At 35.1% G+C, this 72,089-nt stretch overlaps 1 long non-coding RNA gene and 2 other non-coding genes across 5 annotated transcripts; 1 reads left to right on the top strand and 2 right to left on the bottom strand.

The window, feature by feature from the left end:
- The first annotated feature begins 1,870 nt into the window (after positions 1-1,870).
- LOC120091868 (uncharacterized) lies at positions 1,871-5,805 on the top strand. Of its 3 annotated transcripts, none has more exons than XR_016524675.1 (5): positions 1,871-1,921; positions 2,116-2,841; positions 4,554-4,649; positions 4,736-5,130; positions 5,198-5,805. It is a non-coding gene; the product is annotated as an uncharacterized LOC120091868 (long non-coding RNA). The 3 variants fall into 3 exon arrangements; XR_016524676.1 differs by having other exon boundaries at positions 1,882-1,921; positions 2,123-2,841; XR_005485854.2 differs by lacking the exon at positions 1,871-1,921 and having other exon boundaries at positions 1,947-2,841.
- A 35,209-nt stretch (positions 5,806-41,014) lies between these two features.
- TRNAT-AGU (transfer RNA threonine (anticodon AGU)) lies at positions 41,015-41,088 on the bottom strand. Its single transcript has one exon. It is a non-coding gene; the product is annotated as a tRNA-Thr (tRNA).
- Positions 41,089-47,646: 6,558 nt separating this feature from the next.
- On the bottom strand, positions 47,647-47,720 carry TRNAT-AGU (transfer RNA threonine (anticodon AGU)). The gene has a single exon. It is a non-coding gene; the product is annotated as a tRNA-Thr (tRNA).
- Between the last annotated feature and the right edge of the window lie 24,369 nt (positions 47,721-72,089).

The following is a 72,089-nucleotide window of genomic DNA, read 5'->3' as shown; positions in this document are numbered from 1 at the left end:
CCTTCTTAACTTTTGAGATCGTAACATTTAGATAATGAAAAACTATGGAAAGACAATTGTAAAGATTAATCTGATAGAATGAATTGTACAACTTAAATATCAATATATAATATATAATGAAATTAAGATACTTTACAACGTAAAAAAATTCTATTTTCAATTTTTTTTTATTATAATAAGATAACATTCAAACCACAAACTTCTTAGTTATTAATACATCAGTATATTTACTTTGACCTATTTGATTACACATACAGGACACATAGTAATAAACTAATTTTAAAAGTTGCTAGCATTGTTTTTCTTTCCTTCTTTGAAAAAGCAAAATTAATAATTATTGCGAGTTCATGCATTAAGGGCTCAATAAGGTAGTCTCAAATGGTATAATGTAAAAGGATAATCTCAAACACCAATTGGGAGATTCATCATAGTCTTTAATATCTCCACATTTTTGCTTTTTATTGTAGTAGAGAAGATTCCCCATAAATTTTTTTTCTAATTCATTTTTGCTTTACAATAATATGATTATAACCTAGTAAGAGCTTTCATATTATTTTATATTTAATATTTAAATTTTCAACTAATATATCTCACCTCATTATTTGAAGTTCCCAATTATTTTTTTAGTGGAAAAAAAAATTCCAATTACACACAAACATCTATGTATTTATATATTGAAATTTCATATTGCGTTAAGCACCTATTTGTATAATATTATATTAACTTAGTAATAAGTCTATGTCAATTTAAATTGATAAAAAAAGTTAGTCTAAGATTCTAGTAGCTATCATATAAACTGGTTCTAAACTAAGGCATGTTTACGGAAGGTGTATCGCAATCAATGAAAGGTAATTTAGAAAGTGGGGTCCATTTTTTTTTTTTTTTTTTTTAACGTTTGTTAGTGTTTACTAGCCTTCTGCATCCTATTAAAAGGTCGGCCTAATTGAAAATCCTTAATCAAATAATGTAATATGAATGACGAGCGTGAGGTGATCAATTGAATTGCGTCCGAAAATTACATCGTAACGGTACTATTACCGTTGTGGTTATGGTTAGCTACCATTATTGTTACTATTTCAGAGAAAAAACTATGAATTTTGACACATTTATTCTTACTGTTATCGTTATGACTTGACTTTTAGAGGTAAAGATAATCATAACGAAAGTAGTAAATTTGACAAAATTCTTAATTTTAGGTAAATGCGATTAAAAGTGACCTAATTACATTTGCGATTGAAGTCCATTACCATTGATTTGTCAATGAAAATCAATTACGATTACACCAATTTTTATTACGAATTGGTATACGTGACCTTAGATGTAATAAATTATCTTAAGTATTAAAATAAAATAAATATATTTAACAACTTGTGAGAAGAGGATTCGAAGCACTCTTAATTAATTGTTTTAATTTGGTAAAAAAAAATATATCTTAACCAATTATGTTATATTCAAATTAACTATATTTCAAGGTTGTATTAAATGCATCACATGTTGAAATGTCCCATCAATAAGGGCGTAGTTAGACCTACTTTCTTTGATGGAAGCAAATATGCAATTAAAAAAAAAAAAACAAAGTAAAAATGAGAGGAAGATGACACCCTTATGCAAGCTAAGCACTTCCAAAAAGAAAAATAAATTAGCTTAGCTTGAGGAAAAGGATGTGAGAATGATTCCCATTTAATTTGGTGATGATTGGATCAACTTATGCAAATGGTAGTGGAGTTGGAAATTTCCCAATCTTTAAAATAATATTGTCAATAGCTCATGGAGCATTTATTGGATTTTTAGAACACTACTATAAAAACTATATTATTTAACATTTGGAATTTTTAAATACTTACATTTTTATATATATATAAAAAAAGTCAAGTAACATGTAAATTTGAAAAACGTTAAGAATAATGAAAAAAAAGTGGAGGTTGGTAAAAATTTTCGGATTTTTTTCATTCCATTTTTACATGACCCTTTATAAACGTCATGTAATTTGTGGTTTATTTGTTTTAGGGTTTCATTTAAAACGCAGAAGTTAGCAACAATTTTTGGATTTTTTTTATTTTGTTTTTATTCGATGCTTCATAAATGTCAAGTAATTTATGCTTTGATTTTTTTAAGGTTTCAGGGAGACGCCCCAAAGCTCTGAAACCGCACCAAAAACCTACCTCCGATGACTCCTTCTGCAACTTCCTCTCAATCACCTCCTAAGCCTTTGAAGAACGCTAGCAAGGCTGCGATTAAGGAGATGCTTCTGACTCCGAGGTTCTACACGACTGATTTTGATGAGATGGAGACGTTTTTCAACACCGAAGTCAACAAGAATTTGAACCAAACTGAGTTTGAGGCTTTGCTCCAGAAGAAATCAAGTCCCATCTTCCATTAGCCAGTATTTCATTTGCTTTATCTGGTTCTCTATTTCTAATGTCTTCCTTCGGCTTTGTTTGGAAGTGTTTTGAAGTATATGTTTTACATTAAACCAATATGCTAAAGAAAACATATTGTTATTGCCAATTTTGTTGTGGGTTTTTTTTCAGATCAATTCTTGCTTGCTTCTTTTTTGCAAGGAGGGAGACGACTGGAAGTTTGAAATTTTTTCTTTCTAATGAAGATAATTCAATTGTGTCTGAAGCGTTTATATTGCTTTGAACTCAATTTTCTAATATATTTGATATCTTTATGTAATTTTTCCACCTCTCCCATTTTTCTTGCATTCAGTAACCATTTTTGTTATATTTGTTTTGATGGTCAAACAAAAAGTGTCCTCAAGGTGTTTCGACAGAAGGCCTATGAGACAATCGAAGGGACAACAATATCTTGTTCTTGTTGGGGAACTTGTCTAGTGAGGTTAGTAGTACCAAACAACTCCCATTTAAACCTTTTTTTCTTTATTTTGTTATTCAACCATTAGTTATAGCTAAAATGTTTAGAATGGATAATTTTTTGTTTGTGGACTATGTGCATTTAATCCAGAAAAACTAGAAAATTGCACATGTTTAAAAATAGTTGTTTTGAAGTATATTGTTATGTTTAAAAATATTTATAAAAAGTTTTATTTTGTTATCCAACCATTGTTATGTTTAAAAATAGTTATATTATTTTTAAACATAACAATAAATTAAACTATGTGAAGTATATTGTTGTTTTCAAAATTTATTAGAGAAATATTGTTGTTTTGGGAGTTTGAGGCTAGAAGTCGAGGATTGAGGATTCGATTAATGTAGAGGTCAAAAGTTGAGAACTCGACAAACAAAGAAAAACTTGGAAATAATATGTATATTAGGGTTGTCGAGAGTTGAAGTTTCGACATACATAAGTCGAAACTTCAACCCTCGACAAGGAATATAAGTGGGTGAAGCTAATTTTGTGATGAGGATCTCGCTCTAGAAGGAAATCTCGCTAATTTTGTGATGGGGATCTCGCTCTAGAAGGGAATCTCGCTAGAAATGTGGGTTGAATCTTGTGAGCATCGCTAGGAAGACAGTTTGTTAAATAAATGCTTGAGAATTTCGCTCATGAGGAGGATCTCGCTCATAATTGTCTTCACTATATTTACTTTCCATATATATATATATATATTACACATGACCAATGAGAAAAAAAACATTAATCATCATTAATGAAAAAATAACAACAATAACAGAATTTTGAATTGTAAGAGAGAGTGAGATTCTGAGCGAGATTGTAAGAGAGAGCGAGATTGTAAGAGAGAGCGAGATTGAGAGCGAGATTGTAAGAGAGAGTGAGATTGGGAGCGAGATTGTAAGAGAGAGCGAGATTGTAAGAGAAAGCGAGATTATGAGCGAGAGCGAGATTGTGAGCAAGAGCGAGATTGAGTTTAATTTGTTGTTATTTTAATTTGAAAAGTTTAATTTGTTGATATTTTTAAAAATAGTTATAAAAAGTTTAATTTATTGTTATGTTTAAAAATAGTAATAAAAAGTTTAAATTTATTGTTATGTTTAAAAAATTGATGTTCATAAAACTTAAAAAGTTTATGTATATAAACTAAAAAATATAATATTTTTTAATATACTTCTTATAAAAAGTATAATACAAAAAATTGATGTTTGTCTTTTTTTTTTTTTTTTTTTTTTTTTTTAGAAAATGGCAGGCAAATGCTTGGGATTTTTGTTGTTTACAAATGGTAATATGATTAATACAAAAAAGTTATACATTATTATTTTAATTAACTTGTACATTATTCTTTTAATTAACTTGTACATTATTCTTCTAATTAAGTTGTACATTATTCTTCTAATTAAGTTATACATTATTCTTCTAATTAAGTTGTACATTATTCTTCTAATTAAGTTATACATTATTCTTCTAATTAAGTTGTACATTATTCTTCTAATTAAGTTGTACATTATTCTTTTAATTAAGTTGTACATTATTCTTCTAATTGAGAAACAAATATTTTTTTAATTAAGAAATAAATATTTTTTTTTTCAGATCATGGTTTTAAACCCAAGACCTGTTGATCTCAATGTTTTGTACGACCAGTCTATTTTTATATCACTGATCTAGTTAATTTAAATTCTAAATTATCAATTTAGAAATTTAGGTGGAGAGACAAATGTTGTGTGACTAGGACAGCCATACATGTAGTCCGCCGATTTAGATACATGTTTGATCTGTTTCAACCTGAACAGGTACATTACACTGAACCTAATTATTTTATACACATTTTTATTGTATTTGTCTTTAATATGATCTAATATAATATTTTGTGTTTTAGGTTATTTGGGAGTCGTACAAAATTATTATGCATACTTTGCCTAATTTTTGTACGAATGGTCAAAACATATGGCGGACGATGAGTCCTCTTATATGTTTTCACATTGGTGAATGACATCTTCTTGACAGGGTGATGAGACAATTTGATTTTCAGCAGAATATCTCATCGCCTTGTAATACTGAACTCGTATTGTATGATATTGACCTAAGGACTGGAGATTGGTTCGAAAAAGTTGCACATTTGATAGTGCGATGGCACTATCGTGCAAGGTTTATTGCAATGGGAGTTTCTCTTGAACAATTTGACACAGATGTCATTCCAGAATATATATTCATTGGTATAATAATATCACAAGGCGCTATGTCACTCGTCCGGGAGCAGCTGTGGGTCATCTGGTAAATGAATATTATCTAATTATTTTTAATTTAAATTTATTTTAAATATTGTCTAATTATTTTATAGTTCACAGAGATCGAACAACCGTAGACTCCGTGAGGTTACGAATGATCCGAACCAGGTTCTTGCTATATGTAGTGACAACCAAAGCTATATGGAGGAAATTCATTATATGTACGATATATCTATTGTTCCTCCACCAACTCCTAGACGTAGAGGACCTATTTGGGAAGAGGATGAGTTTGATGAGGTTGCATATAATGTGGAAGAGTTGCCCCCTATGATGCAGACGCAAAGTCAAACTGATTATGTTAGTCCGATGGTGATGATGCCAACATTTGGTTCATGACATTATGACTCAGAGGCTGGTCCTTCGTCTTTATACGTGCATGGACATGGTCGGGGTCGTGGAGAGCATAATGAATATTTATATTATGAAACGCCTGCAGAGGTACCAGAGCAACATCAAGAAGGACCCGAGCAACCTCAAGTTCGAAGTCGACGACGACAACCAGCTCAAAATCGACGACGTCCGCCTTGTGGGACACATTGATTTTTATAATTATTTTTATATAAATGGGATATTTAATTTACATTTTTTTATTTTTATGAGATATTATTTTTTTAATTTATTCTTTTTATATATTATGAATAGTAATTATTTTGATATAGAAGCTTTTAAATGTCATTGACATAAATAATAATATCAGATAGTCTAAATCTAAAAAGTTAGGTAAAAAAAACTTCAATATTCAAATTTACATATTTTAGATAATAATTTGGGGACATAATAAATCAAATCAACACTCAAAACCTTCACACACAAGTCTATAAATAAGACTAATTGATATAAAGAACAAAAATTTTAATCACAATAGTGAGGTCAATAGTTTAAAAGATTTTACAATAATGATCTTGGATTCCTTTTGTACATTTGGTACCAAGATTTTGATGGAGTTTTTTTTCTTTTTTTTTTTAAATTATTAATAATAATAAAAAAAAATTAGAAATTATTTTTATAAAATGGAAAATTAAAAAAAAAAAAAGAGGAAAGAAAGAAGAAGGTGGAATGTGTAAAAAAAGAAAAAAAAAAAGGAAATTTGTACGGATATCTCGCTCTCGCTCTCGCTCAAAATCTCGATTTCACTCTCAAGATCTTGCTATCGCTCTCAAAATCTCGCTCTCTCAAACTCTCACTCTCTCTTAAATCTCGCTCTCTCTCTTACTCTTCCCTCTTTCGTTCTCTCCCAATACAAAATTATTTTTAACACATCAAATAATTATGAGTGTTATGAAGAAAGTCTCCGGAATGAGGAAGGTCTTTCATTTTCTCCACATCAAATAATTATGAGGAAGGTCTCTGGAATGATAATTAAACAGACTTAATAATAATGTTAGGGTAAGGTCGAGGATTTAAAGTTTGACGTGCAAATGTAAAGCGAAACGGGAAGGTCGAGGGTTCAAAATTCAACCTATCTAGGTCAAATTTTCAACCCTCAACTTATTTTTTTTTAAAAAAAACAACAATATTTTTACAAATAGTTTGAAAACAACAATATTTTCCTAAATAGTTTATAAAAGGACAATATCCTTTTAATTTTCCCTTTTAAAACCCCTCCATGGAAATGGGAATCGCTGAGAATCTGATTACTTTATTTTAGTACACTGGTTTGCTCTGTGTTTTTATAATTTTAGTACTGTTTCCACACAACGCCATGCACCCACTTGAGTAGGATTCCCCTTGAAGTTGACCATAAACGTAAGTGTAAGTATCGCAACTGATGACGATGAACTTCTTTTTGGTGTTGGAAATTGTGAACATAGGGACCATAAGACTGGGTCTGTTGTTGTTGATATCAGGAAGGTCATATTTTTGAGTTGTTTGTCCTAAAACTCGTAGTTTGTAAAGTTAAATATTTTCTATTATCAATAAAGATGTTATTCAACATTTATTCAATAAAGTTTTTATTGAATTTGTAAATTGCACTTATAAAAACTAAATCCAAAAAACTAAGATCTATGACTATTATATGAATACTACATAAAGATGGATCAAGTTCAAATAAATAGCCAAAAATATATATAGTATATGAATAAGGTTGGGTGCCATATTCTGGTAACACTATTGGATGCAGCCTACTCTATAGTTGTTACAATTTGTTGTAAGGTGCCACAAACGAAGTGATTCTAATTCGTTCATGTATTGACATGAGGAGTGGGGGCATCCTATGCAATGAGTTTGCATAAAATCGGACCAAGAAATAAGTCTTTACTTTTTAAGATTGACTATTTCGCTTAGATGACCTAGGTAACTAGATCTTAATCTTGAGCTAACTATGAACTCCTGTTTATTTGGGATTATCCTTAGATTTGCATAGGTGAGGGTTAGCTGAACAGTGTCGGCTCAATAAGCCTCTCATTTCAGGGGTAAGATAGAGTAGATAGCTGGGGACATAGGGTGCAAGATGAAATTCAAGCCTACCCGATTTAGGGATATGAAGAAGGTTGTTCTCTTAAGTCTTGTGTCCAGGTCTTGAACAAGGGGCCCCATCCTCTCATAGGCTCGAGAGGGATTCGTTTTAGTGATTGAATCACAAACCAATTGTTCATTAGAGGATCAGTGGAACTTAAGAAGCAAGATGTAATTTAAGGGATAAAATAACATTTGACTCAATTGTTATTACAAACAACCTGTGAAGGGTCGATTTACTGATTATGGTTAAATCAAGTGGACACAAATATATCTACAGTGAGAGTGCAATTATCGAGCTATAGTGGTGTGACTCAGTAGTTAACGAATATTGATTAATTCGATCTAAAGAGTTTTAGCCAATTAATCTAAAATCTTTGGAGTTCATGATTTGTAGGTTCATAAGGTCCCTCTACTAGCTCGTAAAACATGAACACCTTAGATTAGTGAATGGAGTAATTTTGAAATGTTCAAAATCAAAATTAAGTTTTCAATTTGAAGTGTTCAAATTGAATTTAGTGTTTCAATTTGAAGTGTTCAAATTGCAAATTAGGTTTGAATTTTAAATATTCAATTTCAAATTAGGGTTTGCATAATTATATTCAATATAATTAACGTTTAATTTATCGAAATTAAATGATATTGGAGAGTTTAAAATATTTAAATATTGATTTAAATATTGATTACATGAATAGAATTCATGTTTAAAATTAGGTGTTTGATTAATTTAATATTTGATATTAACTTATTATTTAATTAATTAAAAATCAAATCAATTTTCAATTTTCAATTCAATTTTAGAAATTGAATTTTGGATTTCATTTAATTTGAAGTAAATAAAAGGAAATTGAAAATCAATTTGTGATTTAGTGGAAAAATCCACAAAATTAGAGTTGCTTTGTTGCATTATCTAAACACTTATCACACTTTCTTAATTCTTATGTATATCCTATTCAGTACTTACATGTAAGGTTATATAAAAGCTTGGAATTTTCAGATTGAAGGATGATGGTGAAGGAACTCTTATCAAAGAGTACCTATGAGCGGAAGCAAGATTGTTCCAAATTCATTGTGACAGAAATACCGCGTTCATAAACAAGCAAACAAGTTATACATTTAACAACAAATTACGACATATTTTCCAAACTTAACTAACAAAGGACCGAGAGACATACCTCTTAAAGAACCTTTCTTCTTTGATCTCTCGCTCTCGTCAAGGGACTTCACCTCTTGTTGTCGCTATGCAAGCCAAACCAATCGTCCACCAAATCTCGCTATCACTCACCACTAAATGATCTTCTACACGAACAGGCAGCAAAGGAGGACACCACCACTCGATAACCTCAGTATTCTCGGAGTGACAATCTAGGAGGTGTGGACTCTGTTGGATTTGGTAGAGGGGGGAGGAAACAACAGTCGTTTACAACGACCAAGCAAGTGGGAAAAGTTTTGTCTCTATCGCAGAGACAGGTGCTTGATCATTTAGCAAAAGGTGCATGATCGTTTAGTAAAGCGGGGCTGATCGATTAGGTAAATCATTCACGCGTGTGATCGTTTAGAAAAGACTATGTGATCGTTTAGGTAAGCTGCGCGTGTGCACGATTGGTTAAGACAACTTGAGCTATCATGTATGCTCTCATTTACTAGACGATGGGCAATGTATTAATCGTGGAGCGATTTTCTGATCTCATTGCAAAATGAAAACTATCTTCATTTTATCCTTCAGTTACGAAAATTGAATGTAACCTCCCACTATCTCGTGTGGTTATGGAGAAAAAACCAACAATTATCTCATAATTGTTTAATTAAAAAAATAAATATAATCATATTATATTTATAATCTATAGTTTTAATATCACATCAAATGCAGAATATAAACCATAGTCATTTTCTCTTCTACTAGATATAAATCATATTAATATCCTTTTCCTCCAATTAATGTATCTCATACATCATGTCAACTATATCATATATAATTGACCAATTTAATCATATCATATACAATTAAACTCCCTCTTGTCAATTCGATCACTTCAAACTGATCCAAAAACTGATTCTTAACTTGAATCCATTGAGCTATCAAGGGGACCTTATGAACCTATTGCTCGAAGCTCCAATAGTACGTGAATAGCTGACTAAACTCTTTAGCCACGAGATCCACCATCCGTTAACTGCCAGACATTCCACTAAAGACCGACAGCTGCACTCTTCTCACCACAGATATATTTCTGTGTCCATCAGATATAATCAATCAATAGTAGGATAACCCATCACAGATGCTCGTAAGTATATTTGAGCTAATTTACTGTTTTGCCCTAGTAGTTATATCTAACTCCTTAAGTACCACTGATCCCTCTAATGAACAATACAACATAGTTCTACTATGTGTGGACACCTCTCGGGCCATGTGATAAGCGCCTGCAATGCTTGTTAGATGTAAAGCTAGAAGTCCTTCTAGGATCCTTGCAAACACTCATAAAGAATGCTAACTTAGATCAAACTTAGAATCTATGATGGTCACTCTTAGATCCTAATCCAATGAATTGATTTAAATATCAAATCTAAAGCAAGATTTAAAAGAAAAAGACAACAAGCTTTATACTATGGATAATATGAGTTTTGAAGAACACTACAAGCCATTTTATAGGTCAAATGATCATGGACAGACCAAGAAACTCAAAAGTCATTTAAATACAATTAATTGCAAATTGTAGAAAATAACACATATAAACTTGAAACTTAATTGCATACTAAATTATAAGTCAAAATGAAAAACTAGGAATGTAGAAAGTCTTTAAATTGTCTTAAATATCTTCTCTAGAAGGCGGCAAAGTAGATATGCACGTTTGACAAGGTTTGACATCACATTTCCCCATGCAGTACACACTTGACAACATTTTCTTCACAAAATCTGCACAGTTTTTTTGACCACCCCATCATCTTCCAAACTGTAGGACTTTTCTCATGCCATCTTCATGCCATTTTCTTCTTGACTCATTGAACTAACATTATATAGAACTTTGGTCTCAAAATTATTATTCGGTTCTTGTGAATTTACTAGTTTTTGAAGATGTAGTGTGAATGCCTCTTGAATATTCTTTGCCTTGCTTCTTGTGATTGGTTCTTTAGGTACATGCAATGGTTTAATAGTTGAATTCACATCATCATGAGAAGGTGTGTAGCGCCACATCGTTCAAGCCTCAAAATCAGCCCTTCAGGGAGCAATCTATCTACTTACCCCTACTTCAAGGAAGGAGTGAATTCCATCTTGTGTAGCTGAGTTCGTAGATCTCAAATCAGACGAATCCCCAAAGTGATAGGTTTAAGTCGACAATCTAGCCACTCGCACCCATGCAAATCAAAGGACTGCCCTCGAAGGCACGAGTTCCCAACTCACTCAAGATTGAGGCCATGTTACCTATGGTCATCCTAGTGAAGTGAAGTCATTATATAATGAGACCATAACACTTCGTGGTTCGGTCTTATACAAACTTCTTTGTGTAGGACGCCCCCGCTCGTATGTTTCCACATGAATGATCAGGATCAGACCATATGTAGCAAGTCACAACACTTGTAACTATTCTGAAAAGTGGGTCGCATCTGTAACGTCACCAGGATAAGGTTTCCTTCCTATATCCATATACTACAGACCATTTTGGTTATCACTTAAGACATGATCCACCTGTATGTCTCTATATATATGCTTAAGTTACAACAACAACTAGGGATCTTAGTTTATGGGTTTGTGGTAAAGCAAATAAAACATTCTATGTTTCATAGACAACAATGAAGAAAATATCATATATTATTATATCACAAGTTTTTGTTCAATACATTGTTTACAAATTATAGGACCCAATGAGAGTTTAGGGCATCTAGATGGATGTTGGAATATAGAGAAATTATGTAGCTCTCTCTCTCTATCTTAAACCCTCCCTATTCCCTTACTTAATTCACTTCAAATTAGAGTTCCACCACTCAAATTCAAAGATGAGAATAGTATAGAAGATCTCTTGGTGATTCACTGAGATGTTGAAGCTGAGAATTCGTGGAGAGCAGCTTGAATTTAGAGGATTCTTCAATGGTATAATGTTCTTGAAGACCCCCTTCTAGAAAATTTGATTATGTATGCTGTAAAACTCAACTTAAATGCAATTAGAGTATTTATTGATTCTATTTGCTTCCATTTCACGATTATACATCTCTTTAATTGGTATCAGATTGCGATTTAAGCACTAAATTAACGTTAATTCGAGATTTGTGGGTGAATTTCTATGATTGCATGTGTGGGGACTGATATGGTGCTTTAATCAGCTTTGACATTAGATTTCTCTTTGATTCCCAAGTTAAATTGTAATTAGCTTTTGGTATATGAGCTTATATATGTGCTCTAGAGCCTGTAATTCATTTGAAGTCATTATAGTCGAAATTATGTTGTAATTTGAAGATTGAAGCAAGCAAGGTCAGCAACTGGAAGGAGTGCCTTCTATAGGCAGTGCTGCAATGCTACCCTTGGAGCGTTGCAACGCTGCTCATATGCAGCCTGAGGCATTGCAACGTTGGGATGAGCATTGCAACACTGCTCATCCCAGCCAGCAACATGCACGTTCGTGAGCCAGTTTGCACAGGAGGTTCGGTTCGATCGGTTCTCAAATATTTTGGGCCGGTTCAACCATCCTTGGACCAGTTCAACATCTTTTATAGGTATGAAGCTTCAATTTGGGTGGTTTGGGTCAGTTCGTACGGTCCAGAACAGTTTTGAAGTAGTTTTTGACCTATTTTGTAATAATTTAGTTATTATTGCTTGCTTAGGATGTCAAAGTTGAACCATATCAGTGTTGTTTAAATATTTATGCATGTGATGTATATTTTATTTAAATGAAAACATGTTTATGCATATTGTATGCCATGTAGATTTAAAATTCCACTATAGGAAGCATGTTACATGCATTGGATATATGTTATAAATTGTTATAATATATAGTATGCATGTTTAGGGTTTCGTATGTTTAATACAAGTATTATATTAATATAGGGTTTCGTAACGATGGATGGTTGAAGAAGCGATGATTTTCCGAGCGGTTCAAGATCTGATTCGCCTGTTTGAACCGGAGACTCCTTGTCTTTGTAATAGATAACTTTCCCTTTTGTGTTTTAAGGCAATTTTACCCGATTCATCAACTTTGATTGCTTATACATGTGATGTATGCTAATATATGTCAAAGTGTTTGTCATATAGTTAAAAACCCACCTTAGGTTGTTCAATTACTCATGCATCATGTATTATAAATGTTATAATCAAGCATGAAGAAATTACTTGAAAGCAAGCGCATGCATCATGAAATATAAGAGTTATATTTTGCATGTAGTGAACATTATCATGCATCATCCTTTTATTATAATTGTTATAGTCCATGGGTGAATGGAAGCATGTTTTACTTGTTTCATTGTTGTTTTGTATAAGTGTTATATAAAAGAAGTAGCAATGAATGGACAATGCATTGAGCATGACACTTAAGCCGTTTATAAGCGTTATGAATGCCTTGCATGTATTAGCTTCGCATTGTGGTTGTTTCCATTTATAAGTGTTATAAAGGAAATTAGACCTAAAATCAATAATTCAAAGTTGCATGCAGACTTAGGATGAACTCAAGTTTTTTTTTTTTTTTTAAAAAAAAAGGGTTTTAAAATTGGATTGAGATAGATCTAAGTTCTGTTGGATTTTATGTCCTAAAACTCGTAGTTTTTAAATTAATAAACATATTTTGTTTTGTTTTTCGTTAAAGTTGTTATTGAAATTCTAATTTTGAATCCAATAAACTAAGGTCCTGAGGCTATTTAATATAGTTTGAAAAATATGTAGTGACATAAATGTGGATCAAGTTCAAATATATAGCCAAAATGGTCTATAGTATATGAATAAGGTTGGGCACCTTATTCTGGGGACACTATGGATGCGACCCACTTTGTAGTTAGTACAAACAATATGATCCTGAATCATTCATATAGAGATATGTGAGTGAAGGCATCCTATGCAATGAGTTTGCATAAGACTGAACCATGAAATAGTCACTTTTTACGTTGTAAATGTCGTTTTATGTATAAAACTAACTATTTCGTTAATTGATGACCTAGGTAACTTAATCTTAATCTTGAGCTAACTATGAATTCCTGTTCACTCGGAATTATCCTTAGATCTGCATAGATGAGGACAGCTCAATATCACTGGCCTAATAAGCCTCCCATTTCAGGGGTAAGATCGGGTGGATAGCTGGGAACATAGGATGCAAGACGAAATTCACTCCTATCGTTATAGGGATAGTAGATAGGTTGTTCCCTTTAGTACTGAATCCAGGTTTTGAACAAGGGGCCCCACCCTCTCCTTGGCCCAAGAGGGATTCAGTTTATAGGTTGGATCTTAAACCAATTGTTCATTAGAGGATCAGTGGAACTTAAGGAATAAGATGTAGTTTTGGGGTAAAACGGTTTTTATGACCCAACCGAGATTACGAACAACCTGTGAAGGATTAACTTACTAATTATGGTTATATCAAATGGACACAAATATATCTATAGTGAGGGGAGTGCAACTACGAGACTATAGTGGAATGACCCGTTAGTTAACGAATGTTGATCAGCTTCGTCTAAAGAGTTTAGTCAGCTAATCTCAGATCGTTGGAGCCCATGATCTATAGGTCCATTAGGTTCCCCTACTAGCTCATATGGAATAAACTTAGAACAATATAATAGAATAATTTGAATTTTCGAATTAGGTGAAGAGAGAGAAGCCGACAAGGATATGTGATATAGTGGTCGGATTTTTCAGTTTAGAGATACAATTTTAATATTTAAATGTAATTTAAATATCAAGAATATGAATACGTTCATATTCGGAAGCTCGGAAATGAAAGATGTAAAAAGTCAAAAAGTTGACTTTTAACTTTGAAAAGTCAAACTTTGACCGACCTTAAATTCAAATGTGATTTGAATTTTGAGAAAATAAATGCGGATTCATTCTCGGGAGGTCAAAATTAGTCAACATGGAAAAAATCATAAAAAGTCAAAATGTTGACTTTTTGGTCAAAGTTTGACTTTTACCAAATGATTATTTTGCTCTTTGACTAAAGTTGGTGGAAAAATCCGAAATTTTGTTGGATAATTCCACTAACAAAATAATAGGCTAGGTGTTGGCTTATAGTGGAGACATTAAACCCACTAAGATAGTGGATTATAGGTGTTAGATTTTTATGGATTTGGTTCATGCAATTGTTGCATGACTTTTTTTCTTTAAATTGGGCTTTCTATTTTGAATTAAAGAGTTTTGCCAATTTTGCAAATCGTTTTCTAAAATTGGGCTAAAAAAAAAAAAAAACCCAAAAACCTACCCAAAGTCCATTTCTTATTTTCGATCTCTTTTCTCTCTCTCGGTTTTCTTCATCCACCGGGTCCTACAACTCGATTTTGAGTCCAGAGGATAGTAGGTCAACTCTAGTGGTGGTCCGAAAGAGTTCGGGTCGAGATTCAACAAAGAAAAGCGGTTTAGCTTCAAAGGTAAGTTAATTACTGTTTTTTTCCCTTCAAATTGCATGTTTTTTTTCTTTAAATTAAAAGCAATTAGAGTGTAATTAGGTCCTTTTTCCACTGTGTATGTCTCGAATTCCATCATGTGGTATCAGAGCATGCTACAATTATGCTCAATTGCTTTTGATGGATGTTTTTTTCCTATCTATTCCAGTGTTGAATTAAATGTGGACTAAAGTGGATTTATTATGATTTTGGCATTGTTTTTCTCTAAATTTCTTATGAAAATTTGTAATTGCTCACATGTTTATGAGCATTAATGTGTTAAAAAGGATATGTAAATTTTTTGGAGTCATTAGAGTTGAAATTAGGTTGTAATTTCTTGATTTCGGGAGAGAGAACAGCATCAAAGGTTGAAGAAAAATACTTATAGACCCGAGAAGAACTCCCAGACCCGACCGCTAGCCCGGATCCGATCCGGTTCGAAGAAGCCCCGAGCGCCAGCTGTCGAAAAAGAATCTGGCTGGTTCCGTGACCCGACCCAGTTCTCCGCCCGAAGCTACCTCGCATGCGTGCTTGGCTTTGCCTCATCCCCTGCCTGGATCTGACCCGCCGTCCGCTCGCCTTCCGCCTGCTCGTGACCCGCGTGTTTTTCGACCCGACCCGCCCCGCGCCTTCGTTGACTGGGTCATCGAGTGTTGACCAGCCGGTCCAGACGGTTTGGAACGATCCTAGTTGAGCTGATTTGACTGATTGAACTTGGTTTTTGGGGTTTTGGGCCGGTTGAGAGTTTTATGTCTATGATTCCATTCACGTTTCTCCCTGTATGTTCACACCGTGAGATTCATGCTTGGCCTCGAGATGCCCAGGATGCATCGCCCTTCGGATGGGTTCTGTGCAGTTGGTCAATATCAAGGTGAACTCCAGAAATGGATAGGGTCACTTTAGGTTTTGCCCCAATCGGATTTTTTCCCTTCAGATTAGCCTTTTGGGACGGACCTCTAGGGCTTAAAATAGCGGGTCACACTTACGAGAGATTGTTAAGTAAGTTAATGATCTCTTGGCCAAATCAATGATGGTTGGTCGTTATAGGAGCAAGAGTTGTTCTGATATCAATGACTGGTTGAGATCTTCTCAATTCAGAAAAGGGATAATTGATCTCCCTTCGGTGGCTTTTGTCCTAAACCTTTGAAGCATCATTGCGAAACTAGATGTCATACAAGATTCAGGTTAATTTTGCTAAAACCTTATTGGATGTTGTTTTGTTTTACAACGGGTATTTTCTTAAAACCTAATGTAGGTCAATGTGTTTTTCTTTTCAGCAACTCGTTAGTATTTTCATTTAAAGCTTTTAAAAATGACCGATTTATTACAGTGGAAAGAATCGTGTGAAACGAATTTCGTGGCAAACAACCTCCATCCCACTACTCTCCAAAAGAGGAGACAAGACAGTAAATATGATTTATTGGTCTTGGAGACATGTCTGGTAGAGAATGATGATTCTGCCTGGATCCTAGTTCAGATGTTACCAATCATGTTAGTTCCTCTTACCAAAGATTTAGTTCTTAGCAAACGTTGCCACAGGGAGAGATGACTCTTCGAGTCGGTAATGGTGAGGTTTTTTCAACTGTTGCTATAGGCAAGCTGAAGTTATTTGTTGACAAGAACTGTTATCTATTACTGAATAATGTTTTTGTAGTTCCTCATACAAAGAGGAACTTAATCTCGATTTCTTGTCTCATTGAACAAGGCTATACCGTCTCCTTTTCTGAGAATAAAGTGTTTATTTCAAGAATGGAATGGAGATTGGTTATGGTTCAATGGAAAATAACTTATATGTACTAAGGTCGTTAGTCATAAAAGCCTTGTTTAACACTGAAATGTTCAGTACGACAACAACAACTAAAAGACCAAAGATTTCTCCAAAGGAAAATGCCCATCTTTGGCATCTAAGTTTAGGCCACATCAATCTTAATAGGATTGAGAAGTTGGTGAAAAGTGGACTTCTAAAGAGTTTAGAAGAAAACTCCTTGCCGGTATGTGAATCATGCCTCGAAGGCAAAATGACCAAACTACCTTTTACTGGAAAACGTTACAGAGTCAAGGAAGCCTTAGAGCTTGTACATTCAAACCTCTGTGGTCCGATGAATGTTAGAGCTCGAGGTGGGTATGAATATTTCATCTATTTCATAGATGATTATTCAAGGTTTGGGTATCTTTTCCTAATGCAACGTAAGTCTGAAGCTCTTGTGAAGCTCTTGACAAGTTCAAGGAGTATAAGGCTGGAGTTGAAATCTTGTTAGGTAAGAAGATAAAAACACTACGATCTGACCATGGTGGAGAGTATATGGACATCCAATTCCAGAACTATATGATAGAACAGGGGATTGCATCCTAACTCTTGGCCCCTGGTACACCTCAGCAGAATGGGGTATCTGAAAGGAGAAACAGGACCTTGTTGGACATGGTTCGGTCTATGATGAGTTATGCTTATCTTCCAGACTCATTTTGGGGTTATACAGTGCAGATTGCATGTTATATCCTGAACAAGGTTTGCTTGAAAAGTATTTCTGAAACAGCTATTGAGTTATGGAGAGGCCGTAAAGGTAGTTTATGCCACTTCAGGATTTGGTGCTGTCCGGCACATGTGCTAGTGACTAACCCAAAGAAGTTGGAACTGTGTTCGAAGGTTTACCTCTTTGTGGGCTATCCGAAGGAAACAAGAGGAGGATACTTCTATAATCCAAGTGAAAACAAAATGTTTATTTCCACTAATGCTATCTTCTTAGAAGAAGATCACATGAGGGATCATAAGCCACAAAGTAAGCTCATTTTACGTGAGATCTCTAGTGAGAATGAGACTGCTGAGGATTCAACAAGAGTTGTTGAACAGGTCGACAGATCAATAAGAGTTGTTGAGGTCGGGATGTCTAGTCAACCAGCTTAAGAGTTGAGACTGCCTCGACGTAGTGGGAGGGTTATGAACCCACCAGATCACTACATATGTTTGACAAAAGCCCAAAATGTCATTACGAATGATGGGGTCGAGGATCCATTGTCTTTTAAGAAAGCAATGGAGGATGTTGACAAAGATGAATAGGTTAAGGCTATGAACCAGGAAATGGAGTCTATGTACTTCAACAACGTCTGGGAGCTTGTTGATCCACCTGATGGGGTAAGACCTATTGGGCCTAAGTGGATCTATAAGCGAAAGAGAGGCATAGATGGAAAGGTGCAAACCTTTAAGGCTAGGCTTGTGGCAAAGGGTTATACTCAGGTGGAAGAAGTTGACTATGAGGAAACTTTCTCACTTGTTGCCATGCTTAAGTCTATCAGGATTCTTTTGTCTATAGCCACATTTTATGATTATGAAATATTGCAAATGGACGTCAAGACTGCCTTTCTGAATGGTAATCTTGAGAAGACCATCTATATGACTTAACCAGAGGGGTTTGTACTTCCAGATCAAGAGCAAAGAGTTTGCAAGATTAATAGGTATATTTATGGTCTGAAACAAACATCTCGATCTTGGAACATCAGATTTGACACTGCTGTTAAGTCTTTTGGTTTTGACCAGAATGTTGATGAGCCTTGTGTTCACAAGAAGATCATCAACAACTCAGTAGCTTTCCTGGTACTATATGTGGATGATATCCTACTCATTGGGAATGATGTAGGATATCTGACTAACATTAAGAGTCGGCTAGCTGCCTAGTTCCAAATGAAAGATTTGGGTGAGGCACAGTATGTTTTCGGGATCCAGATCATTCAGGATCGCAAGAACAAATGGTTAGCCTTGTCTTAGGCATCGACATTGATCAAATGTGGATCAAGTATAGGATGCAGGATTCCAAGAGGGGTTTGTTACCTTTTAGGTATGGAATCATTCTGTCTAAGGATCAACGTTCTAAGACACCTCAAGAGGATGAGTAGATGAGATGGATTCCCTATGCTTCTGCTATAGAAAGCTTGATGTATGCAATGTTGTGTACCAGACCCAACATTTGCTATGCAGTAGGGATTGTTAGTCGGTATCAGTCCAATCCAGGATTTGATCACTAGACGGCGATCAAGACGATCGTCAAGTATCTTCGGAGAACGAGGGACTACATGCTTGTGTATGGAGATAAGGATTTGATCCTTACAGGATATATGGACTCTGACTTTCAGACCGATCGAGATTCTCACAAATCGACATCGGGGTCAGTGTTTACTCTGAATGGAGGGGCTGTAGTTTGACGAAGCATCAAGCAATGATGCATCGCAGACTCCACTATGGAAGCCGAATACGTAGCGGCTTGTGAAGCAGCTAAAGAGGTTGTTTGGCTGAGGAAGTTCCTTACAGATTTGGAAGTTGTTCCATATATAGATTTTCCTATCACTCTTTATTGTAATAACAGCGGGGCTGTGGCAAATTCAATGGAGCTTTGGAGTCATCGTCGAGGTAAGCACATAGAATGAAAATATCATCTAATCAGGGAGATTATGCGTCGTGGTGATGTGATAGTCGAGCAGATCGCATCGGAGCACAACGTTGTTGATTCTTTTACAAAGACCCTCATGGCTAAAGTGTTCAAGGTTCACATGGAGAGTCTGGATCTGTGAGACATGCGGCATCTTGTCTAGGGCAAGTGGGAGATGATACTGGGGTATACCCTAGTTTATTGTATATTGTACATTTTTATATTGTATTGTACATTAGTCTCCTGAGTCGCTAGGACAAGTGGGAGATTGTTGGGATTGGTGTCCTAATTCTCTCCGAGTCTCGTTGTTTTGTAAAGATACACATTGTTAAATGAATAAAATAATTGTTATTTAATTCAGACCTTTACTTATATCCAATAAACAAAGCTCCTTGGTTATCTTATGTGAACTTAAGCTTGTATATGTGATATACAAGTGGATCATGCCTTAAGTGATAACCTAAATCGATATGTAGTATTAGGATTAAGGTGGGATACCTGATCTTGGTGACACTACGGATACGACCCGCTTTGTAGAGGTTTGAAAATGTTGTAAACTACTACAGATGGTAGATCCTGACCATTAGTGTGGAGTCGTGGAGCGGGGGTATCCTATACAAAGAGTTTGTATAAGACCTGGACCACGAGATGACTAGACTCTATATAACGTCGTTGATACTAGAGACTTGCATTTCACCTTAACGACCATAGGTGACACGACCTCAATCCTGAGTGTTTTTTGAACTCCTACCTTTGAGGGCGGTCCTTTGATTAGTATGGGTGAGAGTGGCCAGATTGCTAACTCAACATGTCTACCTTTTGGGGACTTTTCTGATCTGGGAGCTGGGAACTCAATTCACAATATGGAATTCACTCCTTTCCTGAAGCAAGGATAAGTAGAGAGATTGCTTCATTAAGGGCTGATTCCGGGGCTTGAACATAGTGGCCATAGTTTCTCTTTGGAAGAGAATACTCATCATAATAGAACTATGATTTATGTTCATTAGCGGAATCAGTGGTACTTAAGGAGACAGATGTAACTACGGGGGCATAAAGGTTATTGGCCCAGCTATACTTACGAGCGATCTGTGAAGGGTTGTCGCTCTGATCATTGGTTAAGATGGACACATAATATATCTGTAGTAGGGAGAGTTCAGCTGTCGGTCTTTAGTGAAGTGCCTGGTAGTTAATGGATGGTAGATCCCGTGACTAAAGAGTTTAGTCAGTTATTCACGTACCGTTGGAGCTTCAGATTTATAGGTCCATGAGGTCCCCTTGGTAGCTTGGATCCATATTGAGGATCAGTTCTTGGCATTGATTTAAAATGTTCAAATTGACAAGAGGTATTTTGATTATATATGATATAATCGGTATTATGTGTAAGATACATCTAGTGGATGATTGATATAAATGAGATTTACAGTAAGTACCATGGAATAGAAAAAGAACTATGGTTTATATGTTGCATGAGATGAAATATTAAAACTATAGGTTAGAAATATAGTATGATAAGTTGGTTATCATTTATATTTATAATAATATTAATTATTAGAATTAATATTTTTTCCTTTAAATAACCAGATGTAGTGGGTGGTTATTGGATCATGGTAACCGTGAGTATAAAGGAAAGTGGTTTCCTATTTTTTTAAAGAGGAGGTTTTTACAAAAGTTTGAAAAGATTTTGAGTTATCTCCGGCGAAAAGAAACTCACGGAAGTCATCAAGTAAATACAGATTTACTAAACGATGGCTGGGCGAGTTAAACGATCATGCCGATGAGAGCTAGACGATCGTGCAGTGTTTACTAAACGATTGCATAGCTTTGCTAGACAATCGCTGGCCCAAGGTAAACAATCATGTAGAGTCTATAGACGATAGGCCGAGCTAAATGATTGCATAGCATTTACTAAACGATCACATAGTTTTATCTAAATGATTGGGCATCGACCTATACAATAGGTCTTCGACTTCTCTCACTTGCCCAGTCGTATACGCAATCGTTGTTTCCTCCCTGTATCAGCCTCACACCAAGTCCGAATAGAGCCCACCCTCTAGATTCTCACACCGAGAATACCAGGGTCGCCTTGATGGTGGTGTCAGACTCAAATTGTCGAGGATTTCTGGAGGCCGTTTGTGATGCGGCGGAGGAGTTCGTGTTGTGGAAGAGTTCGTGACCGAGGAGATTGTTGAGGACGAGCGTGAAGTGTTCATGCTGTGTTCGTGCAGTTTTGTGGTCGTGTAGATCGAGCGCTCATGGTTACTGTTGTTCGATCAGCGTGCGCATTGGAGCGTGGAGACGCTTCTGCCGTTGTTAGTACAGTTTTTCCCTTTGTACATTTGTTGTTTCATACTGTAATTTCTCTGTAAATTGTATAACCGCTTGTATAGAAGTCGACTATAAATGATTTGTTGATTCATGATTGTAATTTGGAATAGTCTTGTTCCACTGCTCATGGAAATCTCGATTCCGATTTCCTCTAATTAGATGCCAAAGATGAGCGATTTCCTTCAATCATATATGTTATTTGATTTTCACTGAAGTGTTCTAATAGCATACTGTGTATGTTATTAAACTCCCACAGAAGTGTTCTAATGTTAAAACTGGGGTATTCGTTTCTTAGGCTTGTTTCGGCTAATCAAACAACCTAACTTTAGGTGTTTATCCAAGTATAACGTTTATAATTGGATTTAACTTATGTTGTCTAGGTGATAAACTAATTTTAAAACCTCACATCGCTCACGTTTCTCATAAAATCAGTTAACAACGCTCAATAATTTGGTAATCCCCAGGTGGGAGGTGTTCCGTAGACGTATTATATACCGGTTGAGTTTGTAACCCGAGTTTTACATGTTTAACGATCTATTTTAACTATTAAAACGACTGGTTAATCTATATGAGCATGGGGCTATTCTTTGTTATAGATTTTAAATGTCTAACCCAATTTTATAACAACTTACAAAATTTTAGACATGCTAAACATCCACAGCATAGATCAAAATCATTCACTATTTTATATAACATTCATATTAAAAAGAAACCTTAACATGCATACTATATATTATAACAGTTTATAACATACTTTCAATGCATGTAACATACTTCCTATGGTGGGATTTTAAATCTACATGGCATACATGCACATAGAAGATTTATTAAATTAATTTTATACAAATTTCACCTTCATGAATTTAATATTTAAATCATATTTAAATATTAATTAAATTCTCTAATTCCATTTAATTCTAAAACTAAACGCGTAATTATATCTTATATAATTACTAATTCCCTTAATTCTAATTCGGACGTTTCAAATTAACTTATCACGCTACTCTAAAGCTAATCCATTTATGAGCTAGTAGGGGGACCTCGCAGACCTACAGATCATGGGCTCCAATGATCCGAGATTAATTGGCTAAACTCTTTACACCGAATTAACTCCCATACGTTAACTAATGGGTCACTCCACTAAAGTCCATAGTTGCACTCCCCTCACTGTAGATATATTATGTTCACTCGATATAACCATGATTAGCAAGTTAACCCTTCATAGGTTGTTTGTAATAATGGCTAGATCAAATGTATGTTTTACCCCCGAGATTACCTCTTGTTCTTTAAGTCCCATTGATCCTCTAATGAACAATTAGTTTGTGATCCAATCATAAAACCGAGTCTCTCTCAAGCCAATGAGAAGGTGAGGCCCCTTGTTCAAGACCCGATATCAGTACTTAAAGGAACAACCTCTCTACTATCCCTGAAAGCGGGTAGGAGTGAATTCCATCTTGCACCCTATGTCCCTAGCTATCTACCCGGTCTTACCCCTGAAATGGAGGTTTATTGAGCTGACGTTGTTGAGCCAACCCTCACCTATGAAAATCTAAGGATAATCCCGAATAAACAGGAGTTCATAATTAGCTTAAGATTAAGGTCAAGTTACCTAGGTCATCGCTTTGAAATACTCAGTCTTAAACATTAAATAGCGTTATAAAGTAAGAGTGACTGATTTTGTGGTTCGATCTTGTACAAATCCATTACACAGGACACCCCCACTCCTCATGCCATAACATGTATGAATTAAGATCACATCATCTGTAGCACTTTACAGCTTTTTCTAACAACTACAAAGTGGGCCGCATCCGATAGTGTTACCAGTTGAAGGCACCCAACCTTATTTATATACTGTAGATCATTTTAACCATTTACTAAAACCTGATCCATTTTTATGTCTCCACATAAAGTTCAAGTACTCATGTGATAGTCATGGATCTTTTTAGTTTATTGGATTTATTTCTGAAATGAAATACGCAATTCATATATTCAATAACTTATTGAATTTTCAGAATAAATTTTATTGTTTACAAACTACTAGTTTTAGGACATAAAACCCAACACATACAAATTATTTTCCAGTTTAATAGAGTATATATCAACAACATTCTTAGTAATAAACACTTTATTATGAGAAAAGTTTAGTTGACAATTGTTGGGATTGATATCCTAATTCTCTTAGTGGTCTCGTAGTTTGTAAACATTTTGTATACACATTGTTATTAATAAAATAAATTTTATTTTATATGCATTTACTTAAATCCAATAAACTAAGATCTGTGGTTATTTTATGTAACTTAAGCATGTATATGAGACATACAATTGGATCATGCCTTAAGTAATAACGTCTGTAGTAGATGAATAAAGGAAGGATACCTTATCCTGTTGACACTATGGATATGACCCGCTTTGTAGATGTTTACAAGTGTTGTAAAGTTGCTACAAATGGTCTGATCCTGACCATTCATGTGGAGACATGCAAACGAGGGTGTTTTATACAAAGAGTTTGTATAAGACCGGACCACGATATCATTAGTCTCTTTATGTAACGCCATTGATAATTGAGACTAACATTTTACTAAAGTGACCATAGGTGACATGGCCTTAATCTTGAGTGAGATAGAAACTCCTGCTCATGAGGGTGGTCCTTTGATTAATACCTTTGACTTAGCAACGATAAATACCTTGTTCAAGACCCATGTAATAGCTCATTATGGCCAGATTGTCAACTCAACAAGCTTACTTTTTTGGGGATTTGTCTGCTCAAGGAGCTGGGAACTCAGCTACACAAGACGGAATTCACTCCTTAAATTTCACTAAAATGACCATAGGTGCATTCAGTTGTTCGTGCTGTTGGTTGTTTCGTTCGTTGTGTTCGTGTTCGTGCTAACCGATGGATATTTGAAGAAGAGTTCTTCAAAGGTATGCATACTCTATCCCTTGTATCTTCTTGTAGCATTCTATAATTCCTGTTTATGCATAATCTATTCGTTTTCGTTTAAGACTGTAATTGTTTTATGTTCATTCTGAATGGGATTTGGAATGATCCACTTCTGCTGCTCAAAGGATCTCTATTTAGATATCCTTCAATTGGTATCAGAGCCAAGTTGTTCTGATTTTCCAAATTCCTTTCCTATATTGAACTTCTTTTACAGTCGTGGTGGGTTTTAAGTTTTCTACAATGCGTTTAAGAGTTAAATGTGTATGTGTTGATGTATGTTTACGGGATGATTGCCTCTGTTTAAAGCTTTCTTTAAATTTATAAAATGTTAATTTGTAAAAGCCCCGACATTTTTGGGCATAATTAACAAGAAATCGAGTCTGTATTCAAAGTGTTTGAAGTTTTTGTTTTAATTCGTTCATGATGAAGTTTCAAAGCATGAAGATGTTGTTCTCATCGAGGAAGAAGACCAAAGGTTAGTCACATCGTGTATCCCAGGCTAAACTATCGTTCAGATTTGGCTAAACGATCATGTAGAAAAGTTCTACCCGATCGTGTAGTAGTTAATAAACGATCATATAATTGATGCTAAACGGTTGAGTAAAGGGTTTACTCTATCATGTAGCATTGGCTATCAATCACGTGGATGCTTGAGGTAAACGATCGCATAGAGTTTTTGACACTTGTCGTTTAGAAAGTGTGCGCACTAAATGATCGTGTAGTTTAGCCTGCTTCATCGCATTATACTGACTACACGATCACCCAGTATACGATACTTTACGCTTGCTCAGCGATCGTTTAGACGATTATGCTTTACCGCATTGTTGTCGTCTACTTGATCATTTAAGGCATGCGTTGCACGATCGCGTGACCTTCATGCTTCATTGCATAGTCAAAGGTATCGATCGTTGCTAAACGATTGTTTATGCTCATACAACGTTGCTAGATGATCACAAGGAGCTGTTACACGATCAAGGAGACACGATCTTTGCCCAAACGGTTCAAGACCCAATTCGCCTGTTTGAACCGGTGGACTCAATGGTCTTTGTAATAGTTAGCTTTGTTTCTCAGGATTTGAGGCTAATTATCCAGGTCTATCAATTTTTACTTAATGTACATGAGATGTATGTTTGTTTACATGCCATAATGTATGACATATAGATTTAAAACTCACCTTAGGTTATGCATTTAATTCATGCATCATATATTATAAGTGTTATAATATGGTAAATGGCATGATGAAATTACAAGAAAGCATGCTCATGCATCATAAAATATAAGAGTTATGTTTATGCGTGCATTAAGCATATTCATACATCATCTTTATATTATAAGTTTTATAGTATAAGAGTATATGAGAGCATGTATGCTTGGTTCATTGCTTTTTTATACAAGTGTTATATATCAGTAGTAATGAATGAAAAGTGCATGGAGTATGACACTTAGGCTTATTTATAAGAGTTATGAATACCTTGTACGTGTTGCTTCATATTGTGGATGATTTTAATTGTTTCCTTTTATAAGAGTTATAATGGAAATTAGAACAAAAATCAATAAGAAAGAGTTGCATGCGAACTTAGGTGAACTCATGTTTTAAAAGGGTTTTAAAATTTGATTGAGATAGACCTAAGTTCATTTTTCTAATGAGGTTAGGTACCTAAGATTAATCTTTTGAATCCGTTTAATAGGATTAAATTGATTTGAACAAAAGATTAAATTTATATTAAATCTATCTATAAGGGACCTTTTGTCTAAGGTAGGTTCTGGCTAGGCTGGGGTATTTAAGCTGACGGAAACGAAATGTGCCTACCTACCTGGAAAGGTGAATTAGATAGATTTATTACAAGCATACAATAGTTGATCAAAGACTTCATTACAGTGTTTAATGAATGATGATCAAAAGTTGTTCAACTTTCTAAAGTAAAAGTTACCTTTGGGCAAACCTAAATAGTTTCTTAGTTAAAATCATTAGTCATGTTTTTTCTAAGTAAACTAAACCCTAGGTTATAAAATACTCAGTGGGAGGAAAAGATATATGTGATATGTCAATTCCACTCACATTTCTCCATGAAGTTCACACCTTCAGATTCATGTTTGGCCTTGTGGTGCCCTAGAAGCTTCGGATGGTGTTTGCATAAGTCAATATCAAGGTGGACGGAGAGAGTATTTATAGTAAGTGGGTGAAGAATGTGTGTCAACATGTCCTGTGGTCTCCTTCATTGGTTTTCACTGTGAGATCTTCTTGCACGGCCTCTGGCGCCCTTGGAGCGTTCCCCTTCGAATGGTTTGTGCAGTTGGTCAATATCAAGGTGAACTCTAGAAATGGATAGGGTCACTTTAGTTTTTGCTCCATTTGGATTTTTTCCCTTTGGATTGGGTGCTTGGGGCGGAACTCTAGGATCTAAAATGAAGAGTCACAGTTATGGGAAATTGTTAAGCAAGTTAATGATTTCTTGACCAAATGAATGATGGCTAGTCGTTATAAGAACAAGAATTGTTATGATGTTAATAACTGGTTGAGAGTATCTCAATTCAGAGGCGGGATAAATTGACTATCCTTTGGTAGCTTTTGTCCTAAACCACTGAAGCATCATTGCAAAACTAGATGTCATATGGGGTTCATTTAGATTTTGTGAAACCAGATTGGATTTTGTTTTAAAGAGTATTTACGAAAATCTAATATAGATCAATGTGTTTGTTTTTTTTAGCAACATGTATGATTTTCTATTAGTTGCCTCTTCTAATTTGATCAATAACATACATTGGAAAGAGTCTCTTAAAACATATTTTGTGGTAAATGACCTCGAGTTTTTCATGGTTGAGGAGTGTCCTCAAGTCCCAACCCTTGATGCACCGCAAAATGTTCGTAATGCATATGAGGTGTGGATGAAGGCTAATTCAATGGCTTGACTTCATATTTTAGCTAGCATACCTAATGCATTGGCCAAAAGGGTTGAGAACATGGTCATTGCACATCAGATCATGAACTCATTGCAAGAATTGTTTGAACGTCAGTTCTCACTTTTTATGCAAAAGGGGATGGATGAAAATTAAACTAGTGGTGTCAGTTCCCAAGATAATCTCCAGTCTTTCTTGAATGTCAAGGGACTAAAAGAGAAAGAAATTGTCGCTAACTCTGAAGAAGTTCATCGACGAGAATTGTTCTTTGAAATGGAACTTGGAGTTTATTTAGGTTCTGATACCGATCCCACTACTCTCTAGAAGAGAAAAAAGTCTAAAGACAGTAAATGTGATTTATTTGTCTTAGAGACGTGTTTGGTAGAGAATAATGATTCTGTCTGGATACTTGATTCATGTACTACTAATCAGATAAGTTCTTCCTACCAAGGATTTAGTTCTTGGAAAAAGTTAGAAGATGGAGAGTTGACTCTTCGAGTCGGTAATGGTGAGGTTGTTTCAGCTGTTGCTGTAGGTAGGCTAAAGTTATTTTTGGACAAGAAACGTTATCTGTTACTCAATAATGTTTATGTAGTTTCTCATATCAAGAGTAACTTAATCTCAGTTTTTTGTCTGATTGAACAAGGTTATATCGTCTCATTTTCTGAGAATAAAGTGTTTATTTTCAAGAATGGTATGGATAATGGTTTTGGTTCAATGGAAAATAACTTGTATGTACTAAGGTCGTTAGTCATAAAAGTCTTATTTAATACTGAAATGTTCAAAACAACAACTGCAAAAAGATCAAGGGCTTCTTCTAAGGAAAACGTCCATCTTTGGCATCTAAGGTTAAGTCACATCAACCTCAATAAGATTGAGACGTTGGTGAAATGTGGAATTCTAAATGGTTTTAAAGAAAAATCTTTGCTGGTATGTGAATCATGCCTTGAAGGCAAAATGAACAAATGGCCTTTTACTGGAAAAGATTATAGAGCCAAGGAAACCTTGAAGCTTATATATTCAGACCTTTGTGGTCCGATGAGTGTAAGAGCTCGATGTGGGTATGAATATTTCATCTCTTTCATAGATGATTATTCAAGATATGGGTATCTATACCTAATGCAATATAAGTTTGACGCTTTTGAAAAGTTTAAGGAGTATAAGGCTAAAGTTGAAAACTTGTTAGGTAAGAAGATAAAAACACTACGATCTGATTGTGGTGGAGAGTATATGGACTTAGAATTTCAAAACTATATGATAGAACATGGAGTTACGTCCCAACTTTCGACTTCATTTATACCTCATAGAATGGTGTATCAGAAACGAGAAATAGAACCCTGTTAGACATGGTTTGGTCTATGATGAGTTATGCTCATCTTCCAAACTCGTTTTGGGGATTTGCAATGGAGACTGCATGTTACATATTGAACAATGTTCCCTCGAAAAGTGTCTCTACAAAATTTTTTGAGTTGTGGTGAGGCCGTAAAGATAGTTTACAACACTTCAGGATATAGGGATGTCCGGCCCATGTGCTTGAGGCTAACCCTAAAATGTTGGAACCGCGTTCGAAAGTTTGCCTATTTGTAGGCTACCCCAAAGAAATGAGGGGTGGATACTTCTATGATCCGAGTGAGAATAAGGTCTTTGTGTCGACAAATGCTATCTTCTTAGAAGAAGACCACATCAGGGATCATAAACCATGAAGAAAGCTTGTTTTAAATGAAATTTCTAATGAGACTACTGAGAGTTCAACAAGAGTTGTTGAACAGACTGATAGATCAACAAGAGTTGTTGATGTCGGTTCATCTAGTCAACCATCTCAAGAGATGAGACTGCCTCGATGTAGTGGGAGGGTTGCAAACCCACCAGAATGCTACATGGGTTGGATTGAAGCCTAAAATATCATGTCTGATAATGGAATTGAGGATTCATTATCTTATAAGCAAGCAATGGAGGATGTTGACAAAGATGAGTGGATTAAAGCCATGAATCAAGAAACAGAGTCTATGTACTTCAATTTCATCTGGAAACTTGTGGATTAGCCTAATGGGGTAAAACCTATAGGGTGTAAGTGAATCTACAAGAGAAAACGAGGTGTAGATGGAAAGGTGCAAACCTTTAAAGCTAGACTTGTAGTAAAGAGTTATACCGAGGTCGAGGGAGTGGACTATGAATAAACTCTCTCAACTGTTCTCATGTTGAAGTCTATCAGGATTCTTCTGGCCATAGCCATATTTTATGATTATGAGATATGAAAAATGGACATCAAGAATGTCTTTCTGAATGGTAATCTTTAAGAAGACTATCTACATGGCTCAATCAGAGGGATTCATTGTTCCAAATCAAGAGAAAAAAGTTTACAAGTTTAATAGGTCCATTTATAGGCTGAAAGAAGCATCTAGATCATGGAACATTAGATTTGATAGTGTGATCAAATCATTTGCCTTTGATCAGATGTTGATGAGCCTTATGTTTACAAGAAAATCATCAACAACTCAGTAGCTTTCCTGGTGCTGTATGTGGATGATATCCTACTCATTGGGAATGATGTAGGTTTTCTGACTGACATTAAGAAATGACTAACCGTCCAATTCCAAATGAAAGATTAAGGAGAGGCACAGTATGCTCTAAGGATCCAGATCATTTGGGATCGTAAGAACAAAAGGTTGGCCTTATCTCAGGCATCGTACATTGACAAGATGTTGATTAGGTGCTCGATGCAGAATTCCAAGAGGGGTTTATTACCCTTCAGGCATGGAATTATTTTGTCTAAGGAGCAATGTCCTAAGACACCTCAAGAGGTTGAAGAAATGAGATGGATTCCCTATGCATCGACTGTTTGTAGCCTTATGTATGCAATGTTATATACTAAACCTGACATTTGCTATGCAGTAGGGATTTTCAATCGGTATCAGTCCAATCTAGGATTAGATCACTGGACATCGATTAAAACGATTCTCAAGTATCTTCGAAGAATGAGAGACTATATGCTTGTGTATGGAGATAAGGATTTAATCCTTATAGGATACACAGACTCTGACTTTCAGACTGATAGAGATTCTCAGAAATCGACATCATGGTCAGTATTTACTATGAAAATGGAGGGGCTGTAGTTTGGCGAAGCATCAAGAAAGGATGCATCACGGACTCCACTATGGAAGCCGAATACGTAACCGCTTGTGAAGCTACTAAAGAGGCTGTTTGGCTTAGGAAGTTCCTTGCAGATTTGGAAGCTATTCCAAATATATCTTTGCCGATCACACTCTATTGTGATAACAGTGGGACTCTGGAAAATTCTAAGGAACCTCAGAGTCATCGAAGAGGCAAGCATATTGAACGAAAGTATCATTAATTAGGGAGATTGTGCATCGCGGTGATGTGATGGTCACTAAGATCACGTTGAAGTACAATGTGGCTGATCCGTTTACAAAGGCTCTCACAGCTAAAGTGTTCGAGGGTTATCTGGAGAGTCTGGGTCTACAAGACATGTGGCACCTTGTCTAGGGCAAGTGGGAGATGATACTGGGGTATAGAGTATACCCTAGTTTATTGTATATTGTATTGTTTTTATGTATTATACATTAGTCTCCCAAGGCATTTGGGCAAGTGGGAGATTGTTGGGATTCGTGTCCTAATTCTTTCTATGGTTTCGTAGTCTATAAACATATTGTATACACATTATTATTAATAAAATAAATGTTATTTTATATGCTACTCATATCCAATAAACTAAGATCCGTGGTTATTTCATGTAATTTAAGCATGTACGTATGACATACAAGTGGATCATGCCTTAGGTAATAACCTAAATGGTCTGTAGTATATGGATAAAGGAGGGATACCTTATCCTGTTGAACTACAGATATGACCCACTTTATAGATGTTTACAAGTGTTGTAAAGTGCTACAAATGGTCTGATCCTGAACATTCATGTGGAGACATGCGAGTAGGGGTGTCCTATAAAAAGAGTTTGTATAAGACCGGACCACGAGATGATTAGTCTCTTTATATAACTTTGTTGACAATTGAGACTTACATTTCACTAAAGTGACCATAGGTGACATGATCTTAATCCTGAGTGAGTTGGGAACTCCAACTCATGAGGTCCTTTGATTAGTATGGGTGAGAGTGGCTAGATTGCCAACTAAACAAGCCAACCTTTTTGGGGATTCATCTGATTGGGGAGCTGGGAACTCAGCTACACAAGACAGAATTCACTTCTTCCCCGAAGCAGGGGTAAGTAGATAAATTGCTCCCTTAAGGGCTGATTCCAGGTCTCGAACATAGTGGCGACACCCTCTCTTTGGAAGAGAGGACTCAATCATAGTAGGACTATGAGTTATTGTTTATTAGAGGAATCGGTGGTACTTAAGAAGTTAGATGTAACTACAGGGGCAAAACGATAAATTGGCCCAGTTGTACTGACGAGCGATTTTTGAAGGGTCATCGCACTGTTGATTGGTCATATGGACACAAAAATATATCTGTAGTGTGACGAGTGTAGCTGTTGATCTTTAGTGGACTGAGCAACAGTTAACGGATGGTGGGTCTCGTGATTAAAGAATTTAGTTAGTTATTCACGTACCATTGGAGCTTTAAGCTATAGGTCCATGAGGTCCCCTTAGTAGCTCAATGAGCTCAAGTTGAGAATAAAATTTTGGGTTGATTTGAACTGTTCAAATTAACAAGAGGAAATTCAATTATATGTGATATAATCGATCTGATGTATTGGATACCTTAATTAGAGGAATCAATATAAATATGATTTGTATTAAATACCATAAAATAGAAAAAGAATTATGGTTTATATGTTTCATATGATGAAATATTAAAACTATAGGTTATAAATATAATATGATAAATTGGTTATCATATTTATTTATAATATATTAATTATATGATAATTTATTATTTTTCTCTAATAACCGAATTGAGTGGGAGGTTATTCGAACTTTTATGTTAACTAGAGATAAAAAGAAAATTGTTTTCCAAAATTGGTAGTTTATTCATTCGAAAAATCTCAAGAAAAAGGCTATCAAGTAAAAAGTTTTTTTACTAAGCGATAGCGTTGAGAGTATACATGATCGAGCTACGAGTTGATTATATGATAGTTACTTGCTTGATCGTTACTATACGATCGAGTAACAAAGTCTATACAATAGGCTTCATCTTCAAAATGATCGAGTAGATCGCCTATACGATAGAAAATCTTTATCTCCCATTTACTCAATCATCTACTCGATTGTATACCTCATGTCTTCCTCAATCCAAGATCATACAGAGCCCATACCTCTTGGATTCTCACACCGAGTATACCAAGATAACACTTGTAGTGGTGTTCTATTTCAGTTCGAGGATTGAGTTTCACTCAATTATGTTCGAGGTGCATCAAGTTGTTCTTGTTGTTGGGTGTTCCGTTCATTGTATTCGTGTTCGTGCTAACTGAACGATTTTCTGAACGATCGAGGGATATTTGAAGAAGAGTTCTTCAAAGGTATGCATACTCTATTCCTTGTATCTTCTTATAGCATGCTATTATTTATATTTATGCATAATTTGTTCGTTTCCGTTTAAGTAATTATTTTGTGTTCATTTTGAATGGGATTTGGCACGATCACTTCCACTGCTCAAAGGATCTCTATTTAGATATCCTTCAATAATTACATTCCAAAAGACACTTTATAGACACTAAGTTCCTTTTTAAATCAGGAACAACAAATACATCATTCAAACTGAGAAATTTGTTCTGTAAAGATAACCGGAGACCTCCTACTACCACAACTGAGATGACGTGTCCGGTTCCAACTCGCATAGTCACTCTCTAGCATCAAGTTGCCATCAAGAACTAATTACCTGAAATGAAGAACAAACATGGTTAGTGGCCTTAAAGTCAATAATCCAGACATAATCATCATTCTCCACTAAACAAGTTTCCAAAACAAGAAAATCACATTTACCTTGTTTGGCCTTCTTCTTTTCTGCCAAATATATGGACAGTTCCTCTTCCAATGCCCATCCTGGTTGCAATGGAAACACTTTCCCTTGTCAATCCTCACTGGTTGCTACCACCTTAGAGCAGCAACAACTAGGTTAGCCAGCAGCCTTGCCCTTTCCACCCTTCTTCTTCTTCCACTTTTTGGTGTCGGAGGAAGAAGGTGCAGATTTAGTTCCAGAGGTTGAACCTTTATGGAACTTTTTGGAACGTGAAACAACATTTACTTCATCCTTCTTCTCCTTGCATTTCAACAAGGATTGGAAAGTCTACAGTTTGTTGAGCAGAGTAGTAAGATTGGAAAGTCTACACGGAAATGAAAGACGCTATCTGATAAAAATTCCAGAATTATGCTAAGCTGGCTGGCCTCATAGATGCTTTCCCGTTCATCCCCCCACGTTGAAGTAGATCATCATGTTGAGGATGTCTTCTTGAACAAATGACCCCTCTTACATACGTGAGTTGATGATGTACTTGAGAGCATCATACCTGAGCTGTATAGATGGTTGTCCGAACATTCCTCTAGGGGACCCTAGGATCTCACGTGTAGTGACCATGAGCTCATGCTTCTTGGCCAGGACTTCGTTAAGGCTTGCCAAGATATATGCTTGGGCCTTTTCATTTTTCCTTGTCCATCGGTCATACGCTTTTCGAAAGTTTCGAGCAACAGTAGGAGGTGGAATGAGAGGACACTCTTCCATCAGGAGAAAACGTAGATCGTCGATGATCAAAATCGCGTTTTTGGTGTTTTTTCAACTAGCGTAGTTTTTGCTAGTGAATTTATTGGGGACAAGTAAACTTAGAGTCGCAGTAGCCATTTAAATTTCTAAAATAGAAAAAAACTTAAATGAAGTTTACTTGCATTAAACCACTTTTTAGCCAATTATGTTTTAGCAAAATAGTCTAGTGTACACTAAGTGACATCTATTTTACAATGATACTTCAGTGAGGTAGGACAAAAGTCACCGTAGGGTGATCAAGTGCCCCTTCATTGAAATGAGACATTCTCAACCATTAAACAGAAACAACTCCTTGTAACTGTAACTAATAGTCACCATTGTTCGGTCCAGAATTTTTTAACATCCTTAACAATTCAATTCTGTGTAAGGGTAACCCCTCATTTTAGGTTCTAGAGTCCCGCCTTAATGAGTCAACCTTAGGGAAAAGCCGATTAGAATAAAAGACTAAAGCAACCCTATCCATTTTTGGAGATTAAATAAAGAGTCATGCAAAACTGCCATCCTTTAGAGGGATACCCACGATGCCTCGAGGCGATGCATGAAACTTTATCCAAGCTAATGAGAGAGACCGAGGGATATGTTGTCACACGTCCTGCTCCCACTTACTATAAACATTCTCTCCATTCACCTTGGTATTGACCTACCCAAACGCCACCCATAGGGGGACACTCTTGGTGCCTCGAGGTTGAGGATAGATCTAACGATGTGAACTTTAAACGTGTAAAGGTTAAAATGAAGTATCATATACCCCATTTTCCTCCCGCTGAGTGTTCTACCTAGGATTCATTAACTTAGAAAATCTGGCTACTGATTTTATCTAAGTGTTTGTTTAATTTGCTGAAAAACAACTCCTTCTTTTGATGATTAAACAACTTTGATTCAAGTCCCATTAAACTCTTTAATAGACTTTCATCAAAATTACATGCATGTAACAAATCTATCTAATTTACCTTTCCAGGTAGGTTCCCAAGTAGGGGTGCGATGTTTTTATCGACTTAAGTACTCCAGCCTAGCCAGAACCAACCTTAGACAAAAAAGGTCCCTTATAGATACATTTGTTACATATTTAATCTTTTATTAGAAATCAATTTAATCCTATTAAACCGATTTAAAAGATTAAACTTTAATTTCTATTCTCATTACAAACGTGATTTTAGGTCTATCTCAATCAAATTTTAAAATACTTTTAAAAAATGATTATAGCCTAAGGTTTGCATGAAACTCTTTATTATTGATTTTAATTCTAGTTTCATTTATGATAACACTTATAAGAAATGAAACAATTAAAACCAACCAACATTGCAAGCTAGACATACATACGTTATTTATAACAATCACAAATTAATCTAAGGTAGTGTCATGCTTCATTCAATGTTCATTCATTACTAATATATAACTTTTATATAACTAAGTAATGAATTATGCTATAGCATAGATTCCATACAACCATTCAACCTTATATTATAACACTTATAATATAAATGATGCATGGATATGCTATAATGTATGCATACATATATTATAACTCTTATATTATATGATGCATGAGCATTCTTTATGTAATTTAAATCATGCATACTAGAAATTATAACACTTATAATATAGAATGATGCATGAAAATAAATGCATAACCTATGGTGGGTTTTGAAACTATATGATATACATTATGATATATAAAATAAACATACATCACATGTATATTTAACTAAAATTGATGGACCGAGATAGATAATCTCAAAAACCGGAAACAAATGGCTAAACTATTATAAAAAAGAGTCCACCAATTCGAAACAAGTGAACTAGGTCTTGAACCGCTCGCCACAAGCCGTTCCACCAAGAACCCTTGCAGCAGATCGTGTAGAAAACTCCTGATCGTCGAGTAACGAGGCGTCGAGTATAGATGAATGTTTATATGCGATTGTGTAGCTTTTGACTATACGATGAGCATGAAAGTTTACATGATTGTGTAGCGAGCGTCGAGTATCATATACTATACGATCGTGTAGCTAATGACTATGCGATGAGCATGATAGTCTACACGATCATTTAGCATGCAAGCTTGTGTCGAGTATCATATACCACGTGATCTTCTACCCATCAAGCGCCTACGCGATCATGCAGCCAATGCAACACAACCGTGTAACGAACTCTACACGATCGCATAACATTAGCTATGTGATCGTTTAGCAAATGTTACACGATCGTGTAATAAACTCTACACGATTGCATAAAAAAATCTAAACGATCGTTTAGCTCCAACTACACGATGCAGCAACCACCGTTTTGTCTTCTCCATTGAAACGCACTGTAACCTTTCTTCTGATGTCTCACGAGTGACTCAAAACTAAACGAATACAGACTCGATTGCAAATTTAATGCTAAAAAACGCAGGGGCCCTTACAAATTAACTTTGTAAAATTAAATAGAAAGCCATAAACAGATATAACTACCCCGAAACATCCATCAACAACCATCCACATACATTTATCATATAAAAGCACTGTAAAAACTAAAACCCACCACTATTGTAAACGAATACAATACCGAAATAGAATTTGGAATCAGAACTGCAACCTCGATACCAATTAAAGGAACTCATTTCACAGAGATCCTTGAGCGAAAGTAGATCGTCCAAATACCATTTTGATTGAAAAATAAATTTACAGTAAACATACAAGATATGCATTCATATAGTAAATTACAACATGCTTTAAATAAGAAAAGAATTCAAGAGATGTAACCTTTCAAGAACTTTTCTTCTTGTAAATCCCTTGAACAGTCACGAACCTCGAACTTAGCAAAAACTTGAAGACCTTCTTCAAGAACTTCACGAACCAAATAGAGACACTACCAGAGTGAACCTTTTGCATTCTTAGGGTGAGAATCCAAGAGTGGTGCGCTCTGACTATTTTGGTTTGGAGGGTTTGTTTGAGTTTGGAGGAGGAAGAAGATTGAAGCACAGAACGATTATGTGATACTTTCTATTATATAGCAAAGCTCTCAATCATGTAATCTTTCACATGTCGTGTAGATCTTGAAAGGAAGAATTAGAAACTAAATTCTTTTATTCTTCTTTGCCATAAAACCAATTAATCACCCACTAAGGTGGTTGGAGAGAAAACAAGTATTTATTATTCAAAATAATAAAATAATAAAAATAAATATGATAACTAACTTATCGTATCTTATTTATATTAAACTATATGTTATATCAAATATAACCAATAACCTATAGTTTTAATATTGTATAATATACAACATAAACTATAATTTATTTTTTCTATTTTATGGCATTTGATATAAATCATATTTATATTAAATTTAATAACTATGAATCTCATTCATAGAAAATATATTTGAATCCCATTCAAATATTTATTTCCTCCAATTAAACTATAATGTATCAAATACATTATAACAGTTATATGATATATAATTGAATCAATTTAATTATATCATATATAATTAAATTCCCTCTTATTATTTTGAATAATTCAAATTAACCCAAAAACTGATTCTCAACTAAATCATTGTGAGTTACCAAGAGGACCTTATAGACATATACCTTGAAGCTCCAATGGTACGTGAATAATTAATTAAACTCTTTAATTACATTATCCTCCATCTGTTAACTATCAGGCACTCTAGTAAAGACCGACAGTTGCACTCTTCGCACTACAAATATATTTCTGTGTCCATTGGATATAACCAATCAACAGTACGATGACCCTTCACAAATTGCTCGTAAGTACAACTAGGCCAAATTACCGTTTTGCCCCTATATTTACATCTAACTCTTTAAGTACCACTGATCCCTCTAATGAATAATAGATCATAGTCCTACTATGACTTAACCCTTCTCGAGCTAGGAGAGGATGTGGCGCCACATTGTTCAAGACTCAGAATCAACCCTTAAGGAAGTAATTTATCTACTTACCCCTACTTCGGGAAGGAGTGAATTCCATCTTGTGTAGCTATATTCCCAGCTCCCCAATTAAAAGAATCCTCAAAATGATAGGCTTATTGAGTTGACAATCTGGCCGCTCTCACCCATACAAATTAGAAGACCACCCTCATAGGCAGGGGTTCACAACTCACTCAGGATTGTGGTCATGTTACTATGATCATCATGGTGAAATGAAAGTCTCTATTATGAACGGTGTTACATAATGAGACCAAGCATTTCATGGTCCGATCTTATACAAACTTCTTTGCATAGAATATCCCCGCTCACATGTCTAATACATGAATGATCAGGATCATATCATTTTTAGCACTTTACAACACTTGTAACACCTACAAAAGGGGCCATACTGGTAGTGTCACCAGGATAAGGTACCTAGCCTTATCCATATACCCGAATTTCGTCATCGGAGTTGTCATTGTAGGTGGTTGTTGGAGCCTAAAGTTGGTTCCCGAAGTATGATAGTGGTCGATGGGCGAAGCCATTGAAACCATTGGAAAAAAGGAGATTTGAGGTGAGTTGGTAAAATATACCAAACTCAGTTCCACCAACATTTAAAGTTGGTAGACCAAACAATGAGTTGATATCTTATACCAACTCAACTCAACTCATATTGGTGAGCCAAACACCTCCTCAAGATTCATATCATGTCACCTATGGTCCTCTTGGTGAAATGTAAGTCTCTACTATTAACGGTATTATATAATGAGACTATTCATTTTGTGGACCGATCTTATACAAATCCTTTTATATAGAACACTCCTGTTCACATGTCCCTATATGAATGATAAGGATAAGATCATTTGTAGAACTTTACAACAATTGTAACATCTACAAAACGGGTCGTATTCATAGTGTCACCAGGATAAGGTACCCAACCTTATCCATCTATAATAGACCATTTAGGTTATCACTTAAACACAATCCACCTGTATGTCTCTACATACATGTTTAAGCTATAGAAGATAACCTTGGATATTGATTTATTGGTTTTGTAGGTTAATGCTACTAAATATTGAATAAAAAATCTAGGTTTTATTAAATAGATAAACGTTTTGTACAATACAATTACAAACTACAGTACTCACAAGATTTAGGGCATCAACCTCAATATTCCAAACATAAATATAAGAAATTTGAACACTTGAACAATCAATTCCATTGAAGTTATATTTGAATGGGAAAGAATCAATTCGAAAACAACTTATATTAACATGCTAGTATCATACGTAAAACTATATCATTAAATCATAAAAAACAAGATGAATAAAAATAAAGGTCAAAGTGGTGTTTTTTTTAGTTAAAAAATCTCCATAGGCATTTTAAAGTTTCATGGAAAAAAGCTTTAACGACCAAAATAAATATTTTAAAAGTTTAGAGGCAAGAACCAACTTTTGAAAACGGTTTTTTTTTCATGTTTCAAAATTTCCTAACATTTTTAAAGTTGAAAAAAAAAAAACTCAATTTGAAACAAAACAAACTCGTTTTTTGAAAACTAGAAACAAAAATTTATTTGTTATCAAATAAACCCTTAAAAATCGAAATAAAATAAACTTGAAAGTTGGGATAAAAATGAGGTTTTAACTGAACGTGAGTTGATAAAAAATAGAAAATTCTTTCCTTGTGAGTTTGTAAGAGTCGAAGTGGCTATTTATTTTTTATTTTATTTGAAAAAATATGCTCTTGTTGATGCCAAATTTTGGCCAAAGGAGAATGCACTTGACCTTTACATAGTAACAATAGTAAATTTGTATTTTAGGGAAGAATGTGTCCTGCAATATGAAAAGAACTTCACACAAAGTGGTGCTTGCCACACAGGCTTCGATGCATAAGTCAGAAAATGAATATGTGTAGCAAGTAGAGAATTCCAACATTAGAATGTACTTACTTCCTTTGGAGCTACCTTGATGTTTTTATAGGAGTACATGTCCTACAACCCTTCCCCTTAGGGTTTCCTAGTTGCTTTAGGTTTTCCTTTTAACTTCTTCGGCTTGGCCCTACGAGGGTCATGTCGTGTATGGAAATTTGTTGGGGTTGGCCCTAGACCGGGCACTTTACTTTGCTTACAATTGTCAGTTGATCAGGGGTATGCGTGAGGCATATCCTATTAGGCATTTGGTGAGACTTGGCCTTAATCAAGGCCTCAACCAAGCATACTAGCTTGGGCCAAGGTCCATTTTGGTTCTAAGTTGTCACCCTTGACCCGAATCATTCTATCTTTTCGACTTTGTTGATCAAATTCTCGTCAAATATCGTTTGTGCCCTTCGGTCCAAAATCACCTATAACAGCTTTAAACACCAAAATAAACTTTTTAGTTTAGAAGGAAAGACTTGTTTTTGAATACATTTTTTTTCTTTGTTCTATTTTAAAAATTTCTTAATATTTTTAAATTTCGTTTTTAAAATTGGAAAAAAAGAAAACTTAATTGGAAATAAAACAAACTGGTTTTCTAAAAACTAGAAACCAAAACTTACTAGTCATCAAACAACCCCTTCAAAATAAAAACAAACTTGAAAATTGGGATAAAAATGGTGTTTTATCCGAAATGAGTTAATAAAAAATAGAAAACGCTTTCATTGAGAGTTGAACTCAAGACCTCCCACTTACTAAATAGGTGCTCTAACCAACTGAGCTATGAAAGCTTTGGATTTAAAATTTATGTTTAGATATTTTATTTTTTATTATAAAATTGACCAAATTACAATAATATAGTTAAACTTTGCTCTGTGTTTCAAAAGTACCCCTATTGTTTTGAAAGTTACAATATTATTCTCGACTTTGCATGAATGTTTTGAGATTATCATTAGAGTATAAAATCTTTAAATTGAGGCATTGAATAGTTGTTTAACTATTTGTTAATAACATTAGTATGTTCTTTTTTAAAACCAAAATAAAAGTAAAAACAATAAAAATAAGGAGGGGGAGGAGGAGGCTAAATTACATGAAGTACCCTATAACTTTGCATTTTGTTTCAAAAGTTTCACAAAAAACACTTAAACGTGTAAAAAAAAATATACATCCCATTAGTATATGGATGAGAACCGTTAGTATCTTATTTGAAATATACCCCTGAACATTCAAAAGTTGTATTAATATCCTTAACATCTAAAACAATTAGAAAAAGTCTTTTATAGTTAGAATATAGATAAAAAAAACCATTAATCTACACTACATCACCTCCCTCTTCAATTACTTCACTCTCATCTACTTCAATCTACGGTGTAAACAGTTCTCAAATTTTCATTGTTTCCCCTTCTTGATCCCCTTCTTCATCTTTACAATAGAAATCAATTTGAAAACAACTCAAGTTCTCTTCAAATGTCGTTCGTGCCCTTCGGTCCTAAATAACCTATAACATCTTTAAAGCCCAAAATAAACATTTTAAAAGTTTAGAAGCAAAGAACTTGTTTTTGAAAACGTTTTTTTTGTTCTATTTTCAAATTTTCTTAATATTTTTAAATAACTTTTTTTATAATTAGAAAAAAAAACTCAATTATTTTTTTATTATAAAATTGGCTAAATTACAAAAATACACTTAAACTCTGGTCTATGTTTCAAAAGTACCCCTATTGTTTTGAAAGTTACAACATTATCCTCGACTTTGCCTGAATGTTTTGAGATTATCATTAGAGTATAAAGTCTTTAAATTGAGGCACCGAACAAATGTTTAACTATTTGTTAATTACTTTATTGAGAGGTTACTTATTAAACAATTTATCAATTTTGTGTTTGTTGAAAGTTGAGTTTTGTATACAAAAGCAATAGTTGAGATTTTATTTTGTGCATGTACATGTGAAAGAGAATATTATTGTAATTTGTGAGGAGTGTTCATATGAAAGGTCATAGTTGAACATATGGAATTTTTAGTGAATATATTGAGTTGATAGATCTTAAATGTATAATGTTTGTTTAGTTGATGTAATTGTATTATTGGAATACAAGGAAAAAAACGAGAATATCGATTGGGCATTTAATTTGAAAAAGAAAAAGACATATATTTGACACATAAAAAACGTTAAAGAGTTATCATATATGACACGTAATTAATGTCAGGAATCAATAAACTTAACATACCACCAATGTCAAGTGTATTATCTTTTTTGACACAAAAATTGTATCAAGAAAAGAGATGTCCAAAAAATCCGCGGGTCGGGGAATCCCCGAATACACGGGGAATGGGGGAGGGAGTGGAAATTTTTTTCCCCATTTACAATTTGTGGTCGAGGACGGGGAATATATTCCTCGTCCCCGGCCCCGCCCTGTTTCCCCACCCCGCCCCGACTTTGTATATAAATTAATATATATATATATATATTCATATTAATATTGTAGACTTTATTAAGATAATTATGGATGTTTTAATTATTTAAGTTCAAGATTTTTATTACTTTAATTCTTTAGATGTTATAATATTTAAGTTAGTATACTCTAAATGTTGAATTTTAATTTTTACAAATTATGAGATTTTAGCATTTTAATTATATTTTTTAAATTGCATGTGTATTATTGTTTTAATTAGTTAAATTGATAATATTTCCTTTAAATGAAAATTTCATTGAAAATGTTTAAAGAATTGTAAAAAAAATATTTAATTGAAATTTAAAAAAAATGTTACATAAAAATAAAGGCGGGGAATTTTTTCCTGTGGAGAACCCGATCCCCGCGGTAAAATTTGCGGGGATAGAAAATGGAATAGGTGGAGGAGATGGGGACGGGGAAGGCTTCCCCGTCCTTGCCCCGCCCTATGGACATCTCTAATCAAGAAATATTTGTCTTGACGTTTTTTTTTGGAGTCAAACTATCATACTATATTTGACAGTCGAATATTCGACGCTTTTATAAGCGTCAAGTATACCCTTGACTTGACATTGGAAAAATGTCAAGTAATCCAATTTCTATAATAGTGAATTATGCAATTCTAAACGACGAAAGCATTAAATTACACATATAGAAAGGATACTCTCGAAGTTATCTAACAACATTGGGATTCTTATAATGGCTGAAATTGTTCACATGTTGAAATGAAGTTTGAAACACCCTAAAAAAAGATCATAACAAAAAATAGCAAAAAAAAAAAATCTCTAGTAAGAAAAAACGAATATCAAGAAATGCAAGAGGAATTTAGATAAAATTACAAAGCAATAAAGAATAAGCCTAAAACTCACTTAGGGGCGTTTGACGCACAAAGTTGAGTTGGCAATTATTATCTGATAAGTTAGATCATCTATGGAGCTAGATTGTCTTTGTTTGGGACGTAGAAATAACACTACTACAAAAACAGTGTTTCTTGATGTTATTTAAATGTCAAGAATCATTTTTCTTGATGTTTTAAGAAAGTTAGTGTCAAGAATGTCAATTTTCTTGACGTTTTAAAAACGACAAGAAAAGTGACACTTGACATTTAAAAAACATCAAGAAATACCGACATTGATATGTTTGAAATGTCAAGAATATGAACATTCTTGACAAGGAAAAAACATCAAGAAAATTTTAACTTGACAATGAAAAAAGTCAAGATATATCATACTTTGATCTAACAACCACATCTGGTATATATATGACATACATCATCAATCAAATAAACAATACACACATTTAAATCTTATATATCAACAAAATTTCCACCAATATCTCTTTATAAAAACTTCACTTATTTAATATTGTCAATATTACAACCTCATAAAGTATTTCTAAGTTAAAAGAATATGGAAAACCCCATATGAACAATTTCAAAAGTATACAAAACTATTAACCCCCATATGAACACATTTCCTATTGTACAATCAACAACCCCATCCCCTCTAAGAACAATTAAAAACAAATTACACCTATCAATCCTATATGAAGTAATCTTAGCCACATCTCGCTTACTATGCTCATGCCTCCACAAGAATAACGTAGCCTACCTCGAACTCGTCGCTTTGAGCACCTACATCAAATACCAAAACTGCAACATATATATTGAAACAACTTAAAATTACTAAACTTAAGCACCACAACCTAAAAAGTCCTAAAATTTAAAGAACAAGCAAGAGAGCCATTTTACCTTTGTCCTTTCCCATTTTACCCTCTTCCAAGTCAGATTCACCATTCTCAAAATGCTTCATCTCTACTTAGTACCTACATGAGAGCCAACAAGCAAAAATAATGATAATAAGATTTCACTTTCAATTCTTCTAAATTTGGAGAATCATCGGAGAACAAATCTCTATTTTCACTAATTCTTATTGAAAAATATTATAGGAAAAAATTTTAATTTTATCTTTTTTTTATAGGTTACATACTTTTCAACTGCACAATTATTTTTCATCTAAATACTTTTAACACTCATTTAATATGTGGATTCAATTAAATAAAATTATTTTTTTTTACAATTTTTATGTATAAATATTGCACTTAATGTAGACAAACTAGTATATTTTTTTACATAATCAACCACCCTACAACATACTTTAACAGTCATCAGCCTTATAATAGGCGAAAACCATTGTCAAAGTTTATTATCGAAGATGCTTTCACTGGAGTTTATAGTTGGAGGTGGTTGTCGAATCCTGAAGTTACTCACATGAAGATGGTTTTCAAATCCTGGAGTTGGTCAGGCGAAGGTGGTCGGCGAAGATGATTTTCCTGGAGATTATAGTCAAAGGTGGCCGTGGGAGCTCGAATTTGAATTGCATGAAGGTGGTATTAGAGTTCGTTGTTGGAGTTTGTCATCGGAGGTGGTTGAAGCCTCGAGTTGGTCATCGAAGTTGCTCGCTCAAAGATGGTCATTGAACGTGTTTTTCATTGGAGTTTGTAGTCGAAGGTGGTTGTCGGAGCCTACGAAGATGGTTGTCGAAGTTAGTCATCGGAGTTTCTTGTCGAAGCCTGGAATTGGTCATAGGAGTTGATAGCGCAAAGGTGGTTATTAGAGTTGAGTCACCAGAGGTGGTTGTCACAGCTCGGAATTGATTGTCGAAGTTGGTCGCTCAAAGGTTGTCAAAGCCTGGAGTTGGTCGCCGGAACTGTCGTCGGAGGTGGTTATCAAAGCCCAAATTTTATCATCGGAGTATTCATTGGAGGTGGTTGTCGGAGCCCGAATTTGGTCATCGAAGTTGTCATTGTAGGTGGTTATTGGAGCCCGAAGTTGGTTCCCAAGGTGTGATAGAGGCCGATGGTGAAGCCATTGAAAACATTAGAAGAAAGGAGAATTAGGGTGATTGGGGTGAGGGGGAGTGAGTTGGTAAAATATACCAAACTCAGTTCCACCAACATTTAAAGTTGGTAGACCAAACAATGAGTTTATATATTATACTAACTCAACTCAACTCATATTGGTGAGCCAAACACCCCCTTAGGATTTAGATCATGTCACCTATGGTCCTCCTAGTGAAATGTAAGTTTTTACTATTAACGATATTATATAATGAGACTATTCATTTCGTGGACTGATCTTGTACAAATCCTTTTGTATAGAACACTCCTGCTCACATGTCCCTACATAAATGATTAGGATCAGATCATTTGTAGAACTTTACAACAATTGTAACATCTACAAAGTAGGTTGTATTCGTAGTGTCACCAGGATAAAGTACCCAGCCTTATCCATCTATTACAGACCATTCAGGTTATCACTTAAACATAATTCACCTGTATGTCTCTACATACATGTTTAAGCTATAAAATAGAACCTTGGATGTTTGTTTATTTTTTTTGTGGATTAATACTACTAAATGCGAATAAAATATCTAAGATTTTATTAAATAAATAAACATTTTGTATAGTACAATTACAAACTATAGGATTCACGAGATTTAGGGCATCAATCCCAATAGCCCAAACATAAATATAATAAATTTGAACACTTGAACAATCAATTCCATTGAAGTTATCTTTGAATGGGAAAGAACCAATTCAAAAATAACTTATATTAACATGTTAGTATCATACGTAAAACTATGTCATTAATTCGTTAAACAAGATGAATAAAAATAAAGGTCAAAGTGGTGTTTTTTTTAAAGATAAAAAACCTCCATAGGCATTTTAAAGTTTCATGGAAAAAAGGCTTTAACGACCAAAATAAACATTTTAAAAGTTTAGAGGCAAGAACCAACTTTTGAAAACGGTTTTTTTACATGTTTTCAAAATTTCTTAACATTTTTAAAATCTATTTTTGTTTTAAAAAAAAACTCAATTTGAAACAAAACAAACTCGTTTTTTGAAAACTAGAAACCAAAATTGGTTATCAAACAACCTTTAAAAACCAAAATAAAATAAACTTGAAAGTTGGGATAAAAATGAGGTTTTAACTGAACGTGAGTTTATCAAAAATAGAAAATGCTTTCATTGTGAGTTGGTAAGTGTCGAAATGGCTTTTTATTTTTATTTAATTTGGAAAAAAAAAAGCTTTTGTTGATGCCAAATTTGGACAAGGGAGAATGCACTTGACCTTTACGTGGTAACAACGGTAAATTTGTATTTTAAGGAAGAATGTGTCCTACAAGATGAAAAAAGTTGCACATTGGTATGGTACTTGTCACACAGGCTTCGATGCATAAGTCAGAAAGTGAATATGTGTAACAAGTAGAGAGTTCCAACATTAGAATGGACTTACTTCCTTTGGAGCTACCATGATGTTTTTATCGGTGTAGTTGACCTACAACCCTTCCATTTGGGTTTCCCAGTTGCCTTAGGTTTTCCTTTTAACTTCTTCAGCTTTGGCCTACGAGGGCTATGCCGTGTATGGCAATTTGCTGGGGTCGGCCTCAGCCTAGGCCGGAGACTTTACTTTGCTTACAACTGTCAGTTGGGCAGGGGCATGCGTGAGGCATGCCCTATTAGGCATTTGGTGAGACTTGGCCACAACCAAGACCTCAGCCCAAGCATACTAGCTTGAACCAAAGTACATTTTCGTTCTAAGCTGGCACTCTTGACCCAAATCATGCTATCTTCTCGACTTTTTTGCTCAAGTTTTCGTCAAATGTCATTCGTACCCTTAACGTTTTTTTTCTTTGTTCTATTTTCAAAATTTCTTGATATTTTTAAATAACTTTTTTAAAATTGAAAAAAAAAACTCAATTGGAAATGAAACAAACTCGTTTTCTAAAAACTAAAAACCAAAACTTACTAGTCATCGAACAACCCCTTCAAAATAAAAACAAACTTGAAAATTGGGAGAAAAATAGTGTTTTATCCGTAATGAGTTAATAAAAAATAGAAAATGCTTTCATTGAGAGTTGAACTCAAGACCTCCCGCTTACTAAACGGGTGCTCTAACCAACTGAGCTATGAAAGCTTTGGATTTAAAATTTATTTTTAGATATTATATTTTTTATTATAAAATTGACCAAATTACAATAATACAGTTAAACTTTGCTCTATGTTTCAAAAGTACCCCTATTGTTTTGAAAGTTACAACTTTATCCTCGACTTTGCATTAATGTTTTGAGATTATCATTAGAGTATAAAGTCTTTAAATAGAGGCATTGAAGAATTGTTTAACTATTTATTAATTATTTTGTTGAGAGGTCACTTATTAAACAATTTATCAATTTTGTGTTTGTTGGAAGTTGAGTTTTTTTATACAAAAGCAATAGTTGAGATTTTATTTTGTGCATGTATATGTGAAAGAGAAATATTGTTATAATTTGTGATGAGTGTTCATATGAAAGGTCATAGTTGAACATATGGAATTTTTAGTGAATATATTGAGTTGATAGATCTTAAATGTATAATGTTTATTTAATTGATGTAATTGTATTGTTGGAATACAAGGCAGAATATGAGAATATTGATTGAGGCATTTAATTTGAAAAAAAAAAGTCATATACTTGACACATAAAAAACGTCAAGAGTTATCATATATGACACGTAATCAATGTCAAGTATTAATAAACTTAACATACCACCAATGTCAAGTGTATTATCTTTCTTGACACAAAAATTTTATCAAGAAACATTTGCCTTGACTTTTTTTTTTGAGTCAAGCTATCACATTATATTTGACAGTCGAATACCCTTTACTTGACATTGAAAAAATGTCAAGTAATCCAATTTCTATAATAGTGAATTATGCAATTCTAAACGACGAAAGCATTAAATTACACAAGAAAGAATACTCTCGAAGTTGTCTAAGAACATTGGGATTCTTATAACGGCTGAAATTGTTCACATGTTGAAATGAAGTTTGAAACACCCTAAAAAAAGATCATAACAAAAAATAACAAAAAAAAATCTCTAGTAAGATAGAACGAATATAAAAAAATGCAAGAGGAATTTAGATAAAATTACAAAGCAATAAAGAATAAGCCTAAAACTCACTTAGGGGCGTTTGACGCGTAAAGTTAAGTTGGTAATTATTATCTGATAAGTTAGATCATCTATGGAGCTAGATTGTCTTTGTTTGGGACGCAGAAATAGCACTATTACAAAAACAGTGTTTCTTGATGTTATTTAAATGTCAAGAATCATTTTTCTTGATGTTTTAAGGAAGTTAGTGTCAAGAATGTCAATTTTCTTGACGTTTTAAAAACGACAAGAAAAGTGACACTTGACATTTAAAAAACGTCAAGAAACACCGACATTGATATGTTTGAAATGTCAAGAATATGAACATTCTTGACAAGGAAAAAACATCAAGAAAATTTTAACTTGACAATGAAAAATGTCAAGGTATATCATACTTTGATCTAACAACCACATCTGGTATATATATGACATACATCATCAATCAAATAAACAATACATACATTTAAATCTTATATATCAACCAAATTTCCACCAATATCTCTTTATAAAAACTTCACTTATTTAATATTGTCAATATTACAACCTCATAAAGTATTTCTAAGTTAAAAGAATATGGAAAACCCCATATGAACAATTCCAACATTCTAGTCAACCCCATATAAACAATTTCAAAAGTATACAAAACTATCAATACCCATATGAATACATTTCCTATTGTAAAATCAACAACCCCATCCCCTTCAAGAACAATTAAAAAAAAAAATTACACCTATCAATCCCATATGAAGTAATCCTAGTCACATCTCGTTCACTATGCTCATGCCTCCACAAGAATAACATAGCCTACCTTGAACTCGTCGCTTTGAGCACCTATATCAAATACCAAAACTACAACATATATATTGAAAAAAACTTAAAATTACTAAACTTAAGCACCACAACCTACAAAGTCCTAAAACTTAAACAACAAGCAAGAGAGCCATTTTACCTCTGTTCTTTCCCATTTTACCCTCTTCCAAGTCAGATTCACCATTCTCAAAATGCTTAATCTCTACTTAGTACCTACATGAGAGCCAACAAGCAAAAATAATGATAATAAGATTTCACTTTCAATGCTTCTAAATTTGGAGAATCATCGGAGAACAAATCTCTATTTTCATTAATTCTTACTGAAAAATATTATAGGAAAAAAAAAATTCAATTTTATGTTTTTTTTTTTTATATATGTTACCTACTTTTCAACTACATACTTATTTTTCATCTAAATATTCTTAACACTCATTTAATATGTGAATTCAATTAAATAAAAAAAATTAAATTTTTTTTATGTATAAATATTGTACTTAATGTAGACAAAATAATATTATTTTTTATATAATCAACCACCCTACAACATACTTTAACAATCATCAGTCTTATAATAGGCGGAAGTGGTTGTCAAGGTTTATTATCGAAGATGCTTTCACTGGAGTTTGTAGTCGAAGGTGGTTGTCGAAGCCTGAAGTTGGTCACATGAAGATGGTATTGGAGTTGGTTGTCGAAGTTTGTCATCGAAGGTGGTTTTCAAATCCTGGAGTTGATCAGGCGAAGGTGGTGATCGGAGATGATTTTTGCCGGAGATTATAGTCAGAGATGGCTGTTGGAGCTCGAATGTGAATTGCATGGTGGTATTATAGTTCGTTGTCGGAGTTTATCGTCAGAGGTGGTTGTTGAAGCCTCGAGTTGGTCGTCAAAGTTGCTCGGTCAAAGATGGTCATTGAAGGTGCTTTTCATTGGAGTTTGTAGTCGAAGGTGGTTGTCGGAGCCTTTGAAGGTGGTTGTCGGAGTTAGTCATCGAAGTTTGTTGTTGAAGCCTGGAATTGGTCATAGGAGTTAATACCACAAAGTTGGTTATCAGAGTTGATTCATCAGAGGTGGTTGTCACAACTCGGAATTGGTTGTCAAAGTTGGTTGCTCAAAGGTTGTCGAAGCCCGGAGTTAGTTGCTGGAACTTTCGTCAGATGTTGTTTCGGGCCCAAATTTTGTCGTCGGAGTTTTCATCGGAGGTAGTTGTCAGAGCCTAAATTTAGTCATCGAAGTTGTCATTGTAGGGGCTTGTCGGAGCTCGAAGTTGGTTCCCGGGGTGTGATAGAGGCCGATAGGTGAAGCCATTGAAAACATTGAAAGAAGAGAGAGTTGGGGTGAGTTGGGGTGAGTGGGGGTGAGTTGGTAAAATATACCAAACTCAGTTCCATCAACATTTAAAGTTGTTAGACTAAACAATGAGTTTGTATATTATACCAACTCAACTCAACTCATATTGGTGAGCCAAACACCCCATCAGAATTGAGGTCATGTCACCTATGGTCCTCCTAGTGAAATGTAAGTCTCTACTATTAACGGTATTATAATGAGACTATTCATTTCGTGGACCGATCTTGTACAAATTCTTTTGTATAGAACACTCCTGCTCACATGTCCCTACATGAATGATTAGGATCAGATCATTTGTAGAACTTTACAACAATTGTAACATCTATAAAGTGAGTTGTATTCATAGTGTCACCAGGATAAGGTACCCAGCCTTATCCATCTACTACAGACCATTCAGGTTATCACTTAAACGTAATCCACTTGTATGTCTCTACATATATGTTTAAGCTATAAAAGATAACCTTGGATATTTGTTTATTGGTTTTGTGGGTTAATACTACTAAATGTCAAATAAAATATCTAAGACTTTATTAAATAAATTAATGTTTTGTATAGTACAATTACAAACTACAGGACTCGCGTGATTTAGGGCATCAATCTCAATAGCCCAAATATAAATATAATAAATTGAACACTTGAACAATCAATTCCATTGAAGTTATCTTTGAATGGGAAAGAACCAATTCAAAAACAACTTATATTAACATGCTAGTATCATACGTAAAACTATGTCATTAATTCGTTAAAAACAAGATGAATAAAAATAAAGGTCAAAGTGATGTTTTTTTTAAAAGTTAAAAAACTTCCATGGGCATTTTAAAGTTTCATAGAAAAAAAGGCTTTAATGACAAAAATAAATATTTTAGAAGTTTAGAGGCAAGAACCAACTTTTGAAAACGATTTTTTGTTTTCATGATTTCAAAATTTCTGAACATTTTTAAAACTGATAAAAATTTTTTTTAAAAAAAACTCAATTTGAAACAAAACAAACTCGTTTGTTGAAAACTAGAAACCAAAATTTATTGATTATCAAACAACCTCTTAAAAACCAAAATAAAATAAACTTGAAAGTTGGGATAAAAATGAGGTTTTAACTGAACCTGAGTTTATAAAAAATAGAAAATGCTTTCATTGTGAGTTGGTAAGTGTCGAAGTGGCTTTTTATTTTTATTTAATTTGAAAAAAAAAAAAGCTTTGGTTGATGCCAAATTTGGATAAGGGAGATTGCACCTGACCTTCACGTGGTAACAACGGTAAATTTGTATTTTAGGGAAGAATGTGTCCTGCAAGATAAAAAGAACACATTGGTATGATGCTTGCCACACACCCTTCGATGCATAAGTCAGAAAGTGAATATGTGTAACAAGTAGAGAGTTCTAACATTAGAATGGACTTACTTCCCTTGGAGCTACCTTGATGTTTTTATAGGTGTAGTTGACCTACAACCCTTCCCTTTAGGGTTTCCCAGCTCCTTACAAAATAATTATTAAATAATTTTTTTTAATATAAAACATGTTCATAAATAAACTAATAATAGTTTATTTTCAATTAATGTTTAGTGGGTAACTATAATTAATTTTATGATTTATAAATGTATCAAACACATCGAATACAATTGTTTAAATTAGAATCAAATTTCTGAATCTACTACCAAACATATATATGAAAATAAGGGATGTTCAAGTGACCAAACAACTTGAACAACTCAGACCACCTAACCCAAATTGTAAGAATCGGGTTGAGTTAGTTTTAATTTTGGGTTGGGTTGGATTGAATTTTTTATTTTCTATTCGAGTATATATTATAACTTATAAATATTATAACTTATATATTTTTATGATGTTTGTTTGAAGCTTGTAATAGATATCTTGGATTTTAATATTTAACATTTGAGTTTTATGAAGTTTTAGTTATTAATATGTGTTGTACACATATTTAAGTATTTTAAGTCAATAAAAAATATAATTAAAAAAATAAATTACCTAAATACCTAATCTATTCCAACCCGAATTTTAAGAGTTGGGTTGAGTCGGATTGGATATCCTCTTCGGATCATTCGAGTAGCCAACCTGAATTTTTGGATTGGTCTAAAACTCCTTTCAGCTGAACCCAACCCAACCCAACCCAACCCATTTATTCCTCTAAAGAAAATATGAGATATAATTCTGTTTCTATTGAATCTATTGTTTTTAAATTTTTCATATTTTCCACCTACCGGCGTCTATCTTTTGCCTGTTTTCCTACCTATCTTGAGTTTGACTTTACCCTGAAATTATGTCTTAAAAATTAGTATTGAAATTCATGAAAAAAAACAACCAAATTGAGTTGATATTTTTTTTTTAGAATTAATTAAATAATTTGCATTAATTTGATCAGGCATGATTAATTGAATAAAAAATAAAAACTAATTCGAGATACAATCTTTCGGAAGCTTCTCTTAGCGATTGTGCGGCACTTGTTCCCGCTCACGAACAAGTCAGCCAACTCAAATATGGATTGCCGGTGGCACACCGAGTGCCTCTCGCAACCTCCACCCCCGTTTTAGGGAAAACGGTTTTAGAAAACGGGTTTGGAGAAAAGGTTTTCGTAAGAAGTTTTTGTGAGTGTGAATAAAGAAAGAATGATTATAGCAGGCTAGAAAGCAATAAGCAACAACAACAGCTTTATAGAGTCGAGGGTCCTCTGGCCTCGGAAACGAAACTGTTCCAGTCGTAGCTTGATCAGGACCTTGTCCCCGGCTTGAAAGTCAAGGGTCCTCTACTTCTTATCAGCCCACTTCTTCATCCTTCTTGATGCTCTTTCTAGGTAGGCGTGAGCTATATCAGAGGTTTTGCTCCACTCTTTAGTGAAGTTATGTGCCTGAGGACTTTTGCCTACATAAGGGTGGTCCACCAAGTGTGGCATGAATGGCTGTCTACCGCACACCACTTCGAAGGGCGTTTTTTCGGTCGCGGAACTCTGCTGGCTATTGAAGCTGAACTGAGCCACATCTAACAATTGGACCCAGTTCTTCTGCCTAGCATCGATAAAGTGACGCAGATATTCCTCGAGCATACTATTGAAGCATTCCGTCTGGCCGTCAGTTTGAGGATGATAGCTAGAGGAGATATCCAGTGTTGACCCCAATATTTTGAACAATTCTGTCCAGAATGTCCCAGTGAATCTTCCGTCCCGATCGCTAACAATGCTCGTGGGGACGCCCCATAATTTCACGATGTGTTTGAAGAACAGCTGGGCAGTCATTACGGTTGTGCACATTTTCGGCGTCGGGATGAAAGTGGCATATTTTGAGAACCGATCGATGATGACAAGAATCGATTCGAACTCTCCCACCTTGGGCAAATGGGTGATGAAGTCGAGAGACACGCTCTCCCATGATCTAGAGGGCATAGGTAGGGGTTCCAGAAGACCCGCTAATTTCACCCTTTCGACCTTGTCTTGTTGGCAGACAAGGCAAGTCTTGGTAAATTGCATGACATCGTCTCGAAGGCTTGGCCAATAGTAGCCTTGTTTCAGAAGGGCATAAGTCCTCTGCCAACCATTATGTCCTACCCACGGTGTGTCGTGACACTCCTTCATCAGCGACCTTCGTAACTCCCCGGATCTGGGGATGTAGAGGCGATTTCCCTTGGTGTATAGTAGATCGTCTTCCACCCAAAACTGGAGTGTCTTCCCCTCTTTGGCCAATTGTATGATGGCCTGCGCCGCTGTGTCATTTGTCAAGTGAGTTTTGACAGTTTCTCGTACTGTTGCACTCAACGTACTTGTTTGTAGGCGAGCGAACATGCACAGGGCCGCATGTTCGCTCTTTTGGCTAAGAGCATCGGCCGCTTGGTTACTTTTCCCCGGTCTATGTTCGAATTGGAAGTCGAACTCTGCTAGACACTCCTGCCACCGTGCCTGTTTCGACGACAACTTCGGTTGGTTGAAGAAGTGGAAAATGGAGTTATTATCGGTCTTGACCACGAACTTGGCCCCTAAGAGATACTATCTCCAGGCCCTCAAGCAGTGAACTACTACTAACATCTCTTTCTCGGAGGCGGCATACCTCCGTTCGGCATCATTTAGTTTCCTACTCTCATACGCGATGGGGTGTCCGTCTTGGAGGAGGACACCGTCCAACGCGAAGTCAGAAGCATCAGTCTCTACTTCAAATGGCTTGGTCACGTCGGCAATTCCGAGGACCAACCTCTCAATCATCAGTTTCTTCAAGCCCTCAAAGGCGGCTTGACATTCAGGATTCTAGCTCCATTGGCTATCTTTCTTCAAAAGTTCGGTTAATGGTCCTGTTCTTCTCGAGAATCCTTCTACGAACCGCCTATAATAGTTGGCTAGCCCGAGGAAGGATCGTAGTTTGGTCACGGATGATGGTACCCTTCAGTCTCTGATCGCGGCCACCTTGCCCTCTTCCATACCAATCCGACCACGTTCAATCACGTGACCGGGGAAATTTATGCGTTCTTGGGCAAAGGAGCACTTCTCTCTCTTTACATACAACTGATTTTTCCTCAGCTTTTCGAAGACTAGTTAGAGGTGATGTCGATGGTCCTCCAGCGAGGCACTATAGACCACAATGTCATCGAGATACACTACGACGAATTTGTTGAGGTATTTGTGAAACACTTGGTTCATTAAGGTACAGAAAGTTGCTGGAGCATTGGTGAGGCCAAAGGGCATCACGAGGAATTCGAAGGCTCCATATCTCGTGACACAGGTCGTCTTAGGTTCATCTCCTTCAGCAATTCGGACTTGATAATACCCCGACCGTAGGTCCAGCTTCGAGAAATACTTAGCGCCATGAAGCCGATCAAATAAGTCAGTAATGATAGGAAGGGGATATTTGTTGCGAACTGTGAGCTTGTTCAAGGCCCGATAGTCGATGCACAACCGGAGGCTCCCATCCTTCTTCTTCTAGAACAGTACTGGGGCTTCGTAAGGGGCCTTCGCCGGTCTGATAAATCCTACATCTAACAACTTTCTAACTGTTTTCGGAGTTCGGCCAATTCTGGCGGGGCCATCCGATATACATTCTTGGCGGGCGGCTTTGCCCCTGGTAACAACTCAATCTTATGGTCAATCCCCCTTCGTGGGGGTAAGGACTTGGGCAATCTTGTAGGCATGAAATCCCGATACTTTTCCAAGACAAATAGAACGTCTTGGGGGATCTCCTCTTCAGTGGATTCAACTGATTCTATCGGGATGGCCATGAACGTGGGTTCCTCGTGGGCCAGGCCTCTCTTCAATTGGAGGGCTGAGATCATTCTCACCCCATTTGGCTGCTAGATACTGGCTTGAACTACGGTGGGTGTAGATCCGGTAATGACTAGACATTTGGCGAGGGGCATTGGTATGACTTTATGTTCAAGTAGGAACTCCATCCCCAATACCACGTCGAAATCATCCATCTTGACAATCACGAAGTCAACGAGGCCTTTCCAGTCTCCTAACTTCATCAGAGTTCTCTTCGCTATCCCCGTAATCGGCAGGGCTGCAGAATTCACAGCTTTCATCTTTCCTGCATCTCTTTCCCAGGTCAAGTTCAGGCGGCAGGCTTCCGTTTCAGCCATGAAGTTATGGGTGGCCCCGGAGTCGACCATAGTGTTCTTGGCCGATCTTTAGTTGACCCAAGCGTCCACATACATGAGTCCCTTCTCTAGTGGCTCCGTCGCCTTTCCCATTTTCTTCTGAAGCGCAGATAAGAATTTCAATGCCCCCATCCTGGGATACCCAATTTCTGCGGCTGACTCGATTACCGTCTCCTCCAGTTCAGCCTTGTCTTCGGAGGTAGAGACTAATGTGGCTTGAAAAGCATTGAACGCGGTTCGATTTGGACATTCGCCCGCCCTGTGTGGCCCTCTACATATAAAACAAGACAGGGGGCGAGTGTAATTGTTATGCTGTTACGGTGGCCCCCGCCAGTTGTTTCCTGATCTCAGTTGGGATGATTTACGATCCCCCCCTGTGTTCTTGTCTCCTCCCCCAGGTCTGGGAGGACTGGAACGACTGTTTCTGTTTCCCCCATTTGAGGAAGTTGACTACTTCCTCACATCTTGTGAGTCAGTGCTAAGGTCGTATAGCCGTTCAGCTGCCGCATAGGCAGAGGAGAGATCTTGTACTCTCTGTTCATATAGTTTTGATTTCGCCCACGGTTTCAGCCCTTCAACAAAGTAAAAGACCTTGTCTTTTTCAGACATATCTCGTATGTCCAACATGAGCCCTACAAACTGTTTTACGTAATCCCTGATGTTACCTGTTTGCTTCAGCTCTCGGAATTTTCGTCGAGCCAAGATCTCGATATTTTCAGGGAAGAACTGCGAGCAAAGTTCTTGTTTCAATCTATCCCAAGTATCAATAGTGCATCGTCCTTCCTGTATGTCTGTAAATCGTGATCTCCACCACAGTTTTGCATCTTCAGCCAGATGCATCGTTGCTAGTGTGACTTTCGACTCTTCAGTCACTGTGTTCGTCGCCTTGAAGTATTGCTCAAGGTCGAAGATAAAGTTTTCCAGGGCTTTTGCTTCTCGCACCCTACAGAAGGATTTCGGTTCTGGGATTTTTATTCTGCCTACTGCCATTGCTCCCCCAGATAGAGCTTGGTTCCCTACTGCTCGGATGGTGAGATTCACCCTAGTACTCACATCCGCTATCTCGGCTCTGACGACGTCAAGGGCCGACCGAAAGTCTTCAGACAAATCGGTTACCATCTGAAGTATTGCTTTTTGGGAGCCGTCTAGCTCTTCGACGCGCTCCTCTATGTGGGCAACAGAGCCCGATGAGCTATCGCCACGTTCAAAGTTGTTGGATCGTGCTGTTTTGGTCTCGAGGGTCTCTACCCTCATCATTAATTCTCTGACAGGTAATCAGTCTAGGCGGCCCATTACCGCATCAATTCCATCGGCTTTCTCAGCAACTTCTTGTAGCCGAGTCTCTAGGAAACGGACATTATCCGGGACCTCTCTCAGGTAGAGCATTTGCTCTTCCATCTCTACCAACCTATCCACATGGGACTTGTTCAGGTTTTTCGTCACCGAAATGATCACTGATCTTTCCTTTGTGAGCCGACTTGGCTCTGATACCAACTGTCACAATCGCTCTTTCGGAAGCTTCTTTTAGCGATTGTGCGACACTTGTTCCCGCTCACGAACAAGTCAGCCAACTCGAATACGGATTGCCGGTGGCACACTGAGTGTCTCTCACAACCTTCACCCCCGTTTTAGGGAAAACAGTTTTAGAAAATAGGTTTGGAGAAAAGGTTTTTGTAAGAAGTTTTTGTAAGTGTGAATAAAGAAAGAATGATTGTAGTAGGTTAGAAAGCAATAAGCAACAACAACAACTTTATAGAGTATTACTTCGGGTATGGGGAAGTGATGATTAGTCTTATCCCCATATAGTGCATTCTGAACAAAAAGCCAACTGGCACCCTTGCATATGCAAAAGGGCGAGTGGTCTCTTACAATGAAAATGTAATGAAAGCAAGGTAACTAAGCTAATACAATACAAGATATGAAAGTATGCTAGAAGGGGTTGGATCGGGCATGCGACCATGGGCAACAGGCCCTGGACAAGCATGACCGTGACAGATGGCAGCCCGACTGCCCACCCCGTCCAAGGTTGAACGTTAGCCGTAGGGGCTGGCAGCGTGGCTGTGAAGCTCGACTGGCAAAGAAGTGAAGAGGGGAGGGGTAGCAACCGGTTTTCCTCCCCCTCAGTTTGTTTAACGCCAGCCCAAGTGGGCGGGCAGTTGGGCTTTAGGGCCCAGCTAGCCTAAGAAAAGGGGAATATATATATATATATATATATATATATATATATATATATATATATATATTAATAAATATAATTTTATGGATAGTCATAGCTCATTTCTATCCTCAATTGGGCTTGTTTTTCATAGTTTTTTTTTGGCCATGCATTAAATTTTCATGAAACCTCTTTTAAATGGTTAATTTAAACACTATTTATTTACTCAATTCCGTTTGTGCAGCTCAATTATTAGAGAAGCATAAGATAATTATTGGTAAATCAAAAGTCATACTTCCACCCAAAGGTCGAGCACATTAAGGGTTGAAATTCGTAACAACCTGGATAATGATGGTTCGGGTGGAAAATATATAAAATAATGATTAATGATGGCATGGAAGCTGAAGAGACAAGCGATGTTCGGTTATTACATGGACCACCTATATAATTCAAGTGGTATCATCAAAGAAAGGTATGCTTTTCAACCTATGCTAATTGTTACCAGTTGACTCAAATTCAAACCCGATTCTAACTTGAGCGTCGGAGTAGATTTGGCTCAACATCACACCAGTGTTAGCTTTACTCAATTTTCTTGCAGGATATCCAGTTATTCTTCTCCAAATACAAATTTACTATCGGTGAAAATTTTGATATCAACACATACCTCAAACTAAGCCAATTGGTACTTGCTTAGAATTCTATAAAATGGTTAAGATAAAACTTGTTAATAAATCTTAATTTCACCTTCTAGTTTATGCAATTCTAAACAATGAAACCATTTAAATTACACATATACAAAGGATACTCTCGAAGTTTTCTAAAATTGTTCACATGTTGAAATGAAGTTTGAACCACCTAAAAGAAGATCATAACAAAAAATAACAAAAAAAAAATCCCTATTAAGATAGAACAAATGTCAAGCAATGCAAGAGGAGTTTAGATAAAATTACGAAGCAATAAAGAATAAGCCTAAAACCCACTTAGGGGCATTTGACGTGCAGAGTTGAGTTGATAATTATTATCTGATAAGTTAGATCATCTATGGAGTTAGATTGTCTGTGTTTGGGGGGTGGAGATAGGTTGAGTTGAGTTGGAATGTCTATATTTGGGGAGCTAAGTTGAGTTGAGTCAAAATGTCTGTGTTTAGGTACTGAGTTGAGTTGAATCAAGTTGAAATGTCTGTGTTTGGGGTGTTGAGTAAGTTGAGTTGAGTCGAGTTGAGTCAGAAAATTTGTGTTTGGGGTGCAAAATTGAGGTAACTTGAGTTGGAGTATCTAGTGCAATTTTTTTAAATGAAATTGATATTGTCTTGAATTTTTTTGTTTTTTCTTTTTCTTAAATTTCCAACTATGCACATATTTTTCTAAAATTTTTAAAATTAAAAAAAATTTTATTTCTTTTTCTCATTCTTAACGTACATAACAAACTCCTACAAAGTAAACATATACTAAACACAAATTTTGAACACTCAATTCCGTAACATATATACTTTTCTCATTCTTAAACACCAAACATACTCCAAACAAATGAAAAAACTTTTCATAACTACTTAACCTTCAATCATGAACACTAAACAAGCTTAAAAATGGAACATTTTGTTTTTCCTTCTTGAAAAATGTAACATATTTTCACCACACAACTTGAACACTTAATTGCTTAACAATTTTGTTTACATTCCTAAAGACTTGTCATATTCCAATAAAATGAACATTTTCTTTAATCCCTAACCTTTAATTTTTTTAATTTATTTTAACTCAACACCATAAATGTTAATAAAAAAAATAAAAAATAAACTAATTCATATCTTATTTTTGGGCTATTTGTGAAATATGAATTTCAAATTTTATGGTTATTGGTTTTTTTTTGTGCAAATGTTTGATTCTTCACATTTTACACTAATCCAATGAAATGGTTTTTTTTTGTGCAAATTCATTTTTTGCAAACATTTTTTATGGTTAAGTCTAATTTGTCACTTATAACTGAAATAATGATGTCCACAAAACTATTTATGTACATATAAAAAAATGCATAGCAATGAATAACACTCAATACATCACAAATTGTTTCCAACAATATACAAAATTTGGACTATAAAAAATAGACTCCGAACTTAAAACTAAGGAACCTCAAACTAATTATTGGAGGAATTGTGCTACAAGTAAGTGTAAGATAACAAACTATAGTTTTTTGGTTTTTCGGTGTTTCGGTTTTTTGTTGCACTCCTAAGTAAGATAACAAACTATAGTTAGATTAGAATGAAGTTAAATGCAAATAGAATTAAAATCAAATGCACTACTACATACCTTCAAAGGTCCAAAATGAATTAGATCGAAATATTGCATTTAATATAAACAAAATACTATTATTTATATAATCAACCCTAAAATATAATTTAATGGTTGCAGATTATATGATTGAACATGCACAAAAAATAGGATTGCTATTAAGGGTTTATTTACATGTTCACAAAAACTAGGGTTGTCATTAAGGGTCTCATTAGAGGTAGTCTTCATCGGAGTTGGTCGCTTGAGGTGAATGTTAATGTTGGTTGACAGAGGTTTTTGTCACCATAGTTGGTCATCGAAGGCGGTCATTATCAGAGTTGCATTGAAAGTGGTCACTGGAGCCTTGAGTTAGTCATGCAAAGATGGTCATTAGAGTTACTTGTGCGAAGATAGTGTTAGAGTTGGTTGCCAGAGTTATCGTCGAAGGTGGTTGCCAGAGCCCGATGTTGGTCGTCGGAGTTGGTTGCTGGAGCTCGATGCTGATCATCGAGTTGGCCACATGAAGGTGGTTTTCGGAGTTGCTTGTGCGAAGGTGGTCGTCAGAGTTATTGTCGGAGATGGTTGCCAGATTCTGGAGTTGGTCGTTAGAGCTGGCCGATGAAGGTGGTTGAGTATGTCACAAGAGTGTGGCAACGGTAGTCTTCGATGGGGGCTGATGGGTGGAGCCATTAAAAACACTAGAGGGAGAGAATGAGTTGGGGTGAGTTGGAGTAAGTTAGTAAAAAAAAAAAAAAACCAAGTCAACTCCACCAACATTTAAAGTTGGTGGGACAAACATTGAGTTGATAATTTTTACCATCTCAACTCATGTTGGTACGCCAAATACCCTCTCAGAGAGCTGATTGGTTAGATCTGCACACATTTGGTGAAGTTGTTAATATTTGTGGTTTAACATGATTGAAACTTCAGAGTTCATTAAGCATTTGGCTTTTGAGAATTCTAAATGTAAAAAAATAACATATTTGAGAATCATAAAGAGATACATAGATTAGATACCCCAGTAGTCCTAGTCATAAACGATGAATACTAGGCACTGTGGGTATTAACCCGTGCAGTGCTGTAGCTAACGCGTTAAGTATCCCGCCTGGGGAGTACGTTCGCAAGAATGAAACTCAAAGGAATTGACGGGGGCCTGCACAAGCGGTGGAGCATATGGTTTAATTTGATGTAAAGCGAAGAACCTTACCAGGGCTTGACATGCCACGAATCCCCTTCATTACATGATTTCTTCTTCATATAGATAGATATAGGATCTATGGAGCAATTACTTAGAAGTACATTTTGTGCAATAGCCCTTCCTATCTGATAGAAAAGGATCTCATAATCTTGAACCGATCTTACCTGGGATCGCAAATCCTAAACAAAAAATATAATATAGATGGAAATTAAGGGTGGGTTTGGAATACATTTTCAAATGTTTAATTTAAAAAATAAGTCATTTTGGAAGAAATTGAAGGTTTGACAACCACTCAAAATAACTTTTCAATTTTATTTTAATTAGTTTTTATCAAATATGTTTAAATAAAAATGAGTTTTTTTAAAAAAAATATATTTTTTTCTCAAGTCAATTCACTCTAAAACAAGAGAAACTAAAAAAAAAAAAATGATTTGATTTAATTACTATACCATCTCCAAATCGAAGGTGGGCAGCATCTTCAACCTCCCCTGCAAACATGGTTCATTGAAGTTGGAGTTTTGCTCAAACCGAATATCTAGAAACAAAAAGGCATATAAATATAATAGGAGGAGAGGGTATGATATAGATAATAATTAACCCTAAATGTTAGGTTTATCTTAAGGGAAAATTTAGTTACTCCCTAAGATGCATTCATCTTGGTGCATCCCAAGTATGGTCCAATGAAATGCTATCACGTGGTATTTTTATTTTATAAAAAAATAATTATTTTATTTTATTTTTTTTGTGTGGTAGAAAAGTGGAGAGCATAAATGATAGGTGTAATCTAAGCTGCGTATAATCGTTGCTTTTATTTCAAATTTAAGACTATCATTGCCATCATAGTATCTACTGTTTTATCTTTTAGACCTATTATTTTAGTGTATGATTTCAAATTAACTGAAAGATAATTAAACATATGATGAGAGATGTTTATATAAAAATAAAACCCTAAGGGTGGGTCATTTTCCTAACTCATTACGTAATTCTACATCATGGATCAATTTAGTTACTCTAACTTATACGTTCTGAAAATCATATAATTAAAAATTCTTAATATTTATTATTTATACAATATTAAAAATTTATCGTATAATCATGAAGTTAAAACTTACCCTAAACTACAAGATTTTGTGTTATTGTTAAACCGAAAAGACAATGAAACTAGAGATCAGAATTTACTTACGGTGGAGAAGAGAAAGGGGACGGAGAGTGTTGAAATGGAAAGTTTAGAGAGCACGGGAGAAAATATTTTGTTATGACTATGAGGGAGTTGGGAGGGGATTTTAAACAAATATATATAAATTATGTAAAAACCAAAAGATATACAAGTATTTATAAATATTTTTTTAACCAATTTGATTTGATAATGTACTTTTCCAAATTTCAAATTATTTTTTTAATTTTTTTTAATATTTTGTTTGTTTATTAAAAATGCAACTTAAATTTTCAATTTAATTATCAAATGAATTTTTCAAACTCAGAAATTTTTTTAATATTTATTAATTAATTTAAAATAGCTATGGAGAATGAAATTTCAAAATTTCATTTTAGTAGTGATAAAAAAAAATTGAAACTTAATCGATCATAAATTCTTTTAAATTCATTAATAGTATTCTCTTAACTTGAAAGAAGATGTGACGGCAACGATTATTAATCCTTGGCCAGCACTTATTGTCTACTCTAAACAATCTCCTGTAGTAGGAACCTGATAAACATTTATAAAGTCTAGTACCGACTCATGCACAGGGAACACATAACTTCAACCTTAACATATGAACAAGCTTAATATACAACAGTTATAATATTTATTGACAACTAGATTCAGCTAGGCCCAAAATAACCTAACACTACAAGAAAAATGAGTTCTTCCGACGCCTAAACCGAGCATCGGAAGTTTGGTCGTCGGGAAAAACAGTCTCTCTCAACGACGTAAGAAGGCGTCGCGAGTTCTCAAAGGCCCATCGGGAGTTCCTGGGAACTCCCGACGACTAAAATTGTCTTCGAAAATTCCCGGGAAACTCCCGACGATTAAGGGCATCAGGAGTTCCCGGGGAACTCCCGACACCATACATTAACCGTCGAGAGTTCCCATTTTTTCCCACTCTTCCCTCTCTTCTAACCCTAACCTGTCGCCGTCGCCCCATTTTTCCCCTTTCCCGCTGCCGCCCACTTCTCTCCCTCCCTCCCTCTCCCATTTTTTCCCTCCTTCACTACCGCCGCCGCCCCATTTTTCCCTTCCCTGCCACCGCCCACTCCTCTCCCTCCCTCTCCCATTTTTCCCTTCCTTCCCTGCCGTCGCCACCCCTTCACCGTTGCCTCCTTCCTTCGGTTAGCAGCCGCAATCAACCGCCCGCCGCCGTCGTCATCTCCTCCTCTCGTTTAGTCGCTGCCTTCAACTGCCCGTTGCCGCCGCCGGTAATCTTCTCATTTTATTTTCTCTTATATATTTATTTAAATCATTATTTTCTATTGTATATTAATTTAATCATTATTGATTGATTAATTGAAAAATCATAATTTAAATAATTTATGCAAATTGTTATTGTGTTATTGTAGATGTTTCAATTAATGGATTGATTTTTTATTGAGTTGTTATTGTTATTGAATGTAAATTAATTTATAGATTGAGTTATGGTTGATTGTAGATGTTTCAATTTATGCAATTCTTTTATGGATTGTGGATTAATTTATAGCATGTTCTTGTTAATTGAGTTGTTATTGTGGATTGTGGATGTTTCAATTTATGCAATTTTTTGGAGTATGAATGTTATTGTGGATTGTTTTTAATTATCATTGTTTTTTATATAAGCCATGGATTGTGGATGTTTCAACTTACTTAATTTTGGACTTAGTTTAGGGAAAAAACATCAATATCATTAGAGGCAAAAAAAGTCAAATCACGTATTATAAATTAGTTAAAATTTTAAATACTCCGAACAAACTTGGATAATTTTAATCAAATTTCATGCTTAATAAATACTTTGTACTTTATCCTCTAATCTAGGTTATTGTTCAGAAACAAATGAAAGAGGATCATGCAAGACAAATGCAAGAAATGAGAAAAATGATTGAAGACATGATACGATCACAAAGAGGAGACCCATTGAATTAGATATGATTACTACATTATTTAGTTGTCTAATATGCTGCTATCCTGCAGTTATGGTAGCAAAGTAGTTATGTCTTAAGTAGCTTTATGATAAAGAATTGTTGGCTATCTTGCAGTTATGGTAGCCAAACAACTAGATTTTGATGTGTTTTTTGTTGTTTTGTCGTGGGGGGTGGGTAGAGGAGGGGGGAGGTTTGAGATTGGGTTAAACTATTTTGGGGACAAAGTTTGAGTTTTATGTGTGTTGGTTTTTGTTTACTCGTTTTGCGTATTTTTGATAGTCGGGAGGTTCCATGTTTGTCGTGGAGGTAGTTAGAGTTTCATTACACTCATCTTGTCCTTGAACTTGGAATTCTTGTATGTTTATGAATATTTACGAAGTTCTAATGTGTTGTTGGGGGTGGGTTGAGATTGGCTTAAATCATTTTGGGGACAAAGTTTAAGTTTTGTGTGTGTTGGTCCTTGTTTACTCATTTTGTATGATTTTAATGTTCGGGAGGTTCCATGTTTGTCGTGGGGGGTTGGTAGAGTTTCATTACATCCGTCTTGTCGTTGAACTTGGAGTTCTTGTATGTTTATGAATGTTTACGAAATTCTAATGTGTTTTGTGTGTGTGTGTGTGTGGGGGGGGGGGGGGAGGTTGAAATTGGGTTAAACCATTTTGGAAACAAAGTTTGAGTTTTATGTGTGTTGGTTCTTGTTTACTCATTTTGTGTGTTTTTGATGTTCGGGTGGTTCCATGTTTGTCATGGGGGGTGGGTAGAGTTTCATTACACCCATATTGAAGTTTAAACGTATTGTGGATGTTTGTCGATATGACATTTGAATGTTTTTGTTTTATTGTAGAATGTTGTTCGGATATGAGCTAGGACAATTGTTGAAGATGCTGTGTTCCAGACGTGTTCTAGACGTTGTTTTCATTTTATTTCTTCTATGTATTTGTGATATGAATGTTTATGAAGTCTAGTATCGACTTTGTTTAGATATTGTAATTTTTTATTTACTTGTTATAATATGGACTTCATTTTCGTTGTTTAATTATGTGAATCTTTATTTCGTTTATTATGTTTTACAGGTTATTCAGATCAAATTTTAAAAAATTATAAACGATAAATTAAAAATATTCGATAGATAATTTTCAACTAATGAATGAACTTCCCATGTATATATTACTAAGTCGGGAGTTCTTGTAACTCCCGACGCATTAAATAAAACCGCCGGGAGGTCTGGAACTTCGGACGCATGGAACAACCGTCGGGAGTTCGGGAACTCCTGACGCACTTTAAAACGACGTCGGGAGTTAGTCGGGGAACTCCTGACGCACATATAGGTCGTCGGGAGTTCTAGAACTACCGACGCCGTATATCAGGCGTCGGCAATTATTGGAACTCCCGACGCCCTATATGTGCGTAGGGAGTTCCCCGACTAACTCCCGACGTCATTTTAAAGTGCGTCGGGAGTTCCTCTCCCGACGGATTTCTCCCGACTAAACTTTCGACGATCATTTATTCGTCGGGAGAGGCTCTACCGACGCTTTTTTCACACTTTTTCGATGAATTGTGATGTCGGGAGAAGTCAGATTTCTTGTAGTGTAACTAGTTCCTGACATCCCTCATAACATGTGTACACTATTTATAAACATCTGTTGGGAATGTCCTAGAACTCGTAGTTCGTAAATTTTGTGTTAAACATTCTATTTATCAATAAAATATTATTGAGTATCTTATTCAAGAAAGTCATTGATATTGCATTCTATTATGAAAATCCAATAAACAAATTCATGGTTATAGTATGAATACTTTACCTTTATGTGGTAACATAAACAGGATCAAGTTATTGTATATAGCCTAAATGGTCTATAAGTATATGGATGAAGTTGGGTATTTCATCCTAGTAATACTATTGGATGCGGCCCATTTCCTATATTGATACAAATGATGTGATCCACAAATCATTCATGTAGAGTCATGTGAATGGGGACATCCTATGTAATAAGTTTGCATAAGACTGGACCTTGAAATTGTCACTTTTCTTTATAACGACCGTTTACTGTTAAAACTGACTATTTCAAACTAAAATGACCTTAACACGATCTTAATTCTGAGCTAACTATCCTTTGATCTATATAGATGATACTTTGATCTGTTTATTTTAGGATTATCCTTTGATCTGCATAGGTGGGAGTAGTCTAACAACACTGCTCAATAAGCCTCAAATTTTGGGGATAAGACGGTGTAGATAGCTGGAGACATAGTTATGCAAGATGGGTTTGCTTCTACCTGACTTAGGGTTAGCAGATAGGTTGTTTTCTTAAGTGTTGATGCCTAGTCTTGAACAACGGAGCCCCGCCCTCTATTGATAGAGAGGGATATGATTTATAACTGGTATTATAAATCAGTTGTTCAATAGAGGGTAAGTGGAAGCTTAAGGTACAAGATGTATTTACAGGTGTAAAACGGTAATTTTGACTTAGCTGTAAATACGAACGACTTGTAAAGGATCGACTTATTGATTATGGTTGAAATGGACAGAAACACATCTACAGTAAGGAGAGTCAACTATCGAGCTATAGTGGTGTGCCTTGATAGTTAACAAATAGTAATTAATTCGATTTAAAGAGTTTAACCAATTAATTATAAATCATTAGAGCTCTTGATCTATAGGTCCATTAGGTCTCTCTACTAGCTCGTAAATTGGATTAATAAATTGAGTATTGTTGGATGAAATTAGGGTTATGAATTTCAAATATTCAAATTTAATTTAGGGTTTTCAATTAATTGAATACGATACAATTGAAACGTTTAATTTTATCAAAATTAAACGAAATTGGAGAATCAATTAATATTTAAATTTTGATTTAAATACTAAATATATGAAATTGAATCATATTAGTGGAATTTGTTTTATTAATTTGATATTAATATATTAAATTAATATTTTAATTAAAAAGTTTAATTAAAATTAAAATTATTTTTATTTAAAATTAATTATTTTGAATTAATTTTGTAAAACTAAATATTTAAATAAAGTAAGTTTATTTAAATATAAAATCATTTAAAACCAATTTGATTAAAAAATGATAAAATTGGATTGAGTGGATTTTTTTCAAGTTTTTGGTAAAATCCACTTTGTAATTAAATGGTTAATCACCAAATCCCACTTGAATTTCATTAAATTAGTGCAGCTGGAGTTGACCTCCATGCAAACACTATCTCCATGCTTTTTTTAGCTTATAAATTGAAGCTCCATGCTGAGAATTTTGGAGAGATGCTGTGATTTTGAAACAGAAAACTGCTGCTGTGAAAACCTACAAAACCCACTTAAGTTCATCCAAAATTCAGTTTAATTTGAGTGTTTACACCATACAATCCTCCTTGAGATTAGTAGAGAAGATCTTGGTGGTGGTCTACTTGAAGATTCAAGCTCAAATTTCTGGATTTCTTGCTGAATTCGTGGAGTTTTCTTCAAAGTTAAAGTTTGCTTCAAACTCTCTATGAATATCACTTGAATAGCATATTCAAAACTCAAACTAAGAGTAGTTAGAGTGCTTTTTTATTCTAATTTGTTCCGCTGCATGTTAGATTACTCCTTGGTATTAGAGCATGATTTAAGCACTCAAGTATCGTTATATTGAGTTTGGTGGGTGAATTTCTAAGCATGTTTGAATATGTGATTGATATGGTTGAAATTCAACTTTGGCATTAGAATTCTCTTTCATTTCGAAGTTAAATTTTTAATTGGCTCTTGTTTGATGAGTTTATATATGTGCTCTAGAGTCTATAATTTATTTGGAGTCATTAGAGTTCAAAATAGGTTGTAATTTGAAGATTGAAGCAAACATGTTCGAGCAAAAAACTAGAGCTAAGCCTTCTGCCCAGGAGCATCACGACGTTGTTCATCGAGCGTTACAATGCACGGGCTTACTGATGAATAGTATTGCAATGCTAGGATGCAGCATCACGACGCTGTTCATCCCAAGGGTTTTTGCTTCACGCTTTGTCTGGCTGGTTCGTGGGTTGAAGAAATTGGTTCGATCAGTTCTCCCCCAAACCGGTCCGGTTCAACATCATTTGGTGCCTTGGTGGGCCAGTTCAGGTCCAATTTGGATCGGTTCGAGCGGTTCTTCATCAAATTAAGTTGTTCTTGAGCTATTATTGTAATAATTTAGCTTATTTGTTTACTTACAATGCCAAAGTTGAACCATATTAGTGTTATTTAATTATTGTATGCATTTGATATGTATTATTTTTGAATTAAACATGTTTATGCATAAAATATGCCATTTTAGTTTAAAATCCCACCATAAGTAAACATGCTACATGCATTATTATATGTTAGAATTAGTTATAATATATAGTATGCATGTTTTAGGGTTTGCTAAAAATTGATGTAATTGTTATGTTAATTTTTGCCTTTGGAGCATGTTATGGTTGATTTAAAGCATATTTGTTTCATAAGTTTGTTATAAAATGAAATTAGACTTTAAAATCCATAACAAAGATAAACAACATGCTCACTTAGGCTAACAACTAGTTTTAACTGTTAAAATAGATTGTACCTTATAAATCTGGTTACAAACTCAAATCGGTTCATAAACCTGTCTAAGGCTGGAGGTACTTAAGTTGATGGTTTACATAACACCTCCTACTTGGGGATTATGACCGAAATATTCAGCATTGTTAACTGATTTTATGAGCTTGCGTGAGTGATGTGAGGTTTAAAACTAGTTTAAATACATAGACATCGTATGTTAATATCCAAATATAAACATTATACTTGGATAAAATCACAGACTTAGGTTCTTCTTAATTAGCCGTAATAAAACCTAATATCCAAACATTTAGAACACTTCAGTGGGAGAATAACAATATATTCGATATAAAGTTAATAGCTCTTACGTCCCCAAGAGTTCACACAGTGAGATCCATGCTCAGCTTCCTATCGCTTTTACCGTGACTACTTCATATGGAAAGTGTTTGCATAGGTCAATAACAAAGTGAATGGGGGAAGTAGTTCATAGTAAGTGGGTGAAGGAAATGTGTCAACATTGTTCTACAATCTTCTCCATTAGTTTGAACCGTGAGATTCCTATGTTGCACTTGTTGTCGTTTTTAGGTGGCATTAGCCAGTCGTTAACCACAATGATCCCCACGGAGGGTTGTAACATAGGATTTGGAACAACTCAAGCTTAAAAAATGAATAGGGCCTTATAGTTTCGTGTTGGATATTGTCTTCATTTCAGGGGCATGTTCATACCGTTCTATAAAATCTGAAAAAGGCGGGTCACACTTACAAGAATTACTGATTATTAGTAAAGATCTTGACCGAAAACGATAACCAAAAGAACTATAGGAATAAAGAGTTATTCTGATATAGTATTTGGTCAAAATTTTCTTGCTTCAGGAAAAGGAATATTTGACTGCCTCACGGTAGCAACTATTCTAAATCACTAAAGTATCGTTGCAAATAAATAAAGTTTTTTGGGTACTTTATTGTTTTTTGCTAAAAATTGGATTTAGATGCATAAGTTTAATAGAATTTGTTTAATTTTTTTCAACAATGTCAAATTGAATTATACAACTGCTTGCTTCTGATAAATTTAACGGAGAAGGATATTCAAACTAGAAATCTAACATTAATACAATATTAGTTGTGGATGATTTCAGGTTTGTGTTGTCGGATGAATGTCCTCCGGTTTCCAGTACAACAGCGAACCGAAATGTTCAGGACATCTATGATCGATGGGTTAGGGCTAACGAAAAAGCTAGGGCTTATATCTTAGCAAGTATATCCGATGTACTTAATAAGAAACATGAGGTAATGTCCACTGCCCGTGAGATAAGGACGTCGCTCCAAGAGATGTTCGAGCAACCGTCATCCTCTGTTCGACAAGAAGCCATTAAGTATGTTTATAGTACTCGCATGAAATATGGTACCAACGTTAGAGAACATGTTCTCGATATGATGGTTCATTTTAATATTGTTGAGGCTCATGGGGCGATGATAGATGAAATCAATCACGTCAATATGATATTAGAATCTCTCCCAGCGAGTTATCTACCTTTCAGAACAAATGTTGTTATTAACAAAATTACTTACAATTTGACTACACTGTTGAATGAGCTACAGACATATCAATCTATGATGAAACTTAAAGAAAGTGAAGTAAATGTTATTTCACGATCTAAAAAGTTTGTAAAAGGTTCTACGTCTGGAACAAAACCCACTTATTAAAAGAAGTCTGTTCCCTCTTCTTCAAAAGACAAAGATGTACAAATGAAGAAGAAGGGTAAAGGGAATAAGAAAATCACTACTAAGAAAAAAAAAATAAGCTCCCAAAGGAAAGTATTTCCATTGCGGAGAAGATAGGCATTGGAAGTGTAATTGCCCAAAGTACTAGGCAGAAAAGAAAGTGAAAAAAGCGAACCAAGGTAAATAAAATTTACTAATAGTTGAAACATGCCTAGTGGAGAATACTCACCTAACCTGGATATAGATTCAAGTTAAGGAGTAAGAGGTAATTACAGGGGTAAAACGAATGTACCTGTCCTCTCATTGGCCCAAGAGGGACTTGATTTATGGTAGGATCATATATAGATTGTTCATTAGAGGGATTAATAGTACTTAAGGAGTAAGAGGTAATTACAGAGGTACAACGATAATTTGACCCAATTGTAATTGCAAACAACTGATGCAGGGTCAACTTACTTATAATGGTTAGATCCATGGACACAAAATCTTCTACAGCGTGAAGAGTGCACTGTGAGTCTTCAAGTGGAGTGATCCATAGTTAATGAATGTTGGTTAATTTAATTAAAATGTTTAATTAATTAACCTCGAATCATTGGAGCTTCTAATCTGTTGGTTCATTAGGTCTCTCTCATAATGGATAAACAAAGACCATTAGGTTTG

This window comes from Benincasa hispida, chromosome 11, assembly GCF_027475165.1.
Source record: "Benincasa hispida cultivar pf3 chromosome 11, pf3_genome.v1.1, whole genome shotgun sequence".
Taxonomy (NCBI): domain Eukaryota; kingdom Viridiplantae; phylum Streptophyta; class Magnoliopsida; order Cucurbitales; family Cucurbitaceae; genus Benincasa; species Benincasa hispida.
Note: the sequence above shows the minus strand (reverse complement) of the source record. Positions and strands in the feature narration are given on the sequence as shown.